At 37.5% G+C, this 60948-nt stretch overlaps 4 protein-coding genes across 7 annotated transcripts; 2 read left to right on the top strand and 2 right to left on the bottom strand.

Annotated features, from left to right (window-relative positions):
* Positions 1 to 6264: 6264 nt before the first annotated feature.
* On the top strand, positions 6265 to 18556 carry klf5l (Kruppel-like factor 5 like). 2 transcript variants are annotated; one of them, XM_043221765.1, is made up of 4 exons: positions 6265 to 6578; positions 10880 to 11672; positions 11791 to 11850; positions 17251 to 18556. In XM_043221765.1, exons 1-4 carry the CDS (start codon positions 6408 to 6410, stop codon positions 17427 to 17429), a joined length of 1203 nt encoding a protein of 400 aa, XP_043077700.1. In that variant the 5' UTR covers positions 6265 to 6407; the 3' UTR covers positions 17430 to 18556. The 2 variants fall into 2 exon arrangements, with proteins under 2 accessions (XP_043077700.1, XP_043077701.1); XM_043221766.1 differs by having other exon boundaries at positions 6265 to 6542.
* Positions 18557 to 20250: 1694 nt separating this feature from the next.
* klf8 (Kruppel-like factor 8) lies at positions 20251 to 52306 on the bottom strand. 2 transcript variants are annotated; one of them, XM_043221377.1, is made up of 7 exons: positions 51639 to 52306; positions 50618 to 50650; positions 35757 to 35861; positions 28341 to 28803; positions 25068 to 25179; positions 23270 to 23412; positions 20251 to 23068 (listed from the first exon to the last, which is right to left on the bottom strand). In XM_043221377.1, the coding sequence occupies exons 1-7, from the start codon at positions 51921 to 51923 to the stop codon at positions 22887 to 22889; spliced, it is 1323 nt and encodes a 440-aa protein (XP_043077312.1). In that variant the 5' UTR covers positions 51924 to 52306; the 3' UTR covers positions 20251 to 22886. The 2 variants fall into 2 exon arrangements, with proteins under 2 accessions (XP_043077312.1, XP_043077313.1); XM_043221378.1 differs by lacking the exons at positions 50618 to 50650; positions 51639 to 52306 and adding an exon at positions 49802 to 50143.
* Positions 51100 to 56128, top strand: rbm41 (RNA binding motif protein 41). Of its 2 annotated transcripts, none has more exons than XM_043221379.1 (8): positions 51100 to 51158; positions 53202 to 53318; positions 53524 to 53725; positions 53801 to 54005; positions 54077 to 54549; positions 54879 to 55026; positions 55518 to 55692; positions 55810 to 56128. In XM_043221379.1, exons 1-7 carry the CDS (start codon positions 51145 to 51147, stop codon positions 55625 to 55627), a joined length of 1269 nt encoding a protein of 422 aa, XP_043077314.1. In that variant the 5' UTR covers positions 51100 to 51144; the 3' UTR covers positions 55628 to 55692; positions 55810 to 56128. The 2 variants fall into 2 exon arrangements, with proteins under 2 accessions (XP_043077314.1, XP_043077315.1); XM_043221380.1 differs by lacking the exon at positions 51100 to 51158 and adding an exon at positions 52343 to 52487.
* Positions 56129 to 57543: 1415 nt separating this feature from the next.
* Positions 57544 to 59769, bottom strand: cldn2 (claudin 2). Its single transcript, XM_043220878.1, has 2 exons — positions 59671 to 59769; positions 57544 to 58914 (listed from the first exon to the last, which is right to left on the bottom strand). The coding sequence occupies exon 2, from the start codon at positions 58853 to 58855 to the stop codon at positions 58040 to 58042; it is 816 nt and encodes a 271-aa protein (XP_043076813.1). The 5' UTR covers positions 58856 to 58914; positions 59671 to 59769; the 3' UTR covers positions 57544 to 58039.
* Between the last annotated feature and the right edge of the window lie 1179 nt (positions 59770 to 60948).

The raw sequence follows: 60948 nt of genomic DNA on the forward strand, positions 1-60948 counted from the left end.
ACTAGAAGAGAATACTGTTTAAAAGACTTCTGCAAACAAGGCAGCCGCTGTAACAGGTGACATACACCAAAAGGATCCAAAAGGCTGAAAACACAGTTAATGTATATTCAATTCAAAATGTAATTTGCAAAAGTTTTGAAAAATGTCAAATAAAAAAAAAAAAATCTTAACTTAAAAAGTAAGCTGGAAATATTTAACATTCAAAAATACACATTTATAAATTTGAATAAACAAAAAGGAATATTTTGATATAGGTAAATACCACATTCGACCACTCCAGACACGTCACAACATTGTACATCCTGTGCTCGTAAAATGTGCTGAATTAAAATTCTTGACTAAATCAGATAAATGTAAAAATGTGCTGGTTTAAGTTTTTAATGTATTAACATAATATTGTAGGTTTTTAAACTATGGTACCTTTTAAACATCATGTAAGTTAATGGCTTTGTCTTGTTGTATTGTGTTAGTTTAGTCAAATCATCTGCTGAAGTCTATTGCAGATATAGACATTCTTACATGTGGATAACTAGGCTTGCAGACGCACGGGCAACTTGTTTCTGAGTGTTCACAGACCTGCTTTGACCATTTCAGGATGAGAGATAACTTATGCGAGCATAAATAACTGTTTTCTATATTGTAATTTATTTCAGTGACAGCCATTATTCAAGTCTTCGGTTTCACATGAACCTTTTAGAAATCATTCTAATATGCTGATTTGGTGCTAACAGAATAGTTCTTATTATTATGATAATAACAGTTTGCATCTCAGTACAGAAGTAAAATATCTGTTTTATCTCAGAAATATGACACTTTTTAGCTATAATAATAATAATAATAGTAAATGAAATAAAGAGTAATAATCTTCCAGACCCCAAACCTTTAAACATTTGTATATAAGTTCTATATTTTATATATATATATATATATATATATATATATATATATATATATATATATATATATATATATATATATATATATATATATAATTATTATAGTTAGTAGTTGACAAATAAAAATTGGACTGACTGTGTGCTATGGTGTGACAAAAAAAGTTTAAACATTTAAATATAATATAATGTAAGCATTAGTGGACTCACACTCTGTATAACACCACCGTAGAAAGTGAATGAAGTTGCTTTTAAAAAAACATGCATGAAAATGCACAAAATGGCACATTACATAATCTATTATCACAAGTTGCTTAAAAAAATATGCGCTTGGTGAGATTGAGAAATTTCAACTTTTCTCACGCAAGGTCATTGTGACTTCGTTTACTGCAAATGGGCGTATCAATGGTGAAAGATTCGAATTGCATATTTCATTGATAGTGCACAAAAATCATTTAACTCCTCGTTCTCTGACCCCATTACATTGAAACGTCATTCCCTATCTCACCTGAAGGAATTCCAGCCTTTTCTGGACCCATATATGGTCACCTCCCACTGTATTCCGGTGCTCAGAATTGCGCAACTACCGCCTTAGAGTTGTATTCAACATCCTGCTTGATCTCAAAGACGTTTTAATGGACATGGACCTACGTCATTTTGCATAAAGCAAACATATGTCATTAACCCTTTGGTTTCCTTGCGATTCATATAACAGTTATTAATATAAAGGCTGTGGGTAGTCAGTTCTTTTCTGTATATTGATATTTGGTCTTTGTCTTTCTGTCAACAGGATCTTTGAAGTCTTTTTTAACAAAAAAAGAGTACATTTAAAGTGGTAAAAAAAAGACTCAGATTTTATTTTTTCTATAAACAACCAAAGCTTAACAGTTATATTAATTTATATGTGGTTAAAGCAAACTTTCTCTGCTTAATGTCACAACAAATGTTTTCATTTTAAGATTTACAATAGCGCACATTGTTTGCAACATGTTTGTAAAGCTTCAAATGACCTACGTGAAGTCTGCACTTCTGCCCTATTGTGATGTTGCCCGTTTTGTTTATCCAGGTGTCTCTTTTCAGAATCGCAATGTATGTGAAAAGTTGTCTGTGTCCTTGAAATTCAGAAGCATCATTGCTCGAACCTAATCTTCTCGTACTGTATGTACAGTAGTCACTGAGAACTGGACAAAATTATTTCTGTCAAACCTACGACTGCAAACATAACTTCAAACAATCACTTCTTAACATGTGTAGTGTACACTGTAAAAAACATCTTAATAAAGGTGGTGCATGATTATAAATCAGAGTTCATTGTGGATGACATTAAACAAAGCCAATACTTATAGACAGTGAACACGGTTATACACACATACAAAACACCAATCAGGATAAAAGGCAGTTTTTTTAGCTTTTTATGGTAGCTTACAATTAACATGTGTTTACAGGGTTTTTCTCATGTAAAATTTACAAACTTACAACATACTATTTGAAACATAACTGAATAAACCTAACAAGATAGAAATACAGTTTTTTTTGTGCAAATGGTTATCCTTACGGTAATTTTGGTTACTGCAGGTCAATCTCACACTTGTTAAATCTTTTTAGAGCAGTCAACTTTCTAGCATTCCACGCAAAGCATGCTAGCAACTTTAAAAAAGCCTGTCCAGTCTCAATAATAATGCTCAGAGTTTATATATCTTAGCTGAAATCATGAAATGAAATGAAATTTGCAAAAAAATTATTTCAAATTTGAATTGACTACATCTAGTTAGTCATGAACACATTGGTTTAACTTGAGGAATAAGTTGAGAAATGTACAAAAATGTTATCCTTATTGAACATGTAAAGTTTTAGATGAATTCTCAAGAAATGTTTGCAGATCTAGAGAGCAGTTTGGTTCTGTTTGGTTTCAAAATCCTGTCACTCAGGACATTCAAAGCCAGAAGAAATAGTAAGTAATATTTTAGATTTGACATACATTGTGTTGTATATGTATTTATATGTGAGAAAGCATGTAGGAGAGAGACATAGAGACATGTGCGGCTAATATTTCTGAACTTACTCAGTGTACAGACAGCACAAAATCCCAACCGTGATTTATAGGACACTGTAATGCATTTCTACATAAGAGCATTGTGTTTTAGAAAGTGGTCATAGTTTGTATTCACCGGAGGAACAAAAAAAAAATCAATTTTTCACCTTTTGTCACACTACTCATTCTGTCATTTCACAATGAGAGTCTGGGTGTGTACACGGTTGGTTAGCGCTGCACGGTTTGCTTAGATCAATGCTGATTCTTACCTTATTGAAAAGTACACATTTTAGCTGCAGTGCTGTAATAGGGGAGAACAATCAGGGCCTATTCAGGGCTGAAGGACACCCTCCCTCAGTCAACATTTGGCTCTCAAATCCATAGCCGGCACCGGCTCTCCGGCCCCCGGAATGCATCAGTTACTTTCAATGTTCAGATATTCATTTACAGAGTTGTTGTGAGGCCATTTCATGCTGTTGACTGTGAAAATGCTCTGAGAGAGGTTTTACAGCAGCAAAAAACGAGATGCTAAATAGTGAATGTTCACGGTAGGACATCTGTCATACTCTCTGATGCTGCAATTGGACAAATGAGGCATAAAAAGGAAGCAAAAAGGCATCGAAACGCAGCACGAGTGGATACGTGTGTATCGCCCTGTAGCACACGTGTTCAGGAGTGTGTGTGCGAGAGAGCTGCTGATGTAATTTGAGCTCAGGAAGGTGAGCAATTGCAGGCAGAGCACTAGTAACCACACACTGAAACTCACCACAAGCCATCAACCAATTGCCAATGCAAATTTGATACGAGCCAGGCAAAGACAGGTCTGTTGATTACACAAGCACACACGCCACTCGCAAGGTGCTCAGGTGAGATTCTTTAATAGTTAGTGTACTTAATTCTACATGAGCATGCATTTAGTAATCCAGTGATTCTTTTTCTAAATGTTTTCAGGACATCATTATACGTGGCAGATATTTTTGCCTGTTTGGCCGCTATCGGTTTTCTAAATGTTTTAAAAGTCCTCTTCGCATGATTAAACTTTAAGTTAAATAATATGTTTTGTGTGCGTTTTATTGATTTTGTGTTTTATTTTCTCCTTTGGAATACGACAGGAGATATTTCGAATATTTTCCTGCAGTTCTTTTCAAAAGAACTGTGTTTTCTTGTGTTGCATAGAAAGAAATAGCATGCGTGTTTAAAATTAACAATGCTGTAAGGTTAATTGTTCCTTTAAAATGTGTTTAATATCATATGAAGAATGGGGTTGGGCAAAAATCTGAATTGAAGTTCATGAGTTGGAATTTGAATTTAATTGGCCCCACCTAAAAATACTATGAACAGGAATTTGAATAGGAATGAGGATTCTTAGAGCAGTATATGAAATATCTATCTATCTATCTATCTATCTATCTATCTATCTATCTATCTATCTATCTTGTTTCTATGAACTTTTCAATTAAAATATCTTAAATACTTAATGTATATCAATATGCAATAATCTTGTCACTTTGACAAAATTTGTCTGCTATATTATTTACTGTGGAATGGCATCTTTTGTTTTCTTTTTCTTGACCACAGTTTAGTTTCTTTTTAAATTTATGAACGAGAGAAATATAAATCATTCTGGGGGCCATTATGGTTTCTGGGCACCCTGAACGTCATACTGACTTGAAATCGTTTTAACCCTCCCCCCATTTCTGCTCCAAACCACATCATATGCATATACTCACACAAGTAATACCTAATTCTTCAATACGGGTTCAAATTATGCAAAGCATGAAATGTTTTGGAATGTTAAAAGTGATCGACGGGCACAGAATGCCTAATGTTCTCAACTGTGAGCTGTTGAGTCCTGAAAACCAACATTTTGTGGCAAATTATTATAATTAGAGTCTATAACAGACTGTTCTTTCGCCAAGGTTCACTTCACCACTTTGTATGTCCATGCCATTTCTAAACATTCAAATAAAAAGTTATTAATAAGCCTTTAATATATTATTTATATATTATATAATAAGAAACAGAATTATTGCATTGTTATTTTTTTTTAGAACTCTGTGTGACCTGAACTGAATTTTACATAAAAGCAGGCATCACTATCCTTTTTGGCATTACATAATGTACATTATATAATGTGCACTTTACACAATGCATGGCATATTTTGGTATACTGTACTGAGCTCGTTGAATCTTTGCATCATGTAACTTTAGAGATGCAGCAACCTCATTTAAACCCAGGAACAGGTGTTTCCACCTTGTCTGACCTCTCACACAACTACAGATCCCTCCGAATTGGCCCTGAACAGTGACACCTGCAGTGACCACATCTGTTTTCAACTGACCCCGTCTGTCCTCAGGCTCTTGGATAAAACAGGAGGAATGCAGACAGTCCAGTTTCTGATGCTTTACTTTTTCTCATCCTTCTTCCACATTGCTGCTTCTAGGAATTCATGGAGCAATGAAACGCTGAATCTGTACATCAAGATAAATACAACTGGTTGGTTTAGTACTTTGTGTGAGGCGTCTGATGGAAATGCTCAGATTTTTTTCAGCCTGAGATACGCTTCAGACAAAACAATAATAGCTTACAGGTGAAGTGGGATTTACAGATTTTCTTGTGTAAGTTAGTTTGCTTTAATATAATCACTATACATGTTACAATATGCACAAATGTATTATGTAATGTCTGTGGGAGAGCTACGGAATTATCTTTTATTACTTCAGTGTCTGGCTCTTTTCGTCATAATAACATATTTATTTGTGCAAGCTGAAAATCACATGCTTACTGTGTATAGTCGATTCAATTGAAATGTTTTAATTATGAATTGTGTAAAATAAATAATAATGCAGTATTTAAACCTAAATTAATTTTACTTGGAACCAGTCAACCGCAATGGAATTAAGTGAACATGATGACTAAGACAAAAATTAATAAATAAATAAATAAATAAACATGAACAAGCTTGGGTTATTTTTATTCCAGCCTGTAGTCCATAGCTGGTTCAAAATCATCTAATAAACTCGACTTGGGAGTTCTGTTGAGAACATTTATTAGTATATTTTGGTTCATAGTTTAAATAGGGTTTCCGTCACACAAAAAAAGTTCGTACGACTTTCATAGTAAGCAAATAAATAAAGTGTTCGCAATACGAGTATAACCAGTATAATTTTCATGACGAGTATACGGAAAAGCAACGCCTCCATGTTGTACACCTCTCAGGTGAGCCACGCCTGCCTTATCTGTGATTGGAGAAAGCGCTCTTTTCCTCGCTCTGAATGGCTAACGTTGCTGTCACTCGAGTACTACGTTGTCACAGTGCGATACTTTACAACAGGTAAGGCTACCTGAGTGACACAGGGAGGGTTTTGGATACGCCGCGCGTCTGGATGTAACGACAAGGACGTTAACAAAAATCCCGTATATGTTTATTCGTAAATGAAAATAAGATAATATTTCATAATATTCGATATTTTGCATAGAAATGGCAAGTGTAGGACTGGCCGTTGGCGCTCCGAATACAGAAGAGAGGGCGGTTTTCACGCAGCTTAAACCCGTGCGGATGTGTAGCGCGGATGGGCCGGAGGACACGTCTGTGTTCGAGGACGTCAAACCCGCGGTGAGACTTGCAACAAACGCTGTCGAAATGGCTCAGGTATGGCAGGCGCTTTGTGGTGTCTGACTTAAAACTGAGAAACAAAAGTATTTCAGTGTCTAAACCTCATAAAAATATATTAAAACAGACGCACTTTTAAGAGAAGGCTCTTGCGCGGTAACAAAAAATGGTCTTCGCGAACGACTGTAATACAGTTTGACTATCAAAGGATTATCAAATAAGGAAAATATTACAGTTATTTCTATCAGTCTCGTTCGACGTGTGCACGTTGCATCTTCACATAAGGGTCAACTAATCTAAACGTTAATTTCAAATGATTTATCAAATCTCGAAAATATCTCGAGTAGTTGTTTATGCATTGTATTGTTAGGAGCATTACATTAACATCAAAAAGTCAAAAACAATGCATCTCATAGTATTTGGGGTTTTTTTACATTTCAATTAAAATTCAGAATCACATTACTTATTTACCTTAAAAACTTAACATGTTTAAAACAATATTTTATGAATTATCTTATTTGTCTCTTTGTATGTCAATTTTGCAATAAACGCTGACGTCATATTGTTCTGTACATAGTCTAGTTTATACCTGACATTATGAAAATATTATCTCAGATGGATGAGAGATCAATGAAACAACTATGACATCAACATCAAGTTCAGGCCCTTAGAATAACCTACATTAAAAGAATAAAATGTGTGTACTGTAAAAAGCACTTGAAAGCCATCGAACCGTTTACTTTTATTACCTTGTTTTGTTTTTTTTTTTTGTTGGTTTCAGTTTTTCGTGAGGGACAATAAACATACAAATGCTCAGCAGCTTTAATGCACAGTTTAAAGTCATGTAGAAAATTACAGGGCCATTTAACGCTGTGACAGTGAAAACGTTAAGATTTAGTTTGCCCTAAGAGAAAATTCATGTTAAAAAATGTATTACATTTCTCTATAGTTTGCTCTTTGCCTTTGGTCTAGACTGCTTTTAAACTATCACAATGGCCATACCTATCTGCTATACATTTCTTTGATGCTTTATTTCGTCTTGTGTTGTAATGACTACTGAAAAAGGTTTGTTCTGAAATATGAATCGAATGTGCTGTGTTGGATCATATGGCATCCTAACTAGAACACCAGTTTATGACTGGCTTAGCCAATGAATGATGACCTTGTTGCACTCCTTCAAAAGTTCAGATGGCCACAGGGAACATGCAGGTTGTCGGCTACACTGAAGAAATCAGCCTGCTCTTTCATATGTCTCTGTTCCCTTGTTTTCGGTTGGTGACGAGAAGCACATGTCTGACCTCATGACCCCCGGGTACTTGTTGGTAAAAGTACTTGCAATTAAAGGAGTCATAGTCTAAATTAAACTAGATTGCTGCACTAATCCGAAATCAACCGAAGTCATGATTATAAATAAAGACTATCTTAATTACATGATTGATTTGGCGCATCTATTAATAATCATAAGATATGCAGATGAGTCACATCGTTTAGCAGTGTCACGCATCTCTATTGCAGTACTTTACTTTAATATTCTGTTAAAAAACCAGGGGTCAGCAGTCATATCCACCGCTGGTGATGGCTCCATCAGTAGTCATGGTCCTGAAAAGCCACAACAACTGTTATCTATTTTACCCCAAAGCTATAAAACATCATTTTCGTCTCAAAGGTTTTGTTTTCTCTTGCTGCTGCCCTTGGATGATTTGTGCTGTTATGGCTCCAGTAAACAGACAAGGAGCCTATCAGTCTGGTTTTATGGGGATCTGTGGACGAATCTCCATGTTTTTGAATTCCTTTTAGGCCATAAAAACAATTATTTCAAAGGGAAAGACCTTTTGTGTTGAAATTAGGAAAAAGGTATTTGGGCTAACAGGGGGTTTTTTTGGATTCTGAAACAAGCTGCGAAATCTCACGTCGCTGAATCAGTTCGGAAGACAAATATTATGCCGTTCCCGATGCTTCTGAGCATCTTGCGGTCACTTACAAAAAATAAGACTTTTTAATGGATGAGATATTTGACATTTTAATGCATTCTTAAAGGGATTTTTTAACAAAACTTAAAAAAAATGAAAGATGTGAAAGTGTGCTTGTGTCATAATGTGAAAGCTAAAAGAAGATTTTTTTTAAATAAAATTATGTTTTAATATTGCTTGAATTGGAATATATGGACAAAACAATATTTCTATTTTTACACTTCAGTATGATTTTTTTTTTCCTGAAAATATAAAGTAATGCAGGTGAAATAATTAATTTCATTCAAAAAAACTTTTTGGGCGAATTATCCCTTTAAAGTATTAATCAGATTTTCCCGTTTTTTTTGAAAGTGAGCAGTATTTTTAATGACAATGAACAACACGGAAACCTCTGGCTTATTTATCTCAAAAGATTATTTTTATGCCTAACTCGGCTCCCAGCCGTTATCGGTCCCTAAAATACATAACTTAGCAGTTGTAAATGTTCTCCAATCATTAACTCAGTTCTTGGGCCAGGGTTCAGCTGCTGTTCATTCTCCTCACAAACCCAGTGAACAGAACCGGGTCTCTAAGGCCAACGGAAGCTGTAGCCAAGGGCACTTGCCTCTCTGCCAGTACCACACAACACAAGGCCTGTTTGTGCCCAGGACTAAGGGCAGGGGCAGTACGCTTGCCAGGTCTAGAGATAAATCGAAAGCCATTTTCCATTAATTACCTGGTTTTAACTTTCCAAAGCCAGCCTTATGGGGATGAAGGTGGAATTGTTGACGTTAACACTGTAAGAGTACAATTGTCTGTAATAAATGGCTCATCCACAGTGAGATGAAAAGCTGCAGAAGCGTCAGCATTCATTGTACATTCCCCGAGAGTACATGACCTCACATGTTAGGGTATGACTTACTCGAAAGGATGAAGATATTTGTACATGAAACCACATCAGTGGGTTGTCAAGGAAATGCAGTTTGACAATACTTGCCTTATTGTTGACTTAGCTGCCACTTCAGACAGCTGGACATTACAGTGCCTTTGAAATGTTTATTGTCAAATATAATGACTGCAATAAGGTCAACAATAAAGGCAGCTGTGTGTTTTAAGTGGGGTCCAAATGTCTGCAATGACATTAAAGTTCTTAAAAAAGATTTTATTCTTAGAACGTTTAAAATCTTGAATTAAAAAGATTAAAATGATGTGCTCGTGCGTATTCATAGTGTGAATTCCAAATGTTCCAAATTTTACCTAGTTTTACCACAAGTCATTTATTTATATTAAAATAATGTATGAGCACTACTGACCTTAAAGCAATATTACGACGTACCAAAGTCATTCTATAATCTATTAATGTATTTTTGTATAAAATAACATAAACATAATATTACATGTAATATGTCTCTTTTAGGCTTATGCTAAATATAAGCGTTTTTACTAATGGTCTCGTGCTTTATTTTTTGAGGTTATTTTGATTAGCACATGCTGCAGTCATTGCAGATTGTGTAAACACTGAGCGTTTTGTTCAAGACAGGTATTTAGGCTGTTCAGGTTTTTGCATGTGCTAACCATTTCATCATTACACATTTGACTTGCCAATTGACTGGTTTGGTAAATCTGGTTCTTCATTATCGCACAAATGCCCTCATTTATCTGTCTAGGGAGTTTACAGCACCGTTGCACCTGAATGGATCTCCAGGGTGCACTCGTTTTTTTGAGTTCTATTTTTGTACATTGTGCCCATATCTCCTTTTGCTATCACATGTCACTGTTTTGGTTTTGCTTTGTGCTCCAATCCTTCATGGCCGCCACACCTATGAGGTTTCTGTTTACTCTGCGCTGCATTGGAGCACTGTGCAGAGCTGCTCCGTTGAACTTGCCTTTGTGTGCACGGTTTAAGCAGAGAATGATCTCCCACGGCTTGTGCCTGGCGCTGCAATCAGAAATCTGTGAAAGACAATAACATAGCATATGCTTGCCAGATCTCCTTTTTCAAATACAATCTTTTAAACAGCTGTGGCGAAAAGTCAATTTGACGGCAGCTAATCCAATTACCAAGGCACGCACAAAACCTATCGACAACTACATGCAATTCAAAATAAAAACATTCTGTGAACTTACTTAAATTTCCATGCAATTAAATTCATCATTTGGATTTCAGTTTCAGTTTTGGTCTTGTTTTGCAACTTAATTTTTTTTTTACTTATGTCTGCTAGATGCAAAGAAAATTCAAATAATTTACATTAATTGCATTTTCCAATGCACACAATTTAATTGCGCACCATGATGTTGAATTTGGATAAAATAATTAAATGTATTTGCAGGAGCAATGTACACTATAACATTATACCTCACTGTATTCTAATCATCATCTGTTTGTTTCAGACACGGATGGAGATGGATAAATATTTGCCCCAAATCACCCCACTGGTTGCCCCAAACATTACGGATAAGAAATACCGTCGGGAAAGCGCCTCAGTGGTGGATGAGTATTTCGCAGATGAGAAGCCAGCCCCTTACAGTCTCAACATCAACGTTATCCTTCCCAATACCACACACCTTCGCACAGGCCTTTATCGTCCAAACAAACCTCAGGTACATCAGATCAAAACTGAGCCAGGGGTGGACGAACCCTGTAGCATTCAGACACTGCCCGAATTCACCTCCGTCTTCAGCGTGCCCCAGACGGTCAACAGCCTTTACATCAAACCTGACATAAACGTCACAGACGACCTCCACATTGGCCCTCAGCAGCCGGCGGTCTACCAGATGCCTGTCAGCAGTAGCGACCTTACCACGATGACCTTCTCCCAGAGTCAATCGATGAATGGAATCGGTGCACCCGGCAGGACCATGCTCAACCTGAACACAGTGGCCTTGACGACACAGTCTGGAGAGTTTGTCATGCCTGAGCCATTTTACACTTCACCCCAACCTCACAGTTTGCCTCCTTCACCCCCCAACTCCCAGCCCGGCAGTCCCGAGAACCAGGCAGAGCTCATTACCTCTGTTGCCCCTCCTCCGCCGTACCAGGCTAGAATTGGAATGAAGGTTGGACAGATGACCCCTCACTCCATGCTAATGGCCCACGGTCAGGGCGTCCTCACGGGACCCAGATACAACCGACGGAACAACCCTGAGCTGGAGAAGAGAAGGATTCATCATTGTGATTTCCCAGGTTAGTGTGCATTCCAGTAAATGGTTTTGGATTACATTTGCCATGCCATCCTGAAGATGAGCAGATATTATCAGGGACATTTGTGAGCTAACATTTGGGCAATTTTTCTCTGTACCAGGATGCACCAAAGTTTACACAAAGAGCTCCCACTTAAAAGCACATCAGAGGACTCACACAGGTAAGAAATCTAAAAAAATCTAACATTTAGACACCCAAAAAACTGGTATAATTGTTTATGCACCCTAATGTTATCCCAACCCTGTATGATTTTTCTTTCTTATGCTGAACACTGAGAAAAAAATAACTTTTCCATGCAATCACAAATAATGAAGACTGAGGCATTTCAAGTTTCATAGAAAAAAGTATCCTACAAGTCTTCTGGTGTTATACAATAACTATGGGTGAGGAATAAAAAAAACATGATGCATGTGTCTTTTTAAATGTATATAAATACATTAATTTTTTAGTATTTAAAATACTAATTTATATAATTTAATAATAATAATTATTATACTTCATATCTATTAACATATTTACTGACATTTTAGGATATTACTTACATGTTTACTCAAAACTTTTATTCAAATTTATTTGGAGCACATTTCTTAATATTAAACCTAAAATGTGTATAATTATATGTGTATAAGTATAATAGTTCCACTTCAAACCTATTTCAGTATATCTTTAGTTAGACTAGTAAGTTACTAGTTTAGTATACCAAATATGCTATATAAGGTGTATTTTTAAGTAAATAAATATGTAAATGTATTACATTTCTTAATTAACATAAAAATATATATTTCAAATACATTTTAGAATTTATTTTTCCCATGGACAGCCAAAATGATTGGTTTGTGAATTACTCTCACTCAGTATGTATATTTACATGCACTAGTTTTCTGTATCCAGATTGAATCCGATTTCAGATTCTGAAGGTTTTGTTCATATGAACTCTTAATGCTGCAGTCTGGTTTACATAGTCAATTACATCTTCCTTGCATGTATTCTGAACAAAACGTCAGCACATGTGCATTGTCCAGATGGTCCACTTTAAACTACAGAAAGCTAGCTTAAACATAAGCATACACATCATGTCACTATTTTTTAAATCTGATTGAGAAAATAGATTTCAGTGTTTACATAGAATATTGCATATCATGCCACTCCTTTCAATACGACTGAAAGTTCTTTTAGCTCAAGCTCAGTGAGGCTATTATAAATAATGAAACTAATTATTTGTGTAATTATTTGCATCAACAGCTCACTAAATGTACTTTCCATTTGGTTTCTCACTCTTTTATTCCTTCTAAAAACTTAATTGGTCATAAGTTATCTTCTGAATCAATTTTACCTTAATTGTAAATGCATGTAAAGGTATGACAGGTACATTATTTAAACTTTCTTCTTTTGTGTTCTGTAGAAGATCATACAGTCATACAGGTTTGGAGATAACAATTCCTCTAAAGTTAGAAGCAGTTGTTACTACTTGACCAGTTACAATGTACCATCAACACACGAACTGCTAATACTGCAACAACTCGCACAGAGATGACAGCCTAAGGACAAGAGATGTAGAAAGACAGAGAACAGGGTGGAGGGAGAGATTAATTGACTCTCTTTTCATGCTTTTATACACATTGTGTCTGCATGCCTGTACAAGCCCTGCATGCTTTCCCGAGGGGGAAATTGCCAAGTGGTGGAGGAAAAACCTGTTCCTCCAGCTTTTTCTGTCTGCGTTTGGGGGGGGGAGGAGTGCACTGCCGGGAGAAAAGAACTTGGCAGTTTCAGTGTGTTCAGCTCAGCGTAAGATGAAACCCACTGCAATCCCACCACACTTTAGAATGAAACCCAAATCTTCTCTCCCAACACCAATGGGTGTAATTTTGTACACATGACGTTAAGCTGATAAAAGCATATTTTCCGCCTAGTGACCGCTTTCTTTAGTGTTTTATAATAATTCTGGGGTGGTCACTGAGAATGTAGAGGGATTCCCTGTAGCCTGAGGTGGTGTTATTGTTGTACTCTCATTTACTGGCACCCTAGAGGTATCTTCATAACTCTTTAAGCTTTGTACGAAATGCATGTTCCCATGTGGTGCATTGTGAAATTGAGTAGAAGCTGCAGTTGTTCAAAATGTGTTAGCATGGAGAAAACTAAATTATTACAGTCATTGGGAAATGTAACTACATTCATTTTACCACAGTTAAGGGGCATTTTTAAGCATGAAACCACTGTGGTAAAATCACTGTAAAACATGGGCTTGTGTGGGTTATTGCACTGATAAAATACACTAATATTTAATAAATTGTAAAATGTGTTAATTGGATAATAATAATTGGGCTGTCAATTCAGTTAAAAATGTACAAAAATGACATGATCATAGTAAATTAATTACAGTTATATGTCAATATTTACAGAGGAAAAGCAGCCCAAATTAAGGTAATTTACATTTAAGGACATTACATTATTTTGGCAAACAAAAGCATGGAATTTTTAAAAATGCTTTCTGAATTTTATTTTTTTAATTTCTGATTTTTATAAAGACTTAAAGCAATTCAGTAACTGGATTGTGTAATATAGACTAAGTAATAGCTATAGAATATCCGATCAGAATGTAGAGTCAGAACTATTGGTAACACTCTTTTAATTTAAGAACTGCTGCAATATTTACAACAAACAATTGAATAACACTTTGGCAGATTAATGTTCCTATGTTTCATATAAAACTGAACATGGTGTGAAAGCTTGTTTCTGTTGTTTGGCTCTCTGTCCATCTGTATGGCGTTTTTATGTTGTCACAGGTCAGGTAGTCACTCCTCAGGTGGACATGATGTGGAGTTGTGTTTCAAAAGGTGTAGGGGGTTGGGAATGATCCCGCCGCACTGAAAGCTGTCAAACAACAGTTTAAGTGCTCTAGAACATTCCGTGCTGACAGATGAAAGTCAGAACAGGTCAATAACACGTGTCATTTTGATGACTTCAGGAATTATATGTTCTATTCATGATTAAAAAGTATGTCAGGATGTGCTCTAACAAAGTAATTAAATACAAGCCTGCAGAACTTGTTGTTAGCTTTGTAACTTAAGCAGTCGTTTAAGCAGCTAGCTTGAATTATGCTAGTGGCTCTTTAAAAAAAAAAAAAAGTTGCCAGTTTGGTAGAGCATATCTAAACATGCTTTACAGGAATGTTACAGAATATATTCTAGAACTGATTTCATTACCTAGATCACTAACTATACTGCTTTCACAACGCTTTTGATAACTTTTCAGCTAATTGCTTCGAGGGCACTTGGTGCATTTGTGAAAGACCTGTATTATCTTAGTAATGGAACTTGTTGCCCACCTTTCTCAAACAGAAGCCACTGATAAAAAACCTTTCAATTGCCATTTTATGAGTATCCACGCAAGTTTGTGGTGATTATTAGCAATTGTCGTTATTGATTAGTATTCCTTGTGGAAACAGGTTCATACTGATTGTTGTTCTTAATATTCTTGCGATGGTGAAATAGATGATTAGCAAAATTGAACTTCTAAATTTTTGTCTTTTATAATGGTTGTGTGAGCAGTAAAATGCTTTAGCGATAACAGATTAGCCGTTGCCCAACCTCCAGCTAACCAAATAATACCTCTGTTGTTTAAAGTGTTCGAAGGGGCGCATTAACTTGTTCAAGACCCTGAGCTATCGGAAGCCTTTTACAGACCGAGGACGTTTGTTCATCTCCTTTCGAATTTTGGTTTCACGTATAGAAAAGGAGGAGGGATAATCCCTAAGCTAAAAGCGTCTGCTCTTAGCGCAATTCAAAAAGAGCCAGTCAAAAAACTAAATTTCTGAGAGCTGTGTAGTTCCACTGTGGTGAAATTAGTGGGTTGAACTAAACATTGTGTTTCAAAACAACAATTATCGTTTGATGTTATGTGGTTAAACACCTCTTATGGAAAACTGGTGTTTATTGGACAATAATCAGAGTCCTAAGTGACAAATGAAAGTTAAGAACGTGTTTGAGTAAATAAAATGTTATTGGTTGGTTCATTGGGGTTGGGGTTGCTAAGGAATTTATATTTTTATTAGTGCTTTAAATTGATCAAAAGTGACAGTGAAGAAATATAAGTCCTGCTCTTTTGAGTTTTTTGTATTTATTAAATAATCTTGGCAAAAATATTAAGCAGCATGACATATTAACATTGATAATACTAAGAAATATTTCTTAAACACCAAATCAGAAATCTTTGCCTCACAGGAATAAATAATTTTTACAAATATATAAATGATGTTGTGTATTACTGTAAATAGATTTTTTAAGACATTCATGGGCAGTACGAAATATTTATGGATGGGGAAAAAAGTACAACATACCTGTACTAAATAAAGATTTGTTTCAAGCATTAAACACAAACCTTATTTTTATTGTACATGTAAGCTCCTGCTTACATCGGTCAGTCAAACTTTAGTTATCATGAAATAACATGTTGCCAAAAGTTTTTTAGTCTTACGGAACACATAACGTTTTTATTATAAACTGAAAACATGTTGGAAATCCTCTCGCACTTTTAGGGTCACAGGTGTTGAATGTTCATTATCTGTTCACTCTGAGCGTGGCTTTTAAGGATTCAGTGCTGTGGCAAACCTCACAATGTCAGATCTTATCAGCGTGTGTTAAGCACCATGGAAATGACTTCCGTGTTTACACATGGGAGTTGTATTACTCTCTAAACCACAAGCACATACACGTCTAATTCCTTTATAACTGCCATTTAAAAATGTCACGATACACATTGTAACATGTTCAAGCTGGACTTTGTGTGAGCCTGGTCTTTAAAACGTCACCTTGAATAAAAATAATTACAGTCATTTATATTCGGGGGAAGTTTTGTGTTGGCCACATTAAACTATGGAATTAAGTTTTTAATTCTTTGCTATTCGAATATTTAGTAAAAATGTAATTTATTCCTGTCATGGCAAAGCCATGAATTTTCAGCATCGTTACTCCAGTCTTTAGTGTCACATGATCCAGTCGTTCTAATATGCTGATTTGCTGCTGAAGAAATTTGATCAATGTCGCAAATAGTTTTTAATATTATTATGGGAACCATGATACACTTCCATGAGCTGTGGGTTTTATTAGAAAGAAAGGAATTTCATTGAGTAAGGATGCATTACGTTGATCAAAAGTAGCAGAAAGCACAGTAAATATGAGAAAACTAGGACAACAATGGGAACAAGGTTTTCATAAAAATATTAAGCAGTAAAAATATTTTTAACATAATACCCACTGCTCATAACTATGCACAGAAGCAATATATTAAAATGATTTCTGAAGAATGGCTGCTATCTTAACGCTATTTACAACGCTATTTATATATTGTACATATAATGTACGTACAAATTCGTGTGGTTGAAGTTTAGGTCAGGTGATTTCGGTGTAGGTCATTCGTACAAATTAATTTGACAAATAAGTATGATTTAGCAAAACTGAAAAATATGTGCGAACTGCAGTGAGATCAGGTTGGAAAATGCAGCTTGGCAATCAGATATATGAATCACCCAATCTAACCATTGTGTTTTGTTTTGTTTTTGTAGGTGAGAAGCCATACCGGTGCAATTGGGACGGCTGTGACTGGCGTTTTGCCCGCTCGGACGAACTGACGCGGCATTTCCGCAAACACACCGGCGCAAAACCCTTCAAATGTGTGGCCTGCAGCCGCTGCTTCTCTCGTTCAGACCACCTGGCACTGCACATGAAGCGCCATCAAAACTAGCGAACTTCACATCCTTACTTTTTCAACTTTTCTAACAGTTTTATTGTTCTAAATATTTCACAGTCACTTACGTAAGAAGATCAAACCAATGAAAGCTCTATCGTACCAGCACTCCAAACGTTTATACTGTCATGAAGAGGACTGGACATCACAACAGCATCACAACAGAGAGCTCCAGCAGAATGTATACTACTGTACATATGTATTGTATGTGTGTGTGTGTGTGTGTGTGTCTGATTAATGTGAAAAGATGTTATTAGTTTTATACTTGACCTCCATCCACTTTTTCTGACTAAATTTGAAAATGTTCCTTTGGGGCCGTCTTCCTACTAACTTGAAATGTAAAGTTTGATTTGAGTCCAAGTAATAGTTAATTGTTAATTTTGGATGACAATAACACAATATATATATGGCATTTCCCCCTAACAAAAGGCTAGAAGTAGCAACTCTGTTTGCTGTTCTCACCGTTGTGTATCCATGGATACAGATCTTTATGAGACTGTTAAAAAATAAGCGCTCAGATCAGTCATCTGTTTGACGTTTCAGCTCTTTGAAAGGCAGAAAAAAAGGCTGATGAATGAGACAAATGTGCTCACGAAAGCATTTGAGCGTGTGTGCCAAATTTTCAGAACATTAACTACTCACGTTTCACATGACAATTGATTGTTTTATGCAGCGTTGTCATCTACAACTTGAAATGAAGAAAGTGCATAAAATCCCTCACTTTTCCCGAGAACAAATTATTCATATTGTGGACATTGTAGCATTTGCCTTTTGTAATGCCCTTGAGACCTGTCTTGGGCTCTATGCAGCATAGTGACCGCAGTTTAGAAACGCTTGAAAAAAAAAAGTTCTCAAGTTCTCTTTGTTTGTGTACATGTCCTTCACTTATGAAAGGAACTCTGGTGGATCAAAAAATACTGTAAATACTGTAGTTAAAGTTAAACGTCTTGTAAATACTTTACTCTTTGAAGATAATTGTTTTTATTATGAACAAATGGGATTTTTTTTTTTGAATGTGGGTGAATTAAGTTTGTAGATCTTGCATATTACATGATCGGTTTAGCATTTTGTATGTACTTGTTTGAATACAGAATTTTGGAAAATAAAAGAATAATTAAAATCTTTTGTTGAATAGATTTTTTTAACAGGTTCTAGAATTGTAAATAAAGTCCTTACTGGGATGTTATTCTAATATAGCCTACCTGGTTACTTATGTGATGGAAATGCATTTCAGTGTAAGCCATTTTATATACGGGGTATGTTCTTGGAACTATATTATGGCGAATTTTGCATATGCATCTGCGTAGCAACTTAAATAGGCTATAGCTACTTTTAAAACTAGTAAAGCATTTAAGGATTGATTACCTTTTAGTTTTCAAACTGTTGTAGTTAATTATTATTCTAACCTTCTCTTAAACATAACTGCTGAGGGAAAAGGCATAGGCTGCATAACTACGTTTTTAAATTGTTTATATATGGCATGAATGCAAAACATGTTTCTATTTTTCACGAGAATTGCATATTAAACAGACACGCCTGTTTTGTTAAGTATTAACTTTAAAACGTACATTGTTAAACGTTGCATTGTTAAAACAGTGAGTCAGCTTTAAAAAAAAAAAAAAAAAAAAAAAAATCACACTAACAATTGCAGTTAGCAAAAGACTCAAATTGGGTGGGGAACAACTTTTAGCTGAAATTGCTACTAATTACAGTCTGACAAGATAATTTACTGAATGAAATCCAGCCTACAATAACAGACGATGACTTATGAGGGGAACACCCATTTTACTGTAGTACAGCATGTGTTTTGTGGAAATGAAAATATGTAAACCATTTAAAACATAGTGAACTCTGCTGCACCGATGAAAAGCAAAACTCTTTGAGAATATGTTTAGAGCCCCTCTCATTCCTGAGGTATTAACTGTGCTTAACGCGGTGGCGCGAATCTAGTTAAAACTTGCCCTGCTTCCAGCACCGCTCGACAGAAATGAAGCTGGTCGGATATTTTCACGTCTTTAAAAACAAAATAAATATATTTCAGATTGGTTAAATGCAATGTATTCGACTTTCGTTTGCTGAAACTGCCGTAAAGAACGATCAATAAATGTGCATCGCCTGTGTCTCAGGGTCAGTGTTAATCATTGTTGCGCCATTTGAGAAGTGAGTGTCATAAAGATTGTGTTTTGACCATAATTTATCCCCCCAGACACTGGGGTAATATAATTTCAGGAACAAACAAATGGCTAGCACCACTGTGAACTTTAAAGCCCTGACCGACTTACAATGTTGGACTTTGACTGGTTAGACGACGCCGGGAAATTTTATTGACAAAATGATAAAATATTTCACCATAATACATATTTACCTACTTGATATAAGCGATATGATAAGACGCTGAAAGAGAACGCTGACATTTTGGATTACCACAGCGCTTTGACAAACAACACGTGCGCCACAAGATGGCGCCAGACGAAAGACTGCCGTTGCAGCTGAAGCCGAAACATCTCAAAAGCGCCACATGGTTGCACAGCAAAGACACTGAACACTGAATTGTTTTATTTGGATAATTTATGCATTTGAACAAACAAAACCAGCATGTATAATGCGATTGATACCAGAGTGAGCGACGTGATTTTATCAAGTAGGATATATTCCCGTAGGAATATTCATGTCAAAAAAGTGCCAAGCAAGCTAGAAATAAGTTAATTAAACATCCTATTAGGATAGTGATCTTAATGAAATTACCCTGTTTTTTTTTAATCAGTTTTAACAATTTGACAAAATTAGACTCTACATGAATTATAATACACAACACATATTGTTGCACCAAAAACATTTTATTCTATAAAAGGAGTGGGTAATCACAACTGTACAGGGGAAACTGACTTTTAACACCATTTCTCACAGTATCAAAAAGCTCGCGTTTTCCTCGCTGATCTTTACACACTTGCTCTGTACAAATACAAAAGAAATAACATTAATTACTTGTTTTGTTATAATGATAACTGCATTGCACTGAGTAATATAGTACTGGCCCATAAGTTACTGCATTCAATATAAAATACCTATGATTCTGAAAGTTTAAAAGAGAATTTAATGATAAATCACACTTGCACACATACACTCACACGAAACCCAAAATCGTTCATGATTCGAGAACAAAATCGCACACTATTTTAAACAAATCAGATACAAGTGATGAATGCAAACGTGCTCAGATAGACGAGGATGTCACAAATTTCAGTCGTGGGCACCTAAACATTGATAAAGGGATGACTCCTAAGGTTACACCAACTTGGAATAATGTCTATTTAGGATGATATGAAGATATGCGTTTTACCATGTGTTGTACTAATTGGAAAAAGGCCATGCATGTGCTACGAATGGCCATGGTTTCATGGATTTCATGTGGATTATCAGTGCTTATAGGCCACGTCTGTCAGGGCATCAACGCTTTGACATGCTCACTGACTTCACAAAAAAAAAAGAAAAAAAAAAAAAACTCTCCATGCAACACTTTTGAGGTGTACAACACATAGGGGAATCATTTCAAGGGATAAAAAAAAAAGAAAGAAAAAAATACATTTCAAAGAAACAACAAAAATAAAATGAAAACGAGTATTTCACATTATCTAGTCAGTGTTAAAAATAGAAATCCACCCGTTACATTTATTCAAGAACTTTGTAGATTATATACAGTATGTACATTAACTCTTTAATTATTCATTGTCTGTATGTCTATGAACAGTTCCAAAAAAAAAAGAAAGGATCGCAATCAAATGCATATACTCTTCTAAAAAGATGTGCTTAGTAACGTTTTTGAGTTGAAGCGAGAGAACGACACAAAATCTTACCGATGCATTGCTCTCTGAAGGTCGTGCAGCTGTTGCAGACATGCACTTAACTCTCAAAGGCTGGAATCGAACAAGCGTTGCTTCTGAAAAAAGGCTTGATGCGCACTTCGTCAGCTAGCAACTGAAATTGTGACCATGGCTATGAGTGCTAGCTAGAGGGAAGAAATGTGTCAAAGATACCCTCTCCTCAGATTTATGTGGACTGTGCCCAACATTTTCTTGACGCTAATGTCAAGTAACATCAACAGCATTTTGAAAAGGGGGTAGTTTTGCATATCATGCATATCTGGGCAGGAGCTGTTAAGACATGTTTTGTCACTGTGAACTAGGTGCAAATAGGGATTTTCAGGGTGCCTCAAAAAAAAAATAGGGGTCCCAGTATCGAACCCTGAGGAACTCCGAAAACCTGTTTACTTCAATTAAGGCTCTGATGGGCTAGAAGTAAGAATGCATCTAGACATCTCTACTATTATATCTCTGATTATGTCTTTACAAATATGCAAACAAGTGTGCTTATACACAGACACACACACACACACACTCACACATCTCAATTTAGTAAGCTCCCCCTTTCCCTGCGAGTTATGCTTCTTTTTTCAAACTTTTTTCACAGCCTTATGAAATAATATCTGAAGGTTAGATAAAGATAAAGAACACCTTCTGATGGGTGTTAATTCTGTTAGACGCCATTAATGGCAATAATAATAATAATAATATATATTTATATATAAAAAAAAAAAAAAAATACTGTTTTTTTTGCGCCAAACTATTTTTGGGAAGATGCTTAGACAACACATACTAATAAAGAAAAAATAAGTACAAAAATTCACAGTCTTGTCAGCCCCCTGCCTCTACTTCTCATTTGGGTTAGGGTAGATATCAGAAAAGGACCCCAACTGATTTGTTAAAAGAAAAAACAAGCAAACACTAAAAGAGGGCATGGTACATCTCCAGCTGTCTTTACAATGCACTCTACACCAATTTCCATCCACACAGAAACATACAGATGAATGTAGAGCGCGTGTATACAAATTCAATTACAACAAAACGTTTGGATAAAATGTAAGAATTCAACAAGGCAGCTGTAGATGCATCTCCAACCCAACCATCTCATTAAAACGATCAAATGTATTACATAATTCTACCTTCTCCTCACCATCTTGCATCCGTCTTGCATAAAATCCTTTACCTTCTCATTTTTTCTGTACTTGTTTTAAAAGAAACATCACAATAAGGGGTACCTTCCCCCGTCATCATTCTCGGTTATAGTTATAGCAGTGCTGCGTGCAGTTTGCCTTTCTTGTAGTCCCTTCAAGTAACGGCTAATGATCAGGCATTGAGATGGCGGCGGAGGTCACCAGTGGACGGGTGGTTTGTGGCTTCAGGAAGCATGGCAGAAAACTGCAGCCATGTTCTGACCAGTAGGGGTCACCAATATGGTCATGCCATCCCTTATACCTCCATATTTAACACATATGTTCACATCTGGAGACTGGGGAGGTGACGTCAACAGCATTTGGAACCCCCCCGGATGGGCGTGCACGTCTCCTGAGGAGCAGGCAGGGAGGTGAGGGCTGAGGAGGGAGGGGCACAAAGAGTTTCACATCATGACGTGGCGCCGTCGGTGAAGTGCCAGGTGGTCAGAGCGTGAGAAGCTGCGGTCGCAGTCGGTGCAGCGAAAGGGTTTAATGCCGGTGTGCTTGCGAAAGTGCCGCGTCAGCTCATCTGAGCGGGCAAAGCGCCAGGTACAGCCCTCCCATGTGCACTGGTATGGCTTTTCACCTGTCAATCAACATATAAATTGTATATATTAACACACATTTATTTGAGCTGGATGATGACATCACTGTTTTCAATGGAAGCCTGAATTGAATTCTGTTGGCAACACTGAATCGCTATTTTCTTGCTTATCACTGTAAAGCTGCCTTGAAGCAATCTGTATTATATAAAGCATTGCATCAAGCTGACGTGAAATAGGTATACCTGTGTGTATTCTGCGATGGGCTTTTAGATGCGAGCTCTTGGTGTAGACTTTGTTGCAACCGTCATAATCGCACATGTGTACGCGCCTTCTCTTCATGTCTGGTGAGTCAGGGTCAACCTGGATGTCCACATCTGTATTCATACTGAGAACAAAACACGGTTTAGTTATTAGGGTGTGGTGACTAGTTCAAGTCATACCTAAACCTATCCGATAATCTAAAGATTAAGGGAGCATTTGTGCATGTGAAGGCAGGTACAAACGTCTTCATGAGTACATCCTTGGGAATACAGTAATCAAATTAGACGATGCAATAAAAGCATGCAAAATCAACTTGTATTGCAAAACTCTTAATGGTGAAGCATGACATTTCTGCGACCAATAATGGCACTAAACACAAAAAAAGTTTCCTCGATGTTCCTCACGAGAATCTAAGGGTTAAGTTTTTCAAATAAATCACCCTTTCTTGGGTGTATTATGCACTAGCCTAAAAAAAATATTGCATTATGTTTTTCTATTATTATTTTGGTACGTTTAACTACATAAGATTTTTAAGTTGAGTAGTTGAGTTGAGATTTTTAAGAGTTATTCAGAAATGAATAAATTGTGCTTTGCAACAATTTTATATTTAAATCACTTCTATTTCAAAGATCGCAGTTTAAACTTTTTTTGAGCGCAAATGCAAAAATACTGATTATATCAAATATCTAAACTTTCATTTTTATTTATATTGCCAAACCCAAGTTGACACTTCCTGTTTGTCCGAACTATTACAGATGAGAAACCTGTTTGGAAACGACCATTATTTTATTTGCAATTCATTTTAAATGACATTTTGCTTAGCTTACATTTGGCTTATTTTTATTTTTACCGTGTTACATAAAAACCTTTTAACCTTTTATCTTAAACCTTTTATTTTAGTCCACAGGATGCCAGATCTGACACCCTACTGATTTTAAAAAACAAAAACCAATAAAATCAAATGAGCTGCTAATTACTATGCGTACATATAATAATCTGGCAGTGTAAAAAGGCTACTTAAAATGATTCTGGGGCATCACGGAAGTATGACTAATGAGGGTAAAAAGCACCACGGCTTGACCCCTGGTGCAACCATCCAAATTGGCCACCAGGGAGGGCTGAAGAGCAGGCATGTATGTGTCTAAATTCCATACAGCTGGAGAGCTTCCAGCTCAATGCCGATCTCTCTCCCTTTCCCTTCCCACTTCTATACCCCTTCCCCCTGCGATGTTTTTTTCAGCCCGTGCCTCTCTCCCCTCCTTTCCTTCCTCTGTCTTTCTCTTTCTCAGCCTCTTCCTTTCCCCTCCCTGGCTGCAAACCAGTTCACTCCCTTTCCCCTCGTTCTCCCAACTCATTTCCATCGAATTTTCTCTCTCCCAGCAATCATCTGACTGCATGTCTGAACAATTATACACACACACACCGGCAAAAGACCTTCTTGTTCTCCATCCTGCCCCATTACCCTGCCACTTCTGTCCTTCTTTGCATTTTACTCCCGCTTTCAAAGGTGTGACGACATTGCAAGTTATGTAACATTGTTTACACCCAGTTTAGAGAGAACCCTGCCCAGCAACACACACGCACACACACCCAACAGAAGAGGATGCATCCAGCTTATAATCAACACAAAAAGAGCCATGGGCCTCCAGTGTGCTGAAGGTTACATAATCGTCCAGAGGAGTGGTGCAGTGATGCCATTAGACCAGGATGCCAGACCATATATATCCCAACAATGAGATACACAGATGTATATGGATATGCAGACACACTGTCTCTCACCTGGGTTCCATCCCTTGTGTGCTGAAAGAGGCCGATCCAGACTCTGTGCCGCTCTCAGCATCACTTTCAGACTGATACTCCACTGGAGAGGTTGAGCCTGGTTTTATACGCACTGAAAAAGAAAGGGGAAAAAATAGAAATTTGAATTAAATTATCAACTGTAATATATAATAACTATAAGAAGAATTTCAGCTTTTGTTTTTAAAGTATCTCACCCTTTTTACTATTATTAATAATTTTTATTATTTTACATATTCTGTTTTTCAATTTAATTGTAAAGTATTTTTGTGCTGCCTTTGCAACTAGCTCACATTAAATAGGTTTTATCCTATGTATTTTTGTACTTTTTAAAATACTTATTCAGTTTTACTTAACTATATATATTAATAGTTATTTTGTAAACCACATAATCAAATATGTACAGCTGTGACAACTGTATATATTTGACAAGTTCTTGTGACAACATGCAATATCTATTGTTTTGATCCATTAAAAAGAATTATTAAAATTCTGACATTGGAATTAATAGTAGAGTTGTGGTGCCACTAGAGCATTTTTGTATGCATGTAGGAATGCACATCATTAACAGAGCTGACCTATATTTTGGTTCCAGTAGTTTTTTTTTTTTAAATGAAAGCGGTTCTTAATAGAAATCAGCTCTCATTCCAGACCCAACCAATGAGCATTTTTTGTAAAATATAATTTGTACAAAGGCGTTATTTGCAGGTTGATATTTGTTTTTGAATCCCAGATCTGTGGTCTCATACTTTGCAGACCAACTGTAAATGTTGTTCTGTTATGATGTTATGATTACTGTTTAAAAAAAACTAAAATAAGGTGCAAGTAGAGCACTGGGTCGATTTCTCAAACGAGCCAAAAAATCTAATACAGAAAGACCTTACTGCCTAAATTTTAATTCAAACAATCATAATATGATTCAGACCATTACTATATAAGTCTTCTTTGTGTTGTTTTGCACAGGACAAAGAAAAAGAGGGAAAAAATCTTGCAAGTTAAATACATGATCTATATTGACACAGGGTGTGGATAGTTGAGCACTGGCCTGAGATCTCTGGATGTGACCTTTAACCTGCCACGTGATTTGTAGAAGCCCTAAGATTACCTTCCCTTCTAAATGAAGGGGGAAGGGTGCTGCCCATTCATTAATTGTCTCCTCTCCCCAAAAGCAACTGCCCCACATTTCTCAAAAAAGCTAGATACTTAGATACTTAGCACAGTCATATACAGCCTCTTGCTAGAAACACTACGTCCTCCACCTTGGTAAATTTCCCATAAAATGAGTCCAAAAGAAACTGATCTACTTTACGGTCTCTTTGAAAATGGTCCCCACCCAAATAACAATTCACTGACCTTTATAATGGGTCCATTACATTCGACTGGGTTTCTCTGAGCTACGTACAAAGTTAATAACTGAAAAAAAAACTGCAAAAGCACAACTCCTCCCGAAGTTCAGACGTTGGGGTTGTATTAGTGTGTTAAACAAGCATCAGTGTTTCTTCATAGGTTTACTTGGGTGGGGTTCTCCTATTAAAAAACATTCAGCACATTTCATTCAGCATTTTTTTGTGTGTTTTAATGTTCTTGTTACGGTCCAAGACCGGCATGGTGTCTTTTCAGGGGAGGTTGAAAGCTGTGAGATTAAAGAGGCAATGGGAAGAAAAAGACTCAAGTGGAGCGAACCATTACACTCTAAAGAGGGGTGAAGCATGAAAATATGCACGTTTTTGGGAAGGAGACTAAAGTACTAAACCTAAATATTGATGCTTCCTCTCCTAAATATGTAACACAGCAACCACAAGTTCGTCTTGGGACAAATTATGCACCAAAACTTAATACTCTGGTTTAGGATTTTCAACAAAACCCTAAAGCTGAGGAATAATAACAGTGCTTAAGACCACTAATAACCATTGTAACTATGGTATTTGTGGGTAACTATGCTACTACGGTAAAGTTTTATAATTTTTCCTGCTTAAAAGTTAAACATCTTGTCAAAAGCTGATGAAACATGTTTGTTTGAAACAAAAAGGCTTTCAGTGAAACTGTAACAGCATGTACATTTCACTAAGCAATTTCTATTTAATAACAGCTGTTTAATAAAAACCGGTAAGATTTGCTTTATTATCTCCTTTAATTAAAAGTTTAAGCTTGCATCTGCCTCACCCTGAAATCATCTTTTGTGTCTTTTATATGCACGTCCACATGTGTGGGACGAAGCAGCCTCTGTATCCTGATAACTAAACAGCAATGGCACGAAACTTCAAGAGGGCGAGACCTAGGGTGTGACTGCCTAAAGAAAATGGGCGGACAGTTTCAAAAAGAGGAGACAAGATCCATCCCCGGCTCATATTTGCATTCTTGCTTTTGAACGGCACTTCACGCATACCTACAAGTACATTTCTACTCGAGTAAGAGCATGTCACTACTGAATATGGATTGGGATTGTAAAGGAATTAATGATTCTACTTCTATTCCATTTAATGATTTGGGTTTCTTAATGAGACTTTTAGTAGTTTTAAGGAAGAAAGAATAGACAATATTTGGAAAATAAGAGTGTATTTACTGCTCTTATAGTAGCTGTCAAATGATGAGATTAATCTTTTCAGAGTTCAACAAAATTGTTATAATGAGAGCTGTCAAAGTTAATGATGCAACTAAATGGGTTTAAAAGCATTAAAAACCCATCCAATTTAACAATATACGTGCTGCATTCTGTTTCAAAAAACGTATATTGTGTCTTGAAAAATTATTAGAACAGATCACATGTAAGATCTATAAAATGTTATCATGAAATTAAAGTGGATTTGTATTTTCATGCCTTATGCATGTAAAAATGTAAAAATATGAGATGAGTAAAGAATGTTGTTGTGTATACGGTGCCGCTCACTGATATTGGTATCCTCGGCAAATATGATCAAAGAAGGCTGTGAAAATTAATCTGCATTGTTAATTTTTTTGATCTTTCATAAAAAAAAAAAAAAAAATCACATAAATCTAACCGTTTATTGGATAATACGAATTTAACATGTGGGGAAGTATCATTATAAAATAAATGGTTTTCTCAAATATACATTGGGCACAGTTATTGATTTACATTTATATTGATTTACATTTTTTTTTTTAAAACAAACTATAAGTACAAATGAAAAAATAAGAACACATTCATGATTGTAGTTATTATGTAGATTTATGAGGTTGTGGAGGCTCATTCTAGTGCTACAACTGAGCATGTGCAATAAAACACAGCCATATTACCTGATCCCTCCGATCGGCCGTCGCTTCCGATAAGAGGTACTGTGATGGCAGCGGTTGCCACTCCATCTGTGGGTACGGTGGTGTAGACCACTGGTAAGGACTGCACCACCACTGGGATGGTCTGCAGCTGCCCCATTTTACTGGGCATGTTGACGGAGGGTATGGTGTGGATGACATGCAGGATCTGCTGACCTCCAACCCCTTGCGTGGACGCCAGGATGGAGCCTGGCGACAACACGGCTGGGATGGTGGCGCTCGCCGTGATGTTCTGAGGAGGCAGGGTCACAGGGGTGGAGGTTGCTGTGGCTATCGGAAGGGAAGGGCGGGGCTTGTTGAGGGACAGGTCCACGGGTTCCGTCTGGTCGCCATCGTTGTGTTGGGTGCTGATGTCACGGAGCGGAGGGGGCGAGGATTTGATTTTGAGGTCTGTAGGCTCAGGACAATCGTCTAACGGCTCTTGTTTCTGTGGAAGCACAAAAATAGAAGAAAACCGTGAGGAAAACTAGGGTATAAGGGAGATAAGGAACGAATATGGAAGAGCAAACGAGGCGAGGAAGGAGATTATGAAGGACAGAAAGGAAAGGGAGGGTACGGAGCGCTCGTGCTCAGCTGTGCAGCAGCTCCACAAAACACAGGAACAATGGCTGGCCAGATTGGGCCTCCGCGCTGCAGAGGAGAAGGCCTGAAGCTGGCACGAGTCCAGCTCAACACAGCCAAGCCCAGACACACACATTTATACACACATACACAAAGATCTGTGTGTGTCTGTGTGTGTGTGCGCGTGTAAGCTACACCCACTAAATTCCCTCTGCAGTGAGACTTCTAAGTAACCTTAAGGTCTGTGTGTTTATGCTTTCTGTGAGGTAATAAAACAAATGAAAAGTTTGAAACTAATTCCTGAACGACACTTCATGCAAACAGAGAGGTCGGTGTATTTTCAGCATCAGCAAGGGAACACTGAACTTAAAACCTTAAACTTGTGCTGCCTACTCATGCAAAACTCATTTCCAAGATGAAAGGATATTGCGGGTGGTTGTCAGGGTGTTGCTATGCGGTTGATTAAGTGTTTTTTTTAGCACATTGGTTAGCAGTTGTTGGGTTACATCTGTAGCTGGGTTTCCATCCAAAGCTGCGAATTGAACTTATACACAAAGCTGGAACAAGCACCATTTGCACCCAACAATATAACTTTCTAAACTTGCACTATAAATCACTAAGAAAAGTATAATTTTCAGATATATTAAATTAGTTGCACCTCAAAGCGAAACTCAATGAATGCGATCATTGCTTTTGGAGGTGGATGCTGCTGTTTGGGAACGCAGCCGTGTAAGCCATTTTTGGGAGGCAGTTAGAGAAATACTTTAAAGACAGACTTTTGTCTGCATTTTAAAATAACCATAACAATATTTCAGATGCTCTGGAATGACATGAGTCTGCTGGTTTTCAGGTTTTGCCTTGATCAGATCATGACATTTTCATGCGCTTGGAGGAATTATTCGCAAAATGCATTTTCATCTCCCTTTATTTGCATTCAAAAACCACCTAGTAAGCATAAAAACGTTTAGAAAACTAATGAATTTTTATTTAAAATATGGCATTTCTGTCACTGGTTTCTCATGCGATACTTCAAAAATGTGCATTAAATAGGTTGATGGAAACCCGGCTTGTGATATTCTGGCCTCTAATTCTGCAATGCAAGTCTATAAGAATTCTAAGGATGTAAAAACACTATTCAGACTATTTATTCAGACTATTCAGATTTCTTGCTTTTCACATCCTGCTTGCTGAAGGCACTAATTAAAATATTTTTAAATGAAATATTTTTTTTCCAAATGGTGGCAGTCTACATTTTAATCCAGCTTTTTAAAGCTTTTGGCAAAGTATTTAACCATAAATACCATAAGTTCTTTATTTTATGCTTTTATGATACACTCATCTAAACTTTTTCTCTAATACCCAATAATAGGTATTATGTAATTATTATTAATGCGGGCATAACTGTACAGTTGTATGTCAACTTGAACTTTCCGATTCACATGCTTAAATGACATCATCAAAAACATAACATTACATTTTCAGCATGGCAAATTCTCATGACGTCAAAAAGTAAAAAAAAAAAAAAACACAAAAGGGAAGACAGGTACAGACAGAGGTTATACAGCTGAGTTGTGTAACTGTAGGTGTTAGGAGGAAACGAATGAAAGAAAATGAGAGCGAGTGGGCCGGGGTGGGAGCGAAACACAGAGAATAAGGGGAGAGTGGGTGGGAAAGGCCTCCGGTTGCCATGGAAACTGGGAGGTATATCAGCTGACTCATTTTCCCTCTCTCACTCGATCCCGCCCACCTCTCTCTCAGTCTCTCTATAGTTCTCCACCCTGCCACCTCACTCTCTCTGCATCCCCACCCTTCATCCACTCCACCTTTCTTGTCCTCTTGAGTTGTTTTCCATCGCTCAAACTTCAAAAAAAAAAAAAAAAAAAAATCACGTAAAGATGCAGCGTTCGAGTGGGGAGAACGACGTCGATAAGTGACCCAATTATCACTAGCGTGCTGTGTGGGATGTTAATTGAGTGTGTTCAATATCTATTAGCAGTTGTAGGAAACTGTCTAGGCCTGTGGCACCAAGTGAGGGTTGTGAGAAGGACGAGCCTTGTGGCTGTCATTATCAAAACCAATTGTGTTTGATCTGTGTGATCTTTTACAACAACATTCATATTAGCTTTAGTTGCAAAAATAACTGACAAATTGCCAAAATCGACACCAAAGTCATCAAGTTATTGGCAGTTTTTTTTTTTTTTTTAATTAAACAGACAACATTAGATGTTTGTTTAGATCTCCATTGTAATAATAATTACATCACCTATAATACCAAGTCTTATTAAAATGATAAGTAACACTTTATTTCAATAGACATTTTACTAACATTTAGTTAATTAACTTTAGACATTCTATGTCATTTTGCAACAACTTGTCGACTAGCAGTCAATAAAGTATTAGTAGACCGTCTGCTTTATATCTTCGAACACTTTTTTTGATGGGTCCGCAAAATAATGACTTTCAGAAACTTTACAAGTATATGTCAACTTATTCTACTAACCCTAAATCTACCCTGACAGTCTACAATGAGAGTTATGAGACATGTAGTTACAGAATAATGAGAATAAGTTGACACGTAGTAAACTTACTTATAGTGTCCACTGTGGATTATCAAAATAAAGTGTAACCAAATTATTTACACCAGGATTTTTTCGGTATATGGTAACTGCATACAATCCAATACAGTTGTTTTTTTTAGCTTTTTGATAGCTTTTTTTTTTTTTTTTTTTTAAACTACTGACTTAAAAAATAAAGAGTGGATGAGCCATGTTTGAGTTAATTATTAAAAAACAGCCAACACACCAGTGCATGCTAACAGGTGTGCTGTGTGAGAGGATTTAACTGTCAATATCAGCAGCTGTCAACAATATATATTCGTCATTTAAAAGAGAAACTGAAACAAGGATATAAGAGATTTACACAGACATACTTAATGTAAGCAAAGCAGCACTGGCTCCTCTTTACCCGAGTTACACTACCTCGACACTACCTGCCTTCACAGCGAGGACAACAGCTCCCCAGTTTATTTTGGATACTTTAATCCCCTTGGACACCTTTTTGATACTTTTTTGAGATTATATGTAAAACCCTCTCCTTGGCCTGATGCCACACCTATCGAGTCAGTTGTTGCTCCTCCCACTACACAAAGCAGACTAGAACAGAAGATCTGGCTGTGGATGTAAAACAAACAACTCACAGGTATACAATAGGCAGACCAATCAAAACAAAAGAATAGCCAACGTATCAAGCACACACAAAAATGCAAAGTGAAGAGTGTAGTCCAGTGAGAAACTATTTTCATAAACATAAGAGTGAGGACAGAAGAGCAACTGCTCATGGTAAAGGTTGGCAGCGCAGAGAGAACCGCTCCCTGTTTCTCACTGTGTAGAAATGCAGAACAAATTGAGACCGAGAGAAAGAAACTAGAACTATTATGTGAGTTTCCGGTGAAAAATCCTTCCGTTTAACATTGTTAGGAATGATGGACTGATGGCAGTATGACTCTCTGCTGACCTTACCGACAACCATTAACATTAATAATATCCCCAAAATGGTTTACATTCCACCACAGTACTGAGAGATGAAAATGCTTTGTTACAAATTGGGTTACTAATCAATTACAACAAATGACTGAGTGCAACTACGTGCATTTCTGGTCTTTGATCATGAAGTTCTACATGTTAATGATAACTGTTTTTCATGTCTTACAAAAACAGAGGGGATACTTATCCTACTAAAGTTCAAAATTTAGAGATAAGATAATGGTGTTGCACTGTGCTGGGTAGATTACTGATTACAAAGTACATAACAAAAACTGTACCTAGTAACGTAATCTGATGGATTACACCTATTCGGTAGCAGCTACTGTTAGATTAGAACTAAATTATTTTTGACCTAACCCATCCCAAAAAATAATCATTCTTTGTTATCATCATGAGGTGATGAAAAACAAATAATTAAATCAATAAAAATGTTACATTAAACTAATTGTCTGACCTCTCCATTCACATGTGATTACAGTCACCTGAATTATGACTGTATTATATTCCATAAAACTCCATCAGTTAAAAAAAAAAGAAAAAAGGTAATATACATTGTGTCATTGTGCAAATAATATTCAATCATGTAATCTACAGAAAAGTAAGTGCAATCTTTCAATTAAATTACAAGTACTACATTTTTAAAATCTGATTATGCAATCCAATTACATTTAATCAGTTACTACCCAATACCCAGCACTGGTGCTGCACTATGCAAACTACTTTATGTTGTAAAAGTTTAATGCTGCACCTTGAAATATGGTTATCAATTTCAGGAACTAATACCACTGACACTCATGATACCACAACACACTGAAAAGGTTATACACTACCTACTAACATATTCAGGCTTCAAGTACTGGTATTCCTTACATCCTTGCAGTCAAATGTTAGTCCAGTTGAGTTTTGGTCATTATGCTGGAAATGAACATTTGGTACCCGCTGCTTTAAAGACCTGAAGCGGTAAGACTTCTGTCTGCTTACGTCAGGATTAGAACATAAATAACAGCCCATCTTGTGGTGTCTCTCCAGTCTACCATTAAACTGTCAGAATGATGATCACTGTCAAAGACCCTAGTGTGTCCAGTACACTGCCCCAGGTTCACAGGCTATCTAACCCTGCAATAACTCTCTGCTCTCATCCCAGCTACATCCGTTCAATATCAGTATAAGCAACCTTTCCGAACTTTAGTTAGGCCAGTCATTTAGGATTCTTCAGGGTGTGGTGAACAGATATGGATGATAAAATATAGGAGTGGGAGAAAAATGGTAGGAGCTGAGGGTGATATTAGCGTCTATGTTTGTGGTCCTGTCTAACATTCGAAAGGGAGTGTCATGTAGCCTCTCCCACAAACAATTCTCCAACTACCCACCCTGGGCCTCATCGACCTACCGGGTTACAATGTCATGCTCTGTACGTAGACCTACTGTGATGTGTTTGAGCGCACAACTTTGAAATACCTGGCAAACGCTGCCGAGCCCCTAACTTCCTTTTCACAACCGCCTGCCATATCAGATTGCGCAGGTGAAATCAACAGCAGATTTTAACGGCAACTCCAAGGTACTTTTTCCCCAAACTGAACAACTCAATGAAGAACAGCAGCAGTCTTTGCCTTTCCCCCCGTGAATCTTTCTACAGATTTCTGACCAGTGGCAAAGCTGTTCTATAATAAACAGTAGTTCTGAATCGAGGTGAATCACTGGCTGGGTAAAAGCACATTAGACACAGAGAAGGCTGTATGTGTGTGAAGAGGATGTGAATAAAAGGGTGTGGAGCACATCTTTGTGCCTAAATGTTCCTGTTAGCTCCAGAGTGAGTGCATGGCAGGCATGCATGGTGAATGCGGATACGAGCATGTGTGTAACCCTGCAGGTATGTGGTATTCTGTGTGTGTCTTACGGCTTTAGGAGTGTATGGTGAGGGAGTGGGAGTGTTGTGAGGGGGTGGGGTGGTGTGTCAGTGTGTGTGTGTGTGTGTTCAGGCGAAGGGGTGTGGGGAGGCTACATCACAGTCGTTCCAACTCCCGCCAGAGCCTCGTTGCCATGACTACAGCAGAACGGAAGCCTCCCTCGATATATCCTATTAGGGCCTTGGCGAGACTTGGAAGAAAAGATAGAAGGACAGAAAAGGAAAGGTACAAAAAGATACCGCAACAAAGTGAAGAGGAAAGAGCAGTGGAGGAGTAATGTTAATACATAAAATATTATGTTATGGCTCCTTATGAGGACTGTAAGACACCATCCGGTAATGATCAATCTTCTACTTCTTCATGCTCTCTTGTATATTTAGTAATTGAAAAAAATAATTATTTCCAAGTTCTAAAACATTGATTTAAGGAAAAATTATATGAGTTTCAGCTCTTTCCTGGTCTCAGTCGCATATGAGATGCATATCGGTAGCACACTGAATGCAAAAGAGGAAGTGCTTTCAAAAACAAAATGTGATTGGCTGACTTGGCACAATTTCCAGAGGTCAGGGTGCATGGGTTTGTATCCTTTACAAGGCAGCTACTATGAGCTTTTCTGGTAGTTAAGAGTATTTGTTAAAATTTGCTGAGACAACACCTTCCGGTCTGTCTGAGTGTTTCATAACCAGGACGAGAATTGTGCGATTTGTTTAATCTAGAAAGCTTGAAAGTACAATTTCAATCCATGTCTGCAAAGACGACTCAAAGCAGATATGGACTAAAAGCGACAAAATTTTACCAATAAAAGGGAAGATGTGACCAATTCATCCCTGCATTTGTTTCATTAAAAAATGACCTCATAAACTTGGTCTTCTGGAGAAACATATTCTCTCTAGTATGCTGGACTTCTCCAATAATTTACTTTGCATAACCCCCTTCCTTTCTTGCAATCAACTACAAGCTCAAATTCACACCTCCCTCCGACCAATCAACAACCAATGTATAGAGGCAAGTCCCCACCCTACTTTTTTTCTTTGTTGACTATCCATTTCACAGATGTTATATCGACAAAATGATTTGTTGCTACTTCCGTTTCATTTTGAAGTAAAGCCTGAATCTACTAAGACAAACAGTCTAGAGGATCATATTATAAAACTATTAATAAATACATTTGTAGAATAACATTTAGATATGCCCTGGCCTTATCTAGAAAGATGTAATCTAAGTCTAGAAGAACCCGGAGGTCCACAGACTTCATCTTAGTGACACTGCAACCACACCCCTTTTCAATAACTCCAAGCTTCATACTCTCTCTCCTACTACGAAGTTCACCCCCCACACACACATATGCCACATTACAAAAGCTCACTCACCACCATACACTCCACCTCCTCTGGCTCCGGCTTGATTTGTATGGATGGCATCTCCTCAACAGGCTCAGAGGTGGCTGCAGTGGATTTCTTCGGACTCGTCTGACACTGCGAAGGAAAAACAGAGAACACTTAGGAACTAATCAGAGCATCAAGTTGTGGTGTTACCAACAGTGTCATGACCTCTGACCAGATTTGCGAAATCTACAGTCTGCTTGGACAAAGTCACACAAGTTCAGAAATAAATTTTAAATAAAAGTTAGCATGAGATGAGAGAGAGAGAGAGAGAGAAAGAGAGAGAGAGAATTAACAATCCTCACCAGTCTAATGTGAGAAGAGTCAAAGGGCAGTTAAGCTCAAGTTAGTTGGGGGAGGAGGAAACAAAAGAGATAATGAGTGGAAAATCAAGTACAGGTCAATCAAATGTGGGTGAGTGTTTGAAGAAGGAGGGAGAAATCACAGAAATTGGAAAAAAAGAAAGGTAAAAAAAACTACAATAAAGATTAAACTTTAGATATTACATCTGTGCTACCTTTAGAAACTGAATGGCAGAGGTGTAGAAAACAAGATTAGGGGTGAAGAGATGGTTCTAAAGACTGACCAGCTGAAGAAATGCAAGAGGAGAGAAAGATTGAACCAGTAGGGAGGAGTAGCTAGCAATCCTGTGTCGCCTCCCTCTTTGAGCCAAGCCGAGTCACACCCAATTCTTTAAGACCGAATAGCAGGAGAGAGGCCAGTCTCATAGAGTAGAGCAGCAGTAATAGTGGGGAGAGAGAGAGAGAGAGAGAGAGGAGAAATGTGGTAATGCTTAGGCATGGGGGTGGGAGTGGGGGGTCATGTGACCCAGCTGCAGTAGATTCCACAAAGAGGTGTGGCCCCCTATAGCTGGGGTGTGGCCGCCCTCAATGTGCCCCTCCTCCCAACCTGGCACGGACACATTGTGAACACACATGCACTATGAACAAACGTATGCATTCTTTTTAATGGCCAATGTTGTCTGAGACGGCTGGTAAACACCAGTGTTACCCAACGCTTCAAACACATCGAATGTGAGCAGAAAGGCTTTAAAAAACACTCACTGAGAGGCTTTGGTGAGTAAATAAAGTTGTGCTTCTCGCAAGTGGCCAGTTACTTCAATTGGAACCACCATTTTTAAGACTAACATTAAAAAATGATAGGCTGACAGCTTTTGACAGCAAGTAACCAAAACTGTACACTGGACCATTTCTAGCTTTATAAAATATTAACAATTAACCAGTTTTCTAAAATTTCTAATTAGCACTAAACAGTACCCATAAAAAGTTCTCTCAGCTGGTGAAATTGGGGGATGGGTCTCTGCAGGGGGATCGGATCTTGACTCACACATCTTTCCATCCATTAAGGAATCCCAAAAAAGACCTTTGTCCTGGAAATGTTGTCATTAGTTTATCCATGATGCCTAAAAATTTTATAACTTTCACATTCTATTTGGCAACACAGATATACAATATTCTTTGCATACAGCCATGAAGATAAAAAGGAGACTAACAATGATAGGCAATGTCTCAAATATATATATATATATATATATATATATATATATATATATATATATATATATATATATATATATATATATATATATATATATATATATATATATATATATATCTTTTCATTTCATGCCAGGTAAGTTTTTTCTGGAAGAAAGTGACTATTGGACTTTGTCTGCATGCACACAAGACTTCAGTAATATGGAGTGTTTCAATGATTGAGAGTAGCATTCGCCTACTAGCAAATCCTTTTGGACAAATAATTATGACGTATATTCACAAGGAAGCATTTATCAGAGTATGAGTATGTGTATAAATATATGTGTGTGTGTGTGTGTGTGTGTGTGTGTGTGTGTGTGTGTGTGTAAAGGCTCCCCTGAGAGCCTGTGCTGTGAGTAGTTCCAGGAATAAAAGAGGGTGGGGTGGGTGTGACCCCAGTCCATCTAAGCCCCAGCAGGAAGTTAAGTTATAGAGAGAGGAGGGGGTTCTCATTACTGAGAAAGGGAACATCAAGGATTAGATAGGATAGCACATAGTAGAGAGGATAGCAGAGAGCAGAAAATGAAAGAACATGGAAATGTGAAAAAGAGAGGGAATGATTGGGGGTGGAGGGGGAGAGGAAGAAAGAACCATCACAATCTGGGTCATGGTGATCTCTCTCACTCAGTCGCTCCCAAGCCCCTTGGCAACCAGTCCCCGCCCCAGTGCAGCGTGGGTAGAGTGGCCGTCTGGGACTGCATAGCTCACCACGCACACCCTTCTGTCCATCCCTCCTTCTCCAGTCATACTTGGGTTCTCATATTTAGGAAGTATTGGCTTCCTTAAACAATGGTAGGAATACTATTGGAACCTAACAATCCTCATTGTGAGGGAAAAGGAGGAACTAAAAGAGAAGGTTGGTTGGGTGAAGAGGTACCCCCTTTCCATATGATATAAACCAAAATGTTGGGGCAACTAGTGCAAAAAGACAAATGCAATGCCAAATTGTTAAAAGTCATCATCTACTTCAGGTGTTTCATGAAGGTAATGCAAGATTTATCAGAAAGTACAATTTATGGTGTACAATACCTTCTGTTTTCAAATGCAGGAGGATCAGAGTTCAGAGTTAAGGATAAGAGTTTTTCTTCTTCTAATTTTCTTTAATTTTACTAAAACTCTTGGAAGAAAGGAAGCCACACTAGATTAACTGACCATTGCATTTGTTGCAGAAACAGTTAGCAGTACAAACCCAACCCTAATGCAATGACACATTATATCTCTTAGGCACATCCAAAAAAATGTCAGGGGCTTCCCAGGCTTTAATCAATTTTTTTTTCAACTTGAACCTCAACTAGCCACCTAAGGTCAGCAGAACCTTGTTAAAAAAAAGTTGCTTTTTGAGAACGTTACTCTGGGACTTACTAGGACCAGAAGAGGCTAAACTCATAATGCATGAGGCCCTGAGAAGGAAGTAGGGCTTTAGCTCTGAAGGGCCAAAAGGGTGTTCAAAGCTGTATGTTGCACAATCATGTAACCCGAGATTGGACGTTGGCTCGTGCTCCATACCACGGCTAGGCCCAACTGGACCCCCTAAGAGGAGTGGTTGAGAGGGTGCAGGAGAAGTACATGTGGAGGGGGCAGGGAAGTATGGGTTGTTCTCTGAGCAGTGTGGGACAGTTTTTCTAGCAGCAGGGAGGAAAGGCCTATCCACCTCCCCTGCTGTTGTGTAGCTAGTTTCTCTGACCACTGTAAGTACACAAGTAAAACCTTTGCTCAAAGTGCATGAGCTCCACAATCTAGGACTGTGTCCTTTCATTCAAAGTTAAAGAGAGGAGATGTTGCAGATGACTCTAAGACTCCTTTTTCCATCATGAAAAATGGGTATCACATATCCACAATTTTCTAAAGTTATATTACTGCACTAACTCTTGTAGATACTCACCCAACCAGACAGAGCACATTTGAGAATTCGATAAATTAAACGGAAAATCTTGATGTTACCTTACTACAGTAACAATTTGTTTCAGGTTCTGCACTCTAGCCCACTTTAAAAAGTTAGTTTACCCAAAATGTTTAATTCTAGGGCTGCCCCCTAATCGTTAGTCGACTAGAAAAGACTTGATCAACCAAGTGTTTATTAAAAAAAAAAAACTAATCTCACTTCTGTGAAATCTCGATTTTCCGTCTTGAGCACAAAACACTGTGTATATCTTTGCTTTACAGGCATCAAAAATATAACCTCTAGAGAGTGAAATGTCTACTTTTTAAATTAACCAATTCAAATGGAAAACAAACATTCTCAGTGTGAAACATGCATACAGGCACATCACTACTGAAGAGATGACTAGTCAGTGTCGCCAACTTCAAAGAAAGCATCAGTTTATCGAAATGTTAAAATGTTCATGCGGTTCAATGCATACTGTTTTTTTTTCGCTGATACCTTCATAATCATTACTTCTGTCAGCGTTTGAGCACTTATTAGGCTAAAGGCTCATTATAATGATTTGAATGGTTTAATACACATGAGATTAGTCAACTAATGCTTAAAATGAACAACTACTGGTTGACCAGAAAAAATCCTTGGTGGAGGACATCCCTAGAAAATTCTGTCATTAATTACTCACCCTCATGTCATTCTAAACCGGTAAGACAGAAAAATATGACAGCAGAAACTGATCAGACATCAGATTTTGTGACAGGGTACAAAGCAATGCTTGAGAATACAAAGGTAGGGACGTGAAATCTTCTCTCCAAAGATCCTATTCACGAAACATCATTGCTTACCTCAGTGTGATTAACATTTACCTAATCTGAATTAGTAGGCAACAATCTGTTTTTTGACTTTCTACTTTAATGAGAAAGTTCTCAATTAACTATTTGGGGAAAAAAATATTGTAAATGTAAGTTTAATTCATTATTTTCCTGACATGAAATTTCTGGTTGTGACTGAGAAAATCTTTGACCGATATGTAAAGTGATAAATAATGTTAAAATTATTCTGCAGAATGCAGCAATTATTTTTTTTAAGGAATTAAGTTATCTATGTGCTCATGTGAATTTTTAGGTATATTTGGATTTTTTTTTTACTTTTAGCAGTTATATGCATCAAAATTTTGACTCATCAAGCACTCAGAGGAATATACCAATTTCTGCCCAATAAAGTTAGCAATAGCAAGTAGAAAACAATGGTTCACAGCTATTACATAGCTGTTTCAATAGGATTGTTAGCATAGGAAGATAAACTGTGATTATGAAAAAATTAAATATAAAGTTCTCTCTCAATTTCTATCAAAGTTTCTGCGCCTGTTAACTTTACACATTTCTGTAATGTCATTTTATGTAAAGTAAAAGTATCTTAACATCTTTTAAATTTTTTTTAAAATGCAAACTCTGAGCAAAGTATATTTGAGGTAATCCTTGTAAGATGTAAAAAAAAATAAGTTGTAGTTATGAGGGTGAAGTGAACCAAACTCTAAGGGACTAACTGACTGACAAGTAAACTTACTTTGTCATTGTTTTTATCAGTTCCACTCCACTAACTCCATGCACTGCCAAATAAGGTGTTCGAAGACCAACTACGAAAACAAATGAGACGTTCCTTTAGTGTTCATGGAAGAAGACAGCCTCTCCAGCACTTGGGGGGGAAACTACTCTTTTGTCAAGAAAATAAGGTCTCTTGTTGTGTATGCACGTGCGGATCTGTGTGTACGTGTACATGTTTGCCGCTGCTGTTTAAATATGTCAGAACAGTGTAATTTTAATGCAGTCTGTTGGGGCCTGGGGCACATCTTGTTCTGTGTACCAGCCAGTGCTGTCACTGCGTCCCTCCATGTAATCAACTCATCGGTCCAAAAGCAAAAGAAGAGAAAGAAAAAGAGTGAGAGAGAGAGAGTGAGTGAGAGAGAGAGAGAGAGAGAAGAAGGGAAGAATACACATGTAAGGTCACAGCTGCATGGGGTGTGTGTGAGGGGATGAGCAGGCACAGGGTTTGGTGACACACACAGAGTACAGGCTGTGGTGCAAGGACGCTGTCCTACCCTCTGGTTCTTTCCGTTAGCCTCTTATGGCTCGTTTCCACAAAGCGGTACAGTACAGTTAGTTAAGGAACACCCTTATATAGCTTGCGTTTCCACTGCCATTGGTACCCTTACTTGATAGGCGTGATATATGAAAGAACGTAGCAATCAACAAAGACATGAGACAGTAACAGTTTTAGGCAATTTAAGGCAATTTTAATGAAAAGAATAGGAGGCTTAAAAAGAAATAAAGACAAAAGCAGTCAGCTCTGTACTACGGTCAAGTAAAAAAAAATATACAAAGTTAAATATAAGTTAAACTTAGCCAAAACTATATGAAAGACGCATGAGAACACAAATGTTAAATATAACATTACCTAAAACTAATTGTATCTCATGTTTAATCATTACAGAGACGTCAGAGCCAGTAGTAAATGTCAGAGGGATTAGACTGCTCTAAATGGATACATAAGCACCGAGCGCCCGGTGATCGCATGGAGCTACGAAATCAGCATATCAAATATGCGCTCTCGTTATTAATAAACTGTAGATTTGAGAAATACATTCTCGCCTGAAAAACTCTTAAAAACTACACTTCGCGACACAATAAATACTCTTTCACACGGCACGTTGGTCCCGGAAAATTGCCAGAGTGCCTTCTGTGTGAACGCAAACAAGTCCCTGGATCGATCCCGGGTTGGGGACCAAGTAACATTGCTGGGTTCAGTGCCGGAACAAGCTCTGTGTGAACATAAGCCGGAGCCAATGCCATGACAGATGTGTCGTAGTGATGACGTAGTTATTGTTTTGACTCTTTGAGCGGGTGTTTTCAATATTACAACCCAGCAGTGCAAGAGGGACTAGTCTGTGTTTTAATAATGATGTCACGTGTCATTCCGGGACCTTAACGGGTTGTGTGCGAACGCACGCACAGATTCTGGAAAATCACCGGCAGTGAGATTGTAGCAAATTAACGAGCCAGAAATTGTAAGAACACAATACCCATGTATTTTCTGGGATCTCTGTGTGAAAGGGGCTAAAACGGTAACATTTTAAAAATTAGCGGGTTTTTGGACAATGTCGTTTCACAAGTCCACAAGAACAGAAAAGCATGCATATTGAGAAAAGACTATTGTCTTTATGAAAATATTAAAATCATAAAATAAATGTTAGATTTTTTGTGTTTGCGCACTCTGATATAAATAAGCCAATGTGCTAGTGCTAGTGCCAAAAAAGTGGCACGGTATGGTTTGCCATTTTGGTACTATTCTCAATGGAAACATAATTGCGTACCATACCATACTGTACTGTACCGAACCATACCATACCACTCAGTGGAAATGAGCCATTTCAAAGGTATGAAACCTCACTAAAGAACACCCTTTGTGACAGTTTTCTCTCTGTAAAGCCCTATGCCCTTAGAAAGTACTACTGTGGTAGCATTCATAGTTTGTGGTGGTAATACCATTGCACTTTCATATGAGTCAATTCTAGATTTCATCAACTGCCATGAAGTCTGGCCCACTTTGCTGCTTATTTTACAATCACTGTAGACTTTTACATTTGACATGAGTTCAATTTCTGCTACGTTTTTCAGGTAAAAAAGGGTCTTTTGTCAATAGTGTAGCAATGCATGCAGCACAGCTCAAACAGAAGTCACTTTCAAACAAAGCAGCTTTTTCACTGCACACTAAAGGTGGTGTCACATGAGTGAAAATTCAGCAAAATTTTGCAGACAAAAAAAAAAAAAAAAAAAAAAAAAAAAAGGTCTATTGTCAATAGTGTAGCAATGTATGAAGCACGGCTCACATAGAAGTCACTTAAATCTGCTATATTGACAATCTTAAACCAGTTGTGAAATCTGTGCGAGGACACATTTTGCCGTCAAGTGAAATTTTAACAAAATTGACAATGGTAAACATCACAATGTAAATGTGACAAGGATGAAGTGTCTGACCAATATGTAAAGTAAAGCGTTTATGTAAAGTTAAATCTATTCAGAAGAATAGATTTAACACACATGACATATTATTCATTTAAAATTGTACTTTTTATTTTTACATTTTTACTTTGTAATTTCCTCAATATACAGTAAAAATAATGTTATAAAATGGTATAAAAATTAAAATAAATTCTATTTAAATATATAAAATATGATTTAATCCTTCAGAAATCACTCCAATAGGCTGATTTGATGCTCAAGAAACCCTTTATTATTATTATTATTATTATTATTATTATTATTATCAATTATGTATTGCTTAATATTTGACAAATTTGTTCAAGACTCTTTGATGAATAGAAAATTCATGGTCAGTGGTTGACCCTTACAAAGGATGAGGTCTTTTCAATATAACAACTTTTTGTTGTGCTATATATTGCCCCATAAATAATTGCGATAATCTATATTATTGTCAATACAACAGCATAATAATGCAAAAAGGCCTACACACTTTTAACTGAGAACAAACACTTAATTCTTAAAAATATTTAGATCATGGAAATTAAATGTCAAAATATTAGATACCTTAAAAAATGTGAATAAATAGTAAATACACATTATCTTACAAGCAGAAAAAAGACAAATGCACAGAGATTTAAACATTTTTTCAAGATTTTTCCCTATTGCTGAAAAACACAATCCCTATTTAGCAATCAGATCTCTGTATACACAAAGGAACAGATCCTTAAACAAGCCCATATCTGCAGATTAAAACTTTTTTAAATAGCATCTCACGACTACATCAGGTTATGTACAAGAGGCTGCTAAAGACATAGGCATAGTGGAATGGCCAAAAAAAAAAAAAAAAAAAAAAAGTTGTGCTTTTTATATTGTTTTTTTTTTAAGTAAATATAACGGCCAATATATTGCATCACCAAAATTATTGAGGTGATGCACATATATTTTGCAATATACTGATTATTGAAAAAAAACCCACAGCAAATAGTATCAAACAGCAAGCATCGACACTTTAGACACAAAATTATATAATTTCAGGAGATTTTGATAATGCTATTTCAGGGTGCTTTTGGTTGTTTTCGAAGATTCGGCTGTACTGTTTTTTTTATGAATACCAAATATGATGGCTAAGAGTGTATATTGGCTGCAGATAAATTCAAACAAACCCAGCCATAGGACTTTCTCTTTATGGTTGGCACAGTCACCATAGCAGTGAACTTGGCCTTATCTCACCACACCCTTCTGACGCAAACTCTGCTGCTACTTCCCATAGCCCTCCCCACCCTAAAACACACACTCACACACACACACACAGTCCTACAACAGACCTAATATACTCATTCCTTTACCTCCAGTTCTTTTACTTAAAAAAAATGTCGAGTATACATGCAGAAATGAAGTTTCTTCACATGATGCTTGGCTGAAATGCAGCCTTCCTAATGTGATGCAAAACCTCAACGTCTCAAGCCATTTAATGTCCGTGAAGCAGATGAGCACCCAAGACAGGAAGGAAGAAGTTTCTCTCTTTCTGAAAGCCAGCTCATCTCTGCTGCAGAGCTGCACCGAGAGAAAAACAGCAAAAGAGAGCTGGTGATGTTTAAAGGCATAGAGTCAAAATGCAATTTCCAAAGAAGATACCCGAGTGGACAGTCTATACCCTTGGAAAAATTAGCTTGAGACGTTTTTTTGCCTTGCACCTCATAATTAAGCTACAGTAAAAAGCTAATGCAAATGTCCAGCATTTGCATGCATTAAGAGGGGGCTATAGGAAAACAAAGCTTTGCAAGTAGTTTTCCAAATCATATAAATTTCACATTATGAGCAATGGCTTGCATGCTGTTTCAGTAGTCTCACACACACACACACACACACACACACACACATTGAGACACACCCTCCCCACCCTGAGCACCCCACCCCCGCTCCCTCTTTTTCATTGCAGACAGTTTGGCAGAACTGCAGGGGTTGCTATGGGGACGGGATTCTTTCCCTGGTTAATGATTGTGCCGCAATGGTAGGGGGTCATTCTGTCACATCGCCTCTAATCTGGGGAGACATGGACAATATCCTTACAGTCCCATACCACACACACACACACAAGCACACCCCAGAGCCCCCACTCACGCAAAACCTCACCTCTAACTTGTTTTACTCCCTTTAGGTCTGGGAGATAAACCACATAGCGCTGCATGTCCCCTTTAACCTCTCAAGTCTCATTTTCCCTCCAGCCAGTGCGCTGGTGCCTCACTTCCTCTGCTCTCTTGGACAACCGAATCCTCCTCAGGCAGCTCTCAAAGTAAGAAAAGACCTTGATTGTATCTGAGGTACATTCGTTTCTTCTGCCACCAGCAACATACATAAAGTTGTTTGTTTTTTTTGTTTGTTTAAAAAGCACCCCAAAAAGTCCTGCACATTCTCAGTGCTTTTGCCAAACATAATCTCATTTCCTATTTCAAAGTAAAATTTGCCTTATTTGCCAATTCTTTACCAATGCTTTCGATCGATACCAATACTTTAATTTTTGGCACTTGCCTTTTTGCATACATTGCATTTGCAATTGTATTAAAAAAATTAAAAAATAAATGATTAGAGAATAGGACTGTAATAAAAAGTGATCTTTGCCATGCAAAATAGATGCAATGTTTACCAGAAAGCAACATAAAATGCAATATTCAATATGCTATACAATATTACTTAAAAACTAAATTGTATAAAATATATTTTTAAAAAAATACAACCAACATACGTTTCAAGTAAAAAGCACCATTACAATGTTTTACTGTTGCATAAAACAACTGGGCATTATTAGAGGGTTAATTTACCCCAAAATTTTAATTAGCCTGTTTTACTCACTCTTCAGGCAGCCTGACTTTTCTTTCAGATGAATCCAATTGCAGTTGTATTAAAAATTATCTGTGCTCTTCCAAGCTTTATAAATGCTGCAGGCGGGAATTTTTTTCAACAGTCCAAATGTAGTCAAATAAAGTGCATCCATCCATGATAAAACTGTGAATAAAGGCTGCCTGTAGCGACAGTATTTTCACTATGGAAGTACATTTATAATGCATTGCTAATTGATACAACTTTTGTGTTGATATTCTGAAATAAAACTGTTGACCATAAATAACTCATTTATCGCAAACCATTTCAATATGTATCACAATATGCACATGTGTGAACATTTAGAACATTTTAACATATTGTGCAAATGGAAGCATATGAACCATATTACATTTCTTAACTTTTCTAGTAAACAGATGAACTGGTACTGGTATTGGTCAGTGGCATGCAAAGACCTCTGAATGGTTAGGAGCTAAGCGAGGTTGCTAGGGCACAACCGCAGTCAAATCGAGCCCCCTCATCATATTGCGTTATTATTTAAAAGAAACTCTTTACAAAAGTAATTTTGAAATGATGCAACCAAACCCTCTTATTTTTCATGATTTACCACTTTTCAGGATCCAATCAAAGTCCCAGTCCAATTTCTCACTGAATATCCTGTTTAACTTGGAACCATGTCACATTATAGAAGTAAAATGGGTTGTGAACTCTGCTTCAAAGCGGAGATAAAAGTGGAAGACCAAAAACATAACTTTAAATTTGTCCAATTAGCTTACCAACTGAGGGCCTTTCAGTTCGGTGTGCTCCGTCAGTGAGCTAAAAATGGAGGATATTATATTAGTATAAAATATAGACTTCTCAGAAACCAAGAAGACACGAAACAGAAAGGAATGAAGAGGCAGATGGTAATATTGAAGTCAATGGTCCAGAAATTGTCATTTTTCTGAGCTCAAGCTATGCCTGGATTATTGTATTTAGTGAACTGCCGTATCTACAGATGGCATACAAGGCTGATTCATTTGAGATTTCCTTGAGAATATATACAATGTCCTTTGCTCAAGAATAAAAAAAGGCTTGAAACCCTTATAAAATATCACAGCACTGCAAAAAATTTTGCTGCTTCTTATGACGCTGTTCAGAAACGTGCCAAACATACAAAAATGTAAATGCATCTGTTTGAAGCTTGTCAATACTTTGTTTAAAGTGTTCATAAAAGACATGCATACCCTAGGCGAGGACTGTCCAATAAACAACAGGAAAAACCTCAGAACCATAGGTGTAACGTTGACCCCAGGCCGTAGGGTGTAAGAATATAAAAGGGTTTTACACTTGACTAAGTGTGAGAGTATTTTATGACCTTGTATTAATGGATCATAAAAAACAAGCTGGACTGTCCTACCTTTATATTCATACACCGTATTCAGAATGAGGCCTAAACTGAAGGTGTCAGTGAAACGATGTCCAATTACCAGACCGTCTAACTTCACGACATTGTGCACATTCTTGAGAGTAGAGTACAAATAATGGATTTGTAAGAGCGACAATGGTCGACAAAGTATGTGATGTTGAGGCGTTACACTTTATTGTTGACGAAGTGTGAAGAAGTGTCCAACTTCTTATGATACAGAATGAAGTTTATACAAACAGAACGCTGTCTAATTTGTGTTGCACTTTTAGAGCTAAGCTTTAGGACAGATCAAGGGTGTGACGCTAAAGTGCAGTCAATAACACGAGAGGCGATTTAAGACAGGGAGTGAGAGGAACTGCTGGGCGTGCACCGCTGCCACCCTGCAAAAACACAACCTCAGTCACACCCAGGACCGACTGCACCCTTATCCTAAATATAACTGTGCTCTAGGACAGTGGCAGTCCCTAACTGTCTCAGCTCCTAAAAACAGATGCACTTTACATCACCCCCCTCCTCCAGCTAGGCTGGCTTGATTAGGCTGCCAATGCCAACCTATAACACCCTCCTAAAGGGATGTCAACCCTGATAAATCCCAAAGGCTGAGACCTACAGTGGGTAGTTGAGTGTTTAACCACTTTGACCAAAGTTTGTCCATAGATGTTAATGATTACCAGCTGTCTGGCACACCCAGAGCACTCTCTGTTCCTCCAATGATAATGCCTGAGTCCACTCACCTCCCTGACTCCGTCAATAACAACTCATGCAGGAGACTCTGCTCTCAAGAATGAGTTCAGTTGCAGAATATGCCATATTAACGGCAAAAGTGGTGTACAATTGCATTAATTAGGTCTAACAGGTTGCTCTACAGAGGTAGGGTAGACTAAAAGATGCAGACCTCGGTCAGATTAGACGTCATATTGAATCTTTATGTGAAATGAGTTTTCACAGGATAGAAAGACATTTTATCAGCTAAACAATCAGTATAGTGTTTGAAAACAGTACAGCCCTCAGAATGCACCGTACGTCTATCCCTTTCAGCCTAGTGTGCATTTCTGTCAAAAGTTTTATATGGTGCTGGCCTGACAATGCTATCTAAAAAAAAAAAAGGATATTTGTGGGGATGGATGATGCCAAAATTTCACCATTTTAATATCTATCTGCTAAACATATCATACAATAGCCTGGATGCTTACAAATATTTTTTGCAAAAATAATCCAATATATAGAATATGTATTCATTAATTAATTTAATCAAATTAAATCATTCTTAACGATATTGCAGCATTGGATCAATATTTCGATCAGGCCATTTAATATAGATGAGAGAGTGTATTTATTAAATGTATTAATTATATGTTTGTGTGTATACACAACTTTTCTGATTGGCCAATCATTGCATTCTCCTATCCAATGTTTCTGAATGATGACTATTGTCTGGGCCGTTGTTGTATAACTGCCAATTCATTCCGTAAATCAGTCTGAAAAATGCAACAAACAATTAAACAAATCACAAAATACCCCCTGCAGATCAAAGACCCTTTGCTATATGCTGGGTCACACTGATCATACACGAGCAGCTATCTCTTGATATCAGTATAACCCATTCAAAAGTTATAGTGCATTACTTCTGTGCAGAAAAAACAAACACGGTTTCAAATACACTACAAATGTGACCCCCTCCTTACTTGGCATCATGGGATGTACAAAACAGTTTTCAATAGCCTACAGCCCTAAACAAGCTGCAGTCTCAAGTTAAACAATGCACTGCCTACAACACATTGGTATTTTGCCCTTAATAACTGAAAGATGATGATAAAAACGCAATAGCATACAGCATCACAGGCCAGCAACAACGTAAGAGAATTTCTTCATCCCATGCAAATGCAAGGCTGCTGTCCCTTTAAGAAAGCAGCTAAGATGGTGTCTCTCCAGCAAGCTGCATTCGGCGCGCTTCCTTCCTGCCTTCGCCGCTTTAAAACAGCACTGCAGATAAGCGACGGCTCTGACAGATGTGCCACACACCGACTTTGTCACAAGTTGCACAAGTATTTCAAATGCACCAGCGTTATCGTTAGGAGGCTTTCGGATAAGCACGGGCTCAGAGCCGCATGCACAGGAGTGAAGTAATCACCCAGCAGCTCAGATATTATCGGCTCATTACGGTTAACGGCGAGCAAACCGAAACCGGGTGACTGCTCATAGATGAGGAACTCAGGCGGAGTCCTGCAGAATGGAAATCGGACAGCGACAGCCGTCAAAAGCGACCAGCTGCGTTGCCAAACGAGGCGATAGCGAACGATAAACGGACTTACTTTTTTGTTCCGAGTCTCCGTGTGCATCTCGGTATCTAAGCGGCGGTGAAGGGGTGGAGTGGAGGGGGGGTCGATCGGATCGGGCGGGGTGATATTTGAATAACAGTGAGCTCGATGTCAGTTTTTCCACCTCAGTATTAGAGGAGAAATGTGCGCTCGTTGCCTCGGCGGATCACAGAAATCATATCCCCGGCGTCGAGAAATAAACCCTCTTTCCGTCGCCCGGTCGTCTTTCAGTGTGTGTTTGTTGCCGTGTTTCAGGGTTGGGCTCGAGCTGTGAGTCTCTCCTCCGCCTCTCCCTGCTGCTGACCCCACCCTGCGTCCCCACCCCTTCACTGTGTCAATCACAGCCTCTGTGTGTGTGTGTGTGTGTGTGCGTGTGTGTGTGTGTGTGTGTGTGTGTGTGTGTGTGTGTGTGTGTGTGCGTGTGTGTAGCCCAAACCAGCAGCGGCGCTCAACGCGCCACCGCGATAATAGAACCTCAGAATCATCATTGCACTCCTTGTCACCTAACCTAATGACGTCAAGTTGCACCGGATGTTCGGAGCTGAACTGAACTGAGTTAGAGATGATACCCCATGTATTCATTGATTGCCTTGACTATTGGTTTGCAAAATGATAATGAAAGATTTCCAAGTTTACTTGGTTTGGAGACAAAATGGCCATAAAGTGAGCTAAAACATACTTTATTTTAGTCTAAAATCTTTATTATAATTAGCTGTATAAAGACAGAAGTCTAGCAAGGGTTTTCAAACGGGTCCAGAAGGCCACTATAAAAGGATCTTTGAAAAACAAACATTAAAAATGAACACTCACCAAACTGGATGTTGTTACGGTCTCGTTCTGCATCTGTGGAAAGAGGAAATTAACAGTAATTATTTTTTTCACTGACAGTCTCAGTCAAGTAAAAAATAATGTCAACCTAAAACCAAATAATCTTATAATTGTTCTCACAATATAATAGTTTAATTCTAATAGTTCTCAAGATATTTTTTTTGCCTCTTTGCTTTTAAAAAACGATTGGAAGTTATAAATAATCATCAATAATAATCGTATTCTGATAACATGCACGACTTTCCTTTTCTACTACATTTCCCATAATCTTATTAAACTACACTTCCTATGATAGCCGGAAGCCTCCGTGTAACGGGAAACATATAGCGGTAAGGGACAAATTCGTTGTAAGAACGTATATATATATATATATATATATATATATATATATATATATATATATATATATATATATATATATATATATATATATATATATATATATATATATATATGCATGCACAGGAATGCAGACGTTATTCTACAACCAGGAATAATAACGTTTTACTATGAGAGAGTGTGGGTAAGCCAGTTTTGGCATATTATATTAATATAATTTTCTTGTGCTTCAGGGTTAAGTTAGGTTGGTTTAAATGAGAATGCTAATTCACGAAATTTGATGACTACATAGTGGACAGGTCTTTCGATTAAGTTTATTCTATAAAGTTATCAGTAATGTTTAATTAGCATTTTTTCTGTGTTATTGCTACATTCCTATTTTCCATGTTTATTTTTTTATATAAATATTTACTTATATATGTATACATTGGAAAAAGTTATTAACAGATTTAATACATATCAGTTAGTAGATATCACTTTTAAAGCCGTTATCTCTATACCTTTTTCATTGTTTTCAACTACATTTCCCATAATCCGCTTCACTTATACTCACTTCCTATTAAAACAGGAAGTTAAGGGTGTAGTAACACACAAGAAGTGATCAGGAGCAAAGAGCTAGAACAGACTATGGTTTCTCACAAGTAAAAAAGGAAATCTTACTTACGGATTGCGGGTTTGGTGTCGGGTCCAATATACTCGGAACTCTCCCTTCCTTCAGTAAAAGTTTACTTGCATAGCCTGCATTGAACTGTGATAGGTTCACAAATGCGTCCGGACCAAAATGCGCTGAACAGATTGTTAATGTAGGACTGTAACGATCAGGAACCACGGTAAAGAGAAACTTTAGCCATTCGTTTCTGATGCTGGGATCCTTTGGGAGGCTGTGCAGAGACACGGGCTCGATCCTACAGCCAGGAATGGCACAGCGTTTGATGGATTTCCCCCACATCTAATACAGACGGAAATAACAATGCGCTCTTCTTTTGATCTTTAGAAATATTATTAACTTCCCTTTTAGTCTCCCCATGACTGGGTGGGCCATAAATGTGGGCGATCATATATTAATGTGCTCATGGCTGTGACGTCAATACCACGACGGTTCTGAGTGACCTGTTTTTGCAGCTTAATTTCCAAATATAGAGTTGCTAGAGTAAAAGTTGTATTCAGCACCCATTGAAGCTGTGATATTGGCTTTTTAAATCATAAAATGTTCACCTTAGCTTCCGTGTTTGTAAAACTGAAGAGTTTTGGTGAGGCTGGTGCATTTTTCAGTGTGTGAGAATTGACAATAAACTCAGAATAAATGTAAATAAAAATGCATATTATTTATCATTTATATTTGTTTGTCATTGAACTACGCTGTGATACTCTACCGTTTTAAATGACTGAGATTTGCTATTTGCATAGCGGTGTCGTGCCTAACTTGATTTTAAACTACAGCTCCCATGACCCTTTCAGCCGAAGCGTTTTCCTGTTGAAACAGGAAGTGTGGTCATAGTGTAAACATGAAGCGGTAAGGGAGGATTTTAAGGTGTTTTTTAATGTTCTAATCTTTGATTTGTATCTGAAACTGCTTGTATAGTAAACAATGAACACGTTCTGGCATTGAAATACGTATTCTTTCGGCGGCGGATAAAAAGAGCCACTGTTAAAGTTACCCGTATCACTAGCCGATTGCGAGTTGAGTTGATTTGTGAGCGTGTTCGGTTAAAACTACGGTTTTAGAATTTCTGCATGTACGTATTGATTTAATGGTAAATTGCTTGCTAAATTTATTGTTTTGATGCGACTAATGTAGAGACTAAAACCTATGTAATATATAAACTGCAAATAAAGGAAAATGGAAATTAAAACTTTAACTGACCATTTACAGCAAATAGAACAAACACATGACTTTACATTTTTACCTTTAAACATGAAAACTGAATTGTTCAAATGGAGTAATAAAGCAATTCGACATGTTAATTTTCAGCTCATCCTGTGCATCGGGAGTGCAATGAAATGCCAAACATATAAGGCAATTTGAAAATAAATTTAAATTGTATTTACTAATCGTGATAATCATGGCTGAAGGGGAAAAAACAAACAAAAACAGTAAAATAAAAATAAAAACTGAAATGTACACAAATCTAAAAGCATTTGAGGTTTAAGGTTAATTGCTTTGGGAATAAAAAAGGTGGGGGGAAAAAGACATTGACACAAATTTTATTTTATTTTATTTTTTCAGTATTACTCGTCATGCCTGTGATGATGTGCCCATCCCTGAAGAACAGGAGACAGAGGGCCAAAGACAACTACACAATCTGCTGCTGCAGCAACTAGATACAGATGTAAACATTGACCGGTAAATTAACTATTACTAAGAATGTTAATAAATTTCTGGTGCACACATGTAAGTTGATTTGGATGGTCTTTTGATTGTTGTACTGAATTGTGTTTTTTATCAAATAAATTGGTTAATATTTGTTTATCAGTTTATTTGAATTGCTATTGTTTATTGTTCCTATGTATTCACCTCCATTACACATTTTCATATTCATTTGTTACAGGTGTGTCGCAAAGAAGAAATGCTTTGCTCCGGCAGCAGTATACAAGCCTTTTGGGGAACAGGCAGCTGGTGTGAGGAGTCTGTCCCAGTTCCAGGCTTTGCAGGATGGGGATCAGGAGCTGGCTGCTTTGAGAGAGCTGGGTCTTACAGATGTTGAGATAGAGCTATGGAGATGCAGAGAGCAACCAGAAAGCTCTTGGAAGGTCTGGTAACGCTTCTTTTAATTTTGATCTAAAGCGGGAGAACCTCAGCTCAATGTAATTTATACTTTTTTTCAGGGCAGAGGGATTTGTGTGACACCTGAGGTGAGGAATGAGCGTCTGCAGGCCATCCGGGATAAAATGGCATCACACGCAGAGCTGCTGTCCAGACCACAGCGTTTCTCAAGCAGTCGGCCACTTTCCCGCAGGGAGATGGAAATCGAAAAGGCTCTTTTTCAAGGGAGCGACCGCTGCAGCTTCCTCACCGCCCTTTACCACAGAGGTAAATACAGTAATACCAAAGAGTTTTACCTTTAGGCACTTTTCATACTTGTTTAACTTCTCTATCCATAGAGGAAGAGTCACCATCCGGCCACCAGGGGGCGACATCCACCAGCGCGATGGACTATTTCTATAAAGACTTTATTGAAGATCGCAACAAAAATGTTGCTGGTTGCTTCCCTCAACCAAAAATTGTCACTAACATCCAGTGTGAATCACCAAGCTCTGAAACAGTCCAATCACAAACTCGCACAGATTCCAGCCCGACCAAAGTCCAGCACATATTCACAGAACCAAGTCCTGCGTCAGACACTGTCAACCAACTTCAGCCTCAAGAAAAAAGCGTAATACCTGTGAAAGTGGCATTAAGCCAATCCGTTGGCACACTATGCGCAGCTTCTGCCCAAAACCATGGCGGGCCTGTTACAATGAGTGGAAGGATAGTGGAAATTTCAGATGAAGAGATACAGACCAACCGAGAGACTGAAGAGGGTATACGGAATATTCCACGGTTTAAGAACTACCAGAGGGGAACGCCATCTAATGTAAGTGTAGAAAACATAACTATTATAATACAATAAGTGAAAGTTGGTTTGTATGATATTAGTTTTATACCACTCTTCAAATAATTTGGAGTCAATGAGATTTTTTTTTAGATACCTAAAAAGCTATCGAAGCGCTTTTTCCTTTAAAAATACAGGTAATTTTTTATATTGTGAAATATTACAGTATTAGTCATGTGAAAACTTAATTGTCAGCTGCGTTACTGTGTAACGTGATCATTCAGACACCAGCCAAATATGCTGATTTGGTGTTTAAGAAACATTTCTTATTATCAGTATTGAAACAGTTGTGCTCTCCCTCTTGTGTGTAGGTTCTGTGTGTAAAGAACATCAGTCCACGGGCATCGCTGGCTCAGCTGGTTTCTCTCTTTTCAAGGTTTCAGAATGACGACACACGGCCCATTCTGTACCGCTTGCTGACTGGCCGACTCAAGGGCCAAGCTTTCATTACATTCTCTGGTAAGAGAAAGATTTAACAGAAGTTGCACGTTATTGTCCTCCGCAACAAGCTAGCATATAGGGCTTAAATTCAATTTGCAGGACTGTAGGACATACCATTTCTACAGTTTAAAGTGAAAAGCACATCAAAACAACAGATCATTGGTCGTCATGACCTTTTAGTGTCGTGTCTTCTAATGTATTTAATGCAGAGACAAACATCAAGATCAAGACCTTTCTGCTCCACGCACATTGCTTCTCTCCAACATAAAGTGGGACTAGAGTTAAAGAGCTAAAACGAAAATGCGGCAGAGAATTACTTTAATGTGACGCATATATGACCCTTTTCTTTAACAAAGTACTAGTGCTGCCTAGAAAGCAGTTTCTAACTATTCTCAAAAAAGTATTGTCTGGATCTCAACTGGGAGGGAAATACAGAAACTAAAACCTATTGAAACTTGAATATCACTGTTACGTAACTTCTGGGTTAACTTCCTTTTTGTCTTTCACAGATAACAGAAGCGCCCAGGCAGCTCTAGACTTGTTAAATGGCTACAAGCTGCTTGATAAGCCGTTGATCATTGAGTTTGGCAAAGAGAGAAATAAAGAAACACATGACTGATGGACCTTCTGTAGATCCCATCACCCCTTCAGTACAAAAAGATAAAACATCCTGTAACTAATAATGTAAATAATTAATTTCATATGCTATTTATTTGGAAATAAAATGACGTTGAGAATTTCTGACTGACTGTTCCCAAAACAAGCATACTAAAAATTGTCATTTGTTCTGTTCACCAACAGATGTCACCATTTCTCCATGACTGAATACAATACATCAAAACGGCTTGCTAGATGTCCTGAGCCATGAATGCATTTCTAAAAATTTAATAATAAAAGCCATTATTTTTTTTAAAAACACATTCTAGAATGATTCTGCAAGACTGTACACTAGCTCTGCCATTTGCTTGTCTATAAGCTTTACCTCTACTTTTCTGAAATATAAACAAGGTTGTGCTCAATGTCAATGAACCCTACATGTACAGGACTCACCAGTTACATTTCAGTGTTTGCCGTTCTGTCTTTCCCACATAGTTACACATTAAAATAATGTTAAAATCAATGCGGTTGAGTTTCAGCTGGAGTGCATCAAGTGCTTTCACTGTAAATCATTTAAGTGATAACGTCCACTGAGCAATTGAATGTGGTTTTCAGCACAGAATGTCTACGAGGACACAAAAATTACTCATTTTTGTTGTGTGTTTTTTTGTGTGTGTGTGTATGTGGATAACGGGCATTTAATGATGAGTTTGGCCCACCCAAAAGATAAGCAAATTTGCATTAGCCTAATTAAATAATTACAAATAATTATTTTCTTTATTCTTAGTAACAGGTCTCATCAAAAAGGTCAGTTGTTTTTCCTATTTTGTGTCATTATATAATGAACTTCCGTGCAATGTATTTGAGATCACATTACTACTAGCAATTTTAAAATAATTTGATGTAATAATTTTCATTAAAAAAGTGGTAGTAAAATTGAAAAGATTTAAAATTTACAATAAAAACGTAGAAAGATTGAAAATAGTATTTTCTTATCATATTTTTGTACATAAACATAACTTAATGCTGGACCATTTAATATTTTAAATGCCATGGTAATGTGATAATTCTTGTATGAGCTGAATTTGTTTCTTTTATAAAAGCCCTCCCCATTTACACCTAAAATTGGGTAATATATATAAAATATTGGTTGAAAAATATTTTTCTGTTAAAGATTTTCTGATTATTGTATTGTTTCCCCCTTCCCCCTAAGGTTTTAGTATCAATCAATCGATCATTTTTATTTATATAGCGCTTTTAACAACACAGGTTGCATCAAAGCACTGTACAGTATAATGACAGGGATGTATAATGACGAGAGTGACCAATTTCTTATTAAATGCAGAGACGGTCTCTGTAATCAATTCGACGATAATCAGTAGAAGTTAAGTGTCCCCAACCAAGCAAGCCAGAGGCGACAGCGGCAAGGAAACAAAACCCCATGCATACAGAATGGAGAAAAAAAAACAGACTCAGTTGGGGTCAGTTCTCCTCTGACCGGACGCCCAGCACTTAACTTCCAGTTCAATTTTAAACGCAGCTGTGTCAGATAGTGTAAATGACTTAGTGTGTGTATTATTTATTTACTATTTTAAGTAAAATGTATTTATTTCACTTAAATTTATGTTGTTTTTCTCACTCAAATGCAGCCCCACTAAAGGGTCCCTCACTTTATAAATTCCTGCTAGAGCCCAGCATACTTCTTTTTGCAACTCACAACTACAAAGTAAAGCAGAAGTCTCTATCCTCTATCCCTTCCCAAAACACATCCTTCTACATTTTCACTAGAAATGATACAGATGCATGGATAATTTACATATTTTTAATGGTGCTTCCGAGGGGAAAAAGGGGAAGATAATGTTTTTTAGCTGCTAGCTTTTCTAAAATATTTTAAAAAAGAAAAGATTTCTGAAAAGCATTTGTGGCCAAAGACTAATAAACAATTCACATGTTTATTTAGAAAGTGAATCCGATCATGTAGTGCTCAAACTGACTGCATACAATTTCAATAACAAAATAAAGATTACTGTATTTAACAAATCAAAACAACAACAATAAAACACTAATAAAAAACAATAACATTGCAAAATACAAAAACAATTCAATTTTTCGTGCAATTAAAGTTTTATGAGGCAGCTGAAAAGTCAATGTCAAATATTAGCTTTGCATATTTACATATGATTCTGTCAATCCATATTGAAACCCATCTTGGCTGTTTAATAAAAAACTTTAAACTTTCAGAAGAAGAACAGCAATGTATGTTGAAAAGAGAAACCAAAAGCACCACACATTGTATTTAATTCAATGCATTTGCAGAGTGTCTATTCTTTTTGTGCCTTAATCCAGTCTCCCGCCTATTATAGGAATCTTTCAAAAGTATTAAATTGCTTGAGTGCTTTTAGGACAAATAGTACAGAACTACTAACACAAATCCTTAAACGTAGCCTGTGACGTCATACCCGGCCGCTGTGTTCTGCCGAGCCAATTTCCTGGAATCTTGAGCTGCCCTAGTGGACTGGGAACTAGTGCTGGTGTGGCTGTTAATGGTCTGGTTCTTGTTGGCAAGATTGGGGTTTGTGTTTGAATGTAGCGTAGATGTATGGTAGGGCATTAAATGGGACGGCCCACGCTGCCCAGTGCGGTCAGGGTAGGGGTAATGACGTCTGGTTCCTCTGCTCCCGTCCAAATCATCACAACAGGATGCACTCAGCAGCCCTCCACCTAGCATGGACAAGAGCGAAGACGCCAAACCCACGTACAGGCAGTCACCTATCTCAAACTTTAAGCTGGCTGGCATGTTCTGCATGTAGAAGGTCTGCACCACCTCATGGGTCCTCCAAGACACAGGGATCAACGACAAGAGCCCCGCCAGGAGGAAAAGAGAGCCACCTACCCCAGCCACCTTGCTCTTGACTGAAGAGCCATCCATGCAGATGGTGCACTGCATACCGACGGTGGATATCGCGCAGGCCATGACGGAAAAGATGGAGGAGATGACCATCATGGCTCTGGCTGCTTGGAGATCAGTGGAGAGCCCCAGAAGCGTGTTGTAGGTCTCACACTGGAAGGCACCGGTGCTCTGGTACACACACTCCATCCACAGACCTTTCATGGTGATGACAGCCGTCACGATGTTGGGACCGACGTGTGCGGACGTTGCCCAATATGGCAGAAGAGTGGCTACAAAGGTCCCAAGCATACCAAAGAGGCCAAAAAAGAAACCCATCATCTCCAGCGCTGCTATTGCCATGTCGCCCACTGGATGAAAGTGTTCTCCAAAAATAAAGGAAATACTTCCGCTTGATAGTACTGTAAAGGAAAATAATAAACACTTCAGCTAAATACGTCTATTTGTCTCAGCTTAAGCAGTCCATTAGCTAAAAAAGTGCTCTTTATTGCTCTCTATAGAGGGTCAGATAGCTCTCCGGTTTTATCAAAAATATATTTTTGTGTTTCGAAGATAAACAAAGGTCTTATGGGTTTGGAACAGGGTGAGTAATTAATGACAAAATGTTCATTTTTGGGGGAACTAACTCTTTACTATAATGCTTATAAAGTGACTGATTTTAATTTGAAATGTAGTGTGTTGTTTGATATTGTATTTAATGGTAATACATATTAAAGGCACTGAATTGCAACATTATAACAAAGGTGTAAGTGCAAATATATTTGAATGCGAAGTTTCAACAGAAATTAAATTAAAGCACGTTTTAGTTTACTATAATCTCTTGTCAGTACATTTTAATAACCATTTTAAAAACATAAAATTATGTATAAGTAAAGTACTTTAGCCATGCTTATGTCAAAAAGTTCAACTGCAATAGCTAATTTAGTACACTTTAATATACATTCGGCAGTACACATTAATCATATTTAAAAGAAATTATAAAATTACATGTAAAGGTGTCCTACTTAAGCCAAAAAAGTAAAAATGAAAATAAACAAACTACATTAGATCATTTACATTCAATTCAAATTTAACCATACTATTTTCATAAAAAGTACTTTACAAAAACAGTACGCTAAAGTCTAATTCTTTTTCACAAGAGGAGCAAGTGTACTTACACTACATATGTTAATAGGTGAGATGTTTCCAGTAGTTCTTGTGTTCCCACAGTCCTTCTATTTGTGCTCCTACCATCTCTGTTGCTCTGTAGATATTAGGAGCTGACCCCTGTCCATGTACACATAGGCACCTCTAGAAAAGAGAAGTTAATTATTTACTAGCTAGTCACCCCAAAAGTGACCTTTCTGTGTTCATCCTAAAAACAAGGCCACTGTGGGAAAGGACGGCGCCAATCACAGCAAGGTAAGTGCTGTTTGTTTTTATCGGGATAGTAAAATGACTTAGATGCTAGTTTTGTGTTTCGTTTTGAAATGAGCGGTCATCTCCCATCACGTGAGACCAGAGGAAAACATGGGAAAGTAGCTAAAGCCAACTTGATTTTATTATCATTATTATTATTATTAATGCTGAAACCGACGGTACAAAAAAAAACATAGTCAGAGAATTACATACAAATCCAAAGGCAAAAAAGATGGCCAACAATAATAATCACGTAGTTTGAGACAGCTTGATAAATCGCAACATGACGTCATACGCTAATTAACATATCAATTACGCCAGTACGTCATATTATCTTGCATTGTTATCGCATAATGGAATGGATTTGTAAGGTAGCCAAATTCTCTTTTCAATTTTAATGTTTATGTTGTCAGAAAACGGGCTGAATATGAAATAGTGACTGCAACTCCCACTAACCAGCTCTCCCTTACAAGCATAATAGAGCCGTCTTCTAATGAAATCAAATACATATAATACGTGTTTGCACCGAAAATAGAGTTAGAAGCGACAGAATATCTATTTTATACGAAAAACGAGCTCCTCTCAGCCCCTCGCTGAATAAAGCAGACGGGGAGAGGGGTGTGCGCGCGCTGGGAAAACAAAACCTCGTGCTCGCGCGGCAGTACCAGTAAGGTTTGCCCAAGAAGTCGCCAGATCTATCACTAGTCGATAAATTGACAACACTGGTTCACAACCGAGCGATTACGAACGTGCTTTTGGCGAAGCGTTTCAGTGAACTACGGCTATGTGTATGTAGTAAATGCTGCTCCATGTGAAAACAGACACATTACAGCTCATTAAAGAACTGCTTTACCGCATGTTGACTTATTTTGCAGCCCTAAATTATGACCACGAAACAAAATGCACGGGTTTCTGGTTTCAGAAAGCTATCACACGACTGCTAGTTGTGCTTTTATACAACCACGTAATAAACAAGGAAACAGCCGGTATTACATTTTAATCCCGGGATTGCCGGATATTTATGTCGTTATGTTGTC

This window comes from Puntigrus tetrazona, chromosome 21 (assembly GCF_018831695.1).
Source record: "Puntigrus tetrazona isolate hp1 chromosome 21, ASM1883169v1, whole genome shotgun sequence".
Taxonomy (NCBI): domain Eukaryota; kingdom Metazoa; phylum Chordata; class Actinopteri; order Cypriniformes; family Cyprinidae; genus Puntigrus; species Puntigrus tetrazona.

Excerpts from the sequence above, each read along its gene's own strand:
- cldn2 (XM_043220878.1), bottom strand. The coding sequence starts at position 58,855 with ATGGCAATAGCAGCGCTGGAGATGATGGGTTTCTTTTTTGGCCTCTTT.
- klf8 (XM_043221377.1), bottom strand. The coding sequence starts at position 51,923 with ATGTGGGGGAAATCCATCAAACGCTGTGCCATTCCTGGCTGTAGGATC. Across the intron at positions 28,804-35,756 it reads AGGAGGTGGAGTGTATGGTG|AAACAAGAGCCGTTAGACGA; the intron begins GTGAGTGAGCTT and ends GTGCTTCCACAG. Across the intron at positions 23,413-25,067 it reads ACACAAGGGATGGAACCCAG|TATGAATACAGATGTGGACA; the intron begins GTGAGAGACAGT and ends TTTTGTTCTCAG.
- rbm41 (XM_043221379.1), top strand. Across the intron at positions 53,319-53,523 it reads ACAGATGTAAACATTGACCG|GTGTGTCGCAAAGAAGAAAT; the intron begins GTAAATTAACTA and ends CATTTGTTACAG. Across the intron at positions 53,726-53,800 it reads AACCAGAAAGCTCTTGGAAG|GGCAGAGGGATTTGTGTGAC; the intron begins GTCTGGTAACGC and ends ACTTTTTTTCAG.
- klf5l (XM_043221765.1), top strand. The coding sequence starts at position 6,408 with ATGGCAAGTGTAGGACTGGCCGTTGGCGCTCCGAATACAGAAGAGAGG. Across the intron at positions 6,579-10,879 it reads ACGCTGTCGAAATGGCTCAG|ACACGGATGGAGATGGATAA; the intron begins GTATGGCAGGCG and ends TGTTTGTTTCAG. Across the intron at positions 11,673-11,790 it reads TCATCATTGTGATTTCCCAG|GATGCACCAAAGTTTACACA; the intron begins GTTAGTGTGCAT and ends TCTCTGTACCAG.